The sequence below is a fragment of the Gobius niger genome, assembly GCF_951799975.1.
Source record: "Gobius niger genome assembly, chromosome: 8".
NCBI classification, from domain to species: domain Eukaryota; kingdom Metazoa; phylum Chordata; class Actinopteri; order Gobiiformes; family Gobiidae; genus Gobius; species Gobius niger.
In genome coordinates, this window is record NC_136859.1 from 3,363,539 (window position 1) to 3,434,382 (window position 70,844).

A 70,844-nucleotide genomic window follows, 5' to 3' on the forward strand; every position below is an offset into this window, starting at 1 on the left:
TGACAAAAAATCAACAAAAATGTGACAAAATTTCAACAACAAAATGACAAAAATTAAACAAAAAAATGACAAAAAATCAACAAAAAAAAGTGACAAAAATTAAACAAAAAAATGACAAAAATTAAAAAAAAAATTGACAAAAATTAAACAAAAAAAAGACAAAAAAATGACAAAAAATCAACGAAAATGGGACCAAAAAAAACATAAAAAAGGTGACACAACACAGCAACAACGCAAGGAAAAAGATCAGTTTTGTGGGTCTTAGCTTTCAAATGAGGTGTTACACAGACCTATAATGTGTAACATTATAGGTCAGTTAAAATATTATTTTAACTGATAATATTCCTTGTGTTTTTACTATTGATATGTTTATGTATATGTGTATCTGTTTTGTTTGTCTTTGTCAACAGTAGCACTTTGAGATGTGTTCTTCATATGTAAAGTGCAATACAAATAAAATTTATTATTATTATTATTATTATTATAATGGCCAAAGAGGACAGAATGCATTTGGTTCAGGCGGGTGGTAAGAGGTTAAAGACACGTGCGGACAGAGGACGCTCCTGTTGTTAGATTGATCTACACAGAAACTACCGGGTTTGATTTGTTGGAGCTGTTTCTAAAATAACAATAACAAACGCGGTAAAATATTGTTTTCTTGTTTAGTTTTGAACTGAGAAACCGAGAGTGTGGCGCCCTCTGCTGGAGCTCAGAGACACTGCAGCTCAGTCCCAGAGCGGACAGAGGAGAGAGAGGGCGGATATCACTCTGTAAACACTTCCCTTAAAAGCGAAAGTATCAGAGGACGGCGTGGCGCAGTGAGTATTTCTTACAATAATGTGAAATAATGACACAGTGGTTTAGTCTTTGCTTGTTCTTTGGCTCAGACCTTGTTTAGACCTGGTTTAGTCCAGGCTGAACATGGTTTATTCTTGGTTTAGTCCTGGTTTAGACCCGACACACCCGAGTCCCTGCCCGAGTTTAGTCTTTTGTATCTGGTGTAGTGGTGGTTCAGGCCTGGTCTAGTCCGGGTCTAGTCTGGATCTGAATTTGTCCTGATTGTGACCTGGGTTAGACAGAGTTTTATCCTCTAAATCCTGGTTTGGACCGAGTTTATTCCTGGCCCTGGACCTGATGTTTTCCCTGATAGAGAAATGAAAATGGTTTTGTTCTTTGAGTAAATTGTAAAAGTGGAAGGTTGTGAAAAGACACTGGGGATCCATTAACCTCTTAACTCCCACCTCAACATGTTTTCTCCTGTTCTCCAAATCTTAAAGCTGCTTCAAAACAGCGATAAAAAAGAAAAAGAAAAAGTGCTAAAAAGTGACCCAAAAAAATGACAAAAATCCAGCAAAAAAATGACAAAAATCCAGCAAAAAAAAGACAAAAATCCAGTAAAAAAATTACAAAAATCCAGCAGAAAAATGACAAAAATCCAGCAGAAAAATGACAAAAATCCAGCAGAAAAATGACAAAAATCCAGCAGAAAAATAACAAAAATCCAGCAGAAAAATAACAAAAATCCAGCAGAAAATAACAAAAATCCAGCAGAAAAATGACAAAAATCCAGCAGAAAAAGGACAAAAATCCAGCAAAAAAAGTGACAAAAATCCAGCAGAAAAATGACAAAAATCCAGCAGAAAAAAAGACAAAAATCCAGCAAAAAAATTACAAAAATCCAGCAGAAAAATAACAAAAATCCAGCAGAAAAATGACAAAAATCCAGCAGAAAAATAACAAAAATCCAGCAGAAAAATGACAAAAATCCAGCAGAAAAATGACAAAAATCCAGCAGAAAAAATGACAAAAATCCAGCAGAAAAAATGACAAAAATCCAGCAGAAAAATAACAAAAATCCAGCAGAAAAATGACAAAAATCCAGCAGAAAAATAACAAAAATCCAGCAAAAAATGACAAAAATCCAGCAGAAAAAAAGACAAAAATCCAGCAGAAAAATGACAAAAGAAAGAGCAAAAAAGTTATAAAAAAGTGACAAAAACACATAAGGGAAATAAAAAGTGACGACAATGGCAAAGAGGAGAGAATGCATTTGGTTTTGGCGGGTGGTAAGAGGTCAAGTAATTTTAATTGTGAACATGAAATTTAGTTAAATATTGTGATAATTACAGAATAGCCTAAACTCTCAACAATTTATGTTTTTGAAAACCATCAGACTTTGAACACTTTGCACCATTTTTTTGACAGACAACACATCAACTATATTTTTGATAATGTAAATGCTATATTTCACAAACAATACATTGCCCACCTCTAGTCTTAACCCAAACATGTCCATAAAGTCCGCTCTGACTCTGAGTCTATTATCTGACCTTTATTTAACCAGGAAAGTTCCACTGGCCCCAAAGGGAAACCTATTGTACATGTTTTTTGTGGTAGGGGAAACCGGAGCAGACATGGGGAGAACCAGGTGGGAATCGAATCTGGGACCTTCTTGCTATGAGGCACGACCCAGTATTATTTTCTCATTAGAATGACCTGACAGACATGTGGAGGACGAGGAGCCGCTCTGAGCGACTCAGTGGCTTTAGTAAAGTCCAGATGTTGGTGATGTTTGAGGAACAGTTTGAGTCGAGTATTGCAGCTCTGTGAGGACACTCCTGATGTTTTATTGTTATATTAGTCTCTGACGCCCTGTTTGTTCTGATCTAATGAACTCTTCTCTGATTCTCAGCATCTACAACATGGATCCACCTGGACCTGGCCCCGGGTCTAAACCCAGACCTAAACCTGCTCTCAGCTCTGAGTCTCTGAGAAGTGACCGCTCCAAAGACGATCCTCCTGTCTTTAAAGAACCTCCTCCTGAAGACCAGAGGTAAGTCCCATTGACGAGATAGTGATACATGTGCAGGGCTGTCCCTGTCATTGGACAATGAATCAGGAACCGGTGGTCTCCTCGTGCAGGACCATTATCAGGGAAATTTATCAATTATCATGATCATCATCTTTATTTGTCCATATAAAGACACAAACAAAACAACACAACACAGATAAAAAGACATTATAAAAGAAAACTGTGTCAGTGCTTCCACAGAGCTGATGGTAACGTGTGGCACTGACATTAGGATTCACCGGCGTCCAAACAAACTGAGACTCATTTAAATGTTGCATAAACCTGGACATGAGTGTCATTGTCACACACTTACCTTGATTATTGCACTTTTGGTGAAAACACCCTTTTCTTCAGCGCAAATATGAAGCATACAAAGTTGCTTCTTAAAATCAATGACACAAACATTCCAACAACAACAAAACCTAAAAAAAACAACTAAAAATCAGATGAATCGCAGTGTGCTCGTAAAGTGTGTAAGTGGCAGAGAAGACAGACAACAAGGTCTGAGCTCTTCAAAAATATCTATTTAGTTCTGTCAAACAGTGTTGTTTTTGGCAGCCCTTTTAGTCTTAGTCTTAGTCTTAGTCTTTTGGACGAAAATGCTTTTAGGTTTAGTCACATTTTAGTCATTTCAAAATGTGATAGTTTTAGTCAGACGAAAATTAAAAAGGTTTTTGTCACGTTTTCGTCTGTTTCATTATAAGAAGTTATAATTAATTTCGATAAGTCTTGGAAATTGGGATAAATAGTAGCTTCTATTGGCTTTCTATAGCTTTTGACAAACAGTATGACACCACGAGAGGCACTGGCAGAAGTGGTCGGCCGACTGTGAACAGGACTTTTCCCAAAAGCGCCCGCTCTCCTCGTCCTCTGATCGTCGCTTTGAGATTTTATTTATTTTTTACCAACAGCGCTGTCTGCACATACAGTGCCTCTCGAAAGTATTCATACACCTTGAACTTTTGCACATTTTGTCATGTTTACAACCCTAAACATAAAGATTTTTTTTTTTTTTTTTACTGAACGTTCACACACAAGTAACAGACAACTGTGAAGTGAAAGCAAAATGATACATGATTCTGTTATTTTTTTTAAAATAGAAAAGTGAAAAGTGGGGCTTGCATAAGTATTCATACAGCATGAATGAATACTTTGTGGAACCCCCTTTTACTGCAATAATAGCACAAGTCTTTTGGGATCTGACTCTACAAGATTTGCACATGTAGAGACTGACATTTTAGCCCATTCCTCTTTACAAAACAACTCAAGCTCTGTCACATTAGAAGGAGAGCGTTTGTGAACAGCAGTTTTCAGATTATTCCACAGATTTTCAATAGGATTTAGGTCAGGACTTTGACTGGGCCATTCTAACACATTAATATGTTTTTATTGAACCATTCCATTGTAGATTTATCTTTGTGTTTAGGGTCATTGTCCTGCTGGAGGTGAATCTCCGCCCCAGCCTCAGTTCTCTTGTGACTCCAGCAGGTTTTCCTCCAAAATGTCTCTATATTTGGCTCCATCCATGTTCCCAACTATTCTCACAATCTTCCCAGTCCCCGCTGAGGAAAAGCAGCCCCACAGCATGATGCTCCCCCCCATATATTTGACACTGGGGATGGTGCACTCAGGACCATGAGCAGTGTCAGGTTTGCTCCATACATAACGTTTTGCATTTGGGCCAAATAGTTAAATTTTTGTCTCATCTGACCAAAGCTCCTTCTTCCACATGGAGCTGTATCCTCCATATGACTCTTAGCAAACTTCAAACGGGATTTTTTATGGCCTCCTTTCAATAATGGCTTTCTTCTTCCACTCGTCCGTGAAGGCCAGATTTGTGTAGATACGACTTATAGTTGTCCCATATACAGATTCCCCAGCTCAGCAGCAGGACTTCACAGCTCCTGCAGAGTTATCATGGGGCTCTTGGTTGTATTTCTGACCAGTGTCCTCCTTGTTCAGTTTGTTAGTTTAGGTGAACGACCACGCCTTGGTAAGTTGGCAGTGGTGCTTTACTCTTTCCATTTCCAAATGATGGATTGAACAGTTGCTCCAGGAGATGTTCAAATCTTGGGAAATCTTTGTATAACTTAACGCTGCTTTAAACTTCTCCACAGCTTTATCCCTGACCTCTCTGGTGCTCCTGGACCTTCATTATGCTGTTCAGTGACCAATACACTCCGACCACAGCTCTGAGGGCCTAAAAGAACAGCTGTACTTATACTGAGAGTAGATTACACACAGGTGGCCTCTATTTAACCGTTAGGCCAAGATGTGAACATTCTGCCGTCATTAGGAATGTTTTAAAGGCAATTTAATGCACTCAGAAAATGCTGTATGAATACTTATGCACGCCCCACTTTCACTTTTCTATTTTTTGAAAAATAACAGAATCATGTATCATTTCGCTTTCACTTCACAGTTGTCGGTTACTTGTGTGTGAACGTTCTGTAAAAAAATCAAAATAAAATCTTTATTTTTTGGGTTGTAAAAATGACAAAATGTGCAAAAGTTCAAGGTGTATGAATACTTTCGAGAGGCACTGTACGTAGCCGACCTCAACGTGCTTTCTGTGTTCATACGCCACGGTATTGAAAACTGAGAAACAATAAAGTCCCTGTGACCTGGATGTCAGACGCTCCGAGGAGGATGTACGCGAGCAGTGACCACACGCCACGGGGAGAGAGAGAGAAAGAGAGAGAGAGAGAAAGAGGCGCATCATGAGCATCACGGCGCCGCTCCGGGTCACGTTTACTGTGTGTTCTCTCACTCCGCGCACAAACTCTGTTTGTGAACGATCTGACCAAAAAATGTCTCCCATTTTTGTCTCGTCTCATTGACGTAAACTCGTAAACGTCTCGTCATGTTCTCGTCCCCAAAGAGCTCATTTTAGCTCGTCATCGTTACGTTACGTCATTAAAAAAAAGGGCGTCAACGAAAAGATAACGTTATCGTCTTCGTTGGTTTAAAAGTTTTGTCTAAGCTCAGGTAAGAACAGATCTCAGTGTGGAAGAACACTGGCCTGTTCCTTTAAGAATCTCTTTTTTAGGGGAGTTCTGGCCCCAAAGGGAAACCTATTGTACAGGATTTTTGTGGTAGGGGAAACCGGAGCAGACATGGGGAGAACCAGGTGGGAATCGAATCTGGTACCTTCTTGTTATCAGGCACGCCATCGCCCCAGTATTATTTTCTCATAAGAATGACCTGACAGACGTGTGGAGGACGAGGAGCCGCTCTGAGCGACTCAGTGGCTTTAGTAAAGTCCAGATGTTGGTGATGTTTGAGGAACAGTTTGAGTCGAGTATTGCAGCTCTGTGAGGACACTCCTGATGTTTTATTGTTATATTAGTCTCTAACGCCCTGTTTGTTCTGATCTAATGAACTCTTCTCTGATTCTCAGCATCTACAACATGGATCCACCTGGACCTGGCCCCGGGTCTAAACCCAGACCTAAACCTGCTCCCAGCTCTGTGTCTCTGAGAAGTGACCGCTCCAAAGACGATCCTCCTGTCTTTAGAGAACCTCCTCCTAAAGACCAGAGGTCAGTCCCATTGACGAGATAGTGATACATGTGCAGGGCTGTCCCTGTCATTGGACAATGAATCAGGAACCGGTGGTCTCATAGTGCAGGACCATTATCAGGGAAATTTATCAATTATCATGATCATCATCTTTATTTGTCAGACTCTAGGTCCATATAAAGACACAAACAAAACAACACAACACAGATAAAAAGACATTATAAAAGAAAACTGTGTCAGTGCTTCCACAGAGCTGATGGTAACGTGTGGCACTGACATTAGGATTCACCGGCGTCCAAACAAACTGAGACTCATTTAAATGTTGCATAAACCTGGACATGAAGTGTCATTGTCACACACTTACCTTGATTATTGCACTTTTGGTGAAAACACCCGTTTCTTCAGCGCAAATATGAAGCATACAAAGTTGCTTCTTAAAATCAATGACACAAACATTCCAACAACAACAAAACCTAAAAAAAACAACTAAAAATCAGATGAATCGCAGTGTGCTCGTAAAGTGTGTAAATCTAAGTTACCTATGTAACTATAGTTCTACGAAATGTGTGCGCCGCCCTTAGGCTGCGCTATTGCATATCTCTCGGAAGCGCCAGCTTCCCGCCCTGAGAGGATCAAAGAACTGACCGCTCCAATCATACTTGGGGTCCACTCACCCCTGACCCCTATAAAAGGGGGACTCTCCCTTCAATCGTCTCCTTTGAACTCAGCCATCGAAGAGAGGTCGTGCCTGCTGGGCCCGTAGCTAAGGGCGGCGCACACATTTCGTAGAACTATAGTTACATAGGTAACTTAGATTTCTACTTCAATTGTGTGCTTGCCCTTAGGCTGCGCTATTGCATAAAGCAACGCGCAGCCGTGGCCGACCAATGTACTCCCAGCAGGCATGGTCTCGCATGATTGGAGCAGGCCCGTGGCAACTCTATGCATCCCAGGGAGCGGCTCAACGCTCCCTAGGTAGCAGGGGCTCACGGGCAGGGTGAGGGGCAGCCGATAGCCGTTAACAACGCCAGAGCGCCTCACCCCGGAAAAGACAATCAGGGGACGCCTGCACGAGCCGCCTCTCCCAAGAGCGCTAGTGCAGACTCACCCCTGATAACACGGGTGTCCGAAGCCGCCTCTCCCAAGAGCGCTGGCACCCGAGGAAAAGATATGGTCCAGTTCGGCCAGGCCGCCTCTCCCAAGAGCGCCTGAGGCACCGAACCGACCATGCAGGAAAAACAGGAGCTCAGAAGCGTCTCTCCCAAGAGCGCAAGAGCACCAAGAAGGCCAAACCAATCCAGGTCATTCCCTCCCAAACCACCATAGGGTTGAGGGGGGGGAATTCATGACCGTCCATCACCCAAAACTGCGTGGGCAACTGAACCAGTAGCAACGTCCTGCAGATATGACTGCACAAACGTTGAAGAGGACGACCAAGAGGCTGCCATGCAGACCTCCTCAATCGAAGCGCCATGGAGCAGTGCCGTAGAAGCTGCAACCCCACGTGTGGAGTGTGCTCTGACCACTGCTGGCGGAGGGAGTCCTTGTGCCTTATATGCAGCGCGGATGGCAAGGCATATCCAGTGGGCCAATCTTTGGGAGGACAGCGGAGCACCCTTGTTTCTGACCCCAAAGCCCACGAACAATTGATCTGAGCGTCTGAAGCTGGCAGTCCACTCAAGATAGTGGCGTACCGCTCTGATCGGGCAAAGGCGGTTTCGCCGCTCATCCTCCGCCGACGCGTGCGGAGGGGGGAAGAAGGGCCTAATTCTGATCACCCTGGACCTGAAGGCGGACGTAATGACCTTCGGTTGAAAAGCCGGGTTGGGCCAGAGTTCCATCAACCCATCACCCTCAGGGAGTGACATGCAGGAAGAGTGCACAGAGAGTGCACAGAGATCACCCATCCTCTTAGCCGACGTTAGCGCTAAGAGGATCGCAGTCTTGTAGGACAGACAGTCCATCCCTGCCTGGCGAATGGGTTCAAACGGGGGCCCCGAGAGGCCCTCCAGTACTGTCTGAAGGTCCCAGGTCGGAACCGACCGGCGCACGGGCGGTCTAAGCCTACGAACGCCCTGAAGAAACCGCTTCACCAAGGGGTGACTGCGAGCAGTGTGGACTCCGAACCCCACATGCCCGGTAACGATGGCCGCCGCAAAAACCCCTAGGGTTGAGGCGGCCCTGCCTCTCTCCAGCAGACCCTGGAGAAAACTCAGTACATCCTGTATAGAACAGGATGTAGGGTCCAGGTCCCTCTCTGAGCACCAATCAGAGAAAAGACGCCAACGGACCCTGTAAGCCCTGGTCGTAGACGGGGCCCGAGCACCCTGAATTGTGGCAACAACTGAAGAGGGGAGGCCAAGGTTTAGCAACTTCCCCCGTTCAGCCTCCAGACCATCAGTCTGCGCCCCAGTACCGGACGGGACAGGAGGGCCCCCCCTGCCTGAGTCAGAGCGTCCGGTCTGTCTGGGAGGGGCCACGGATCCCCTTGTGCCATTGATACCACGTCGGGGTACCACCTGGCACTCGGACTGTCTGGGGCTATGAGCAGGATGAATGTGCCCTCTGTCCTCACTCTGTGAAGAAGAGGTGCAATGAGGCGCAGGGGCGGAAACGCGTAAAGCAGGCCGGACGGCCATGGTCGATGGGCCATGGCATCCACGCCGAGAGGAGGCCCATCTGTTGACCTGAGCGAGAACCAGAGTGGGCACTGTGCGTTCTCTGCATTGGCGAAAAGGTCGGCCACTGGTCTGCCGAACCGGAGCCACACCTCCGCTGCGACCTCCGGTGCCAGGCCCCATTCGTCCCGTAGGGCGCCCCCTCTGGACATCCTGTCCGCGCCGACATTGCGAGATCCGGGAATGTGGCGCGCTTTCAGAGAGGCCAGGCGGATGCTCGCCCAGTTGAGCACCTCCGCTGCCAGCCTGTGGAGAGCGGGGGACCTGGTCCCCCCCTGCCTGTTCAGGTAGGCCACCACTGTGGTGTTGTCCGACCGAACTAACACGTGGCGACCCTGCAGATGGGTGGCAAAGTGTAGGAGGACTTTCTGCACTGCCTCCATCTCTAGGAGGTTGATGTGTCTCAGAGACGGGGGCCAAACACCGCTCGCCGTGAGATGGCCCAGTACTCCGCCCCAGCCGGTCAGGGAGGCGTCTGTGAACACCTCCGTGTAATGGAGCACGTAGCCCATTTGGACCCCCCGATGGAGGCGCTCGGGGTCCAACCAGAATTCTACGTCGGACCTTGCGGCGGGGGACAACCGCACCCGCGTCAAGTCCCTCACACGGCGGGACTCGAGGCGTGAAAACCAGCATTGAAGGCCTCTCATATGCAGCAGACCCAGTTGAACCACCGGGTGGGCTGATGCCATCATGCCGAGCAGGGAGCGGATTCGCCGTGGTACAATCCGCGGACCATCCAACACCCGTAGACCCAGATCCAGAATCACCGACTGCCTTTCCAGGGAGAGGGAGGCCCTCATGCCCTTGGAATCCAAGCGCAAACCCAGATAGACCAATTCCTGGGTCGGAGCCAGTCGATTTTTTTTCCCGATTGACAACCAGCCCCAGCCGAGAAATGTGCCTCAGCACAGCGGCCGTGTGGGCTTCGGCCTCCAGTGGGGAGGAGGCCAAAATAAGCCAATCGTCGATGTAAGTCAGGATTCTGAGACCCTGACGGCGAAGCGGCTCCAGCGCTACCTCCACACACTTCGAGAAGGTGCGTGGGGCGAGGGAGTAGCCAAATGGGAGGCGGCAATACTCGTAGCATTTGTCCCCGACTGCGAACCGGAGAAACTTCCTGTGCGCTGGGACAATGGGGATGTGGAAGTATGCGTCCATTAGGTCCACTGAAGTCATCCAATCTCCGGGCCTGACGCATTGCAGCAGCTGCTGCACCGTGAGTGTGCGGAAAGGCCTCTTCACAATGTAGTGATTGAGAACCCGTAGGTCCAGAATGGGCCGCACACCGCCGCTCTTTTTGGGAACGAGGAAATACGGGGAATAAAACCCCATCCTCGCTCTGAGCGGCTCCACCTCTGCTATGGCGCCGCGCCGTAGCAGAGAAACCACTTCTCTTGTGAGCGCCGCTGTCTCGGCTGCGCTGCGTAACCTTGTCTTGAGGATACCGCGAAAGCCTGGAGGTCTCCGAGAGAATTGTTGAGCGTATCCCCTTCTGAGCGTTCTGTCCAGCCAGGGCGCTCTGAGGAGCCCTGTGTCTTTCCAGACCTGGTAAAACTCTGTCAGGGGCCGTACCACGACACTGAGTGAGAGTGGGTAAACGGGCCCGCCCACAGGCTCCGCTCTCGGCGGTGAGCCGCAGCGTGGGGGGCCCTGCCCGAAAGGGCTGACGCTCCCGGGAGAGAACAGACTCATCGGCCGAGAAAAGAGCGCGCTCAAATCTACGCTTCTTAGCGGGGATTAGAGAGCGCGTGGGGAGTGTAAGGGAAGAGGGTCTACACATAGACTTACACCGCTGCCCCGAGGCTTTTAGAGAAGCATGCTGACGAGCTGCAACATCATGGGGAGCTAACGTGCCTGACATGTCATATCGCCTTTTTCCTCTCCCGCTCCTCAGCGGCAGAGAGCGGGAGCGCGGAGACGAGCGCTGAGCAGAAGTATGAGAGCCAATCACAGGCCTTATTTTGCTCGAGCCCCCTCTTTCTTCCACGTTCGCTGTCTTATGTACAGTCGACCAATCACTGTCGAGGAACAGCGCATCACAGCTGGGTCTCGCTGTCAGAGCAGCAGTATGCCCACATTCACTCATGTGAGACAGTGCGCTCGCGGTAGCGATAGCCGCGGTGACACGAGGGATAGCTCCATCCGCAGCCCGAGTGCAAGAGTCAGAGCGCGTTACACACGCGTCCTTGACAGGCAGCGGAGCTGAGCGGCAAGGAGCGTTCAGCGGGGCCCCCTGAGCCCTGCTGTAACGGGCCGAGCGGCCTATATTCACGTCTTTAAATCCCCCTCTTCCTCCCCTGAAGCCCGGAGCTGGACGGCGGTCACGCCTCGGGCTGGGATCATCGCTGCGCCGACGATCCGGAACCTGGGGGCGTCGAGGAGCTGCACGTGAGGAGGACGCGGGGCCTCGACGAGGGGGGGATCTGCCGCTTCTTCTCCCTCGTTCGGAGCGCCGGCGTGAAACGGAGCCATGGTCACGCTGGGGACGGAAATGATGGGCCAGTTGAGCGGAGGCTTTAGCGGCGGTCTCCAGTCGGTCCACCATAGCCTGGATGCCAGGACCGAAGAGGGAGGACTGGTCGAGCGGCAAGCTCAGGAGACTGCGTTTGTCCGCCTCCTTCAGCGTGGACAAGCCCAGCCAAAGATGGCGGCAGCCGACCTGTGCTGCGCACATGGTCCGTCCACCGTCGAGGGCAAGAGCCTGTGACATGCGGGCGAAGGCCGCCATGGTGGTCTCCGCCTCCTCGAACTCTTCGCGGGACAGCTGGTCACGACCGCGGATGAGTTTGTCCAGAGAGGCGGTGAGCAGGGCCATATTGTTAGCTAACGCCACGACCTGTGCAGCGTTAGCGTAACAGCGGTTAAGGATGGAAGCTGTGAACCTATCCCGCTCTGAGGGAAGGTCCACTCTACCGCCGGGCCAGAGAGAAGAGGACGGGAGAAGGGACATTCTAATCCCGTCCTCGATGGTGGGGACGCTCTTCGGCTGGCCCCATCCTTCCACAGTGGCGTACACACCGTACGCTAGTGCCGGAGTGCGGGCAGAGTACGGACTGCCCCAGTCCCGCGTAGCGTAGTGGAGGAGGGAATCCACGCGAGGGGCAATGACCACCGGTCGCTGCCTGTCGCGGGTGTTGCCAAACAGGACGCGGAACCGATCCGCCGCTGGAGCTGGGGGCTGCGGAGGCATCGTCAGCTCCATTCGAGCCGCAGCTGAAGTGATGAGGCCCGGGAGACGATCCATGGGGTAACGCTCCCGCGGCTGCATCTCCTCGGAGAAAAGAGAGAGTGCGTCTTCATCAAAGAAGCGCTGCTCATCATCTTCATCGTCCGCAGCCCAGTCCCTTCTCGGGACAGGCGGAGGCGGCGGGCTCCGCTCCCGCGCCGGGGAGGCTGGAGCCGGGGAATCCCCGCTCGAAGTATCCGATTCCTGATCGGATAACTTTTGAGAGGCAGGGGCCAAAAAGGCGCGGCGACGCTCGCGCTCCTCCCGAGGGAGCGCGAGGCAAGCGGCACAGGAACCGTCATCTGCAGAGTGGCGCCGGCCCAGGCAGAGGAAGCAGCTACCGTGCTGATCCCCCGCGAGGAGCGGCGCCGTGCAGGACCCGCAAACCCGCTGCTTGACGCCGGAGGGCGACGGGGGTTCAAGCGAAGGTATGCGGTGAGTCATCTTCGTCAATTCTTGAAATCTTCGTCAATTCTAGAAGTCGAGAATCCAATTCAGAGCAAAGCTGAGAGAAAAAGGAGACGATTGAAGGGAGAGTCCCCCTTTTATAGGGGTCAGGGGTGAGTGGACCCCAAGTATGATTGGAGCGGTCAGTTCTTTGATCCTCTCAGGGCGGGAAGCTGGCGCTTCCGAGAGATATGCAATAGCGCAGCCTAAGGGCAAGCACACAATTGAAGTAGAAGTGGCAGAGAAGACAGACAACAAGGTCTGAGCTCTTCAAAAATGTCTATTTAGTTCTGTCAAACAGTGTTGTTTTTGGCAGCCCTTTTAGTCTTAGTCTTAGTCTTAGTCTTTTGGACGAAAATGCTTGTAGGTTTAGTCACATTTTAGTCATTTCAAAATGTGATAGTTTTAGTCAGACGAAAATTAAAAAGTTTTTTGTCACGTTTTCGTCTGTTTCATTATAAGAAGTTATAATTAATTTCGATAAGTCTTGGAAATTGGGATAAATAATAGCTTCTATTGGCTTTCTATAGCTTTTGACAAACAGATGACACCACGAGAGGCACTGGCAGAAGTGGTCGGCCAACTGTGAACAGGACTTTTCCCAAAAGCGCCCGCTCTCCTCGTCCTCTGATCATCGCTTTGAGATTTTATTTATTTTTTACCAACAGCGCTGTCTGCACATACAGTGCCTCTCGAAAGTATTCATACACCTTGAACTTTTGCACATTTTATCATGTTTACAACCCTAAACATAAAGATTATTATTTATTTTTTTTAACGTTCACACACAAGTAACAGACAACTGTGAAGTGAAAGCAAAATGATACATGATTCTGTTATTTTTCAAAAAATTGGGCGTGCATAAGTATTCATACAGCATGCATGAATACTTTGTGGAACCCCCTTTTACTGCAATAACAGCAGAAAGTCTTTTGGGGTCTGACTACAAGATTTGCACATGTAGAGACTGACATTTTAGCCCATTCCTCTTTACAAAACAACTCAAGCTCTGTCACATTAGAAGGAGAGCGTTTGTGAACAGCAGTTTTCAGATTATTCCACAGATTTTCAATAGGATTTAGGTCAGGACTTTGACTGGGCCATTCTAACACATTAATATGTTTTTATTGAACCATTCCATTGTAGATTTATCTTTGTGTTTAGGGTCATTGTCCTGCTGAAGGTGAATCTCCGCCCCAGCCTCAGTTCTCTTGTGACTCCAGCAGGTTTTCCTCCAAAATGTCTCTATATTTGGCTCCATCCATGTTCCCAACTATTCTTACAATCTCCCCAGTCCCCGCTGAGGAAAAGCAGCCCCACAGCATGATGCTCCCCCCCATATATTTGACACTGGGGATGGTGCACTCAGGACCATGAGCAGTGTCAGGTTTGCTCCATACATAACGTTTTGCATTTGGGCCAAAAAGTTCAATTTTTGTCTCATCTGACCAAAGCTCCTTCTTCCACATGGAGCTGTGTCCTCCATATGACTTCTAGCAAACTTCAAACGGGATTTTTTATGGCCTCCTTTCAATAATGGCTTTCTTCTTCCACTCGTCCATGAAGGCCAGATTTGTGTAGATACGACTTATGGTTGTCCCATGTACAGATTCCCTCAGCTCAGCGGCAGGACTTCACAGCTCCTGCAGAGTTATCATGGGGCTCTTGGTTGTATTTCTGACCAGTGTCCTCCTTGTTCAGTTTGTTAGTTTAGGTGAACGACCACGCCTTGGTAAGTTGGCAGTGGTGCTTTACTCTTTCCATTTCCAAATGATGGATTGAACAGTTGCTCCAGGAGATGTTTAAATCTTGGGAAATCTTTGTATAACTTAATGCTGTTTAAACTTCCCCACAGCTTTATCCCTGACCTCTCTGGTGCTCCTGGACCTTCATTATGCTGTTCAGTGACCAATACACTCCGACCACAGCTCTGAGGGCCTAAAAGAACAGCTGTACTTATACTGAGAGTAGATTACACACAGGTGGCCTCTATTTAACCGTTAGGCCAAGATGTGAACATTCTGCCGTCATTAGGAATGTTTTAAAGGCAATTTAATGCACTCAGAAAATGCTGTATGAATACTTATGCACGCCCCACTTTCACTTTTCTATTTTTTGAAAAATAACAGAATCATGTATCATTTCGCTTTCACTTCACAGTTGTCGGTTACTTGTGTGTGAACGTTCAGTAAAAAAATCAAAATAAAATCTTTATTTTTTGGGTTGTAAAAATGACAAAATGTGCAAAAGTTCAAGGTGTATGAATACTCACGAGAGACACTGTACGTAGCCGACCTCAACGTGCTTTCTGTGTTCATACGCCACGGTATTGAAAACTGAGAAACAATAAAGTCCCTGTGACCTGGATGTCAGACGCTCCGAGGAGGATGTACGCGAGCAGTGACCACACGCCACGGGGAGAGAGAGAGAAAGAGAGAGAGAGAGAAAGAGGCGCATCATGAGCATCACGGCGCCGCTCCGGGTCACGTTTACTGTGTGTTCTCTCACTCCGCGCACAAACTCTGTTTGTGAACGATCTGACCAAAAAATGTCTCCCATTTTTGTCTCGTCTCATTGACGTAAACTCGTAAACGTCTCGTCATGTTCTCGTCCCCAAAGAGCTCATTTTAGCTCGTCATCGTTACGTTACGTCATTAAAAAAAAGGGCGTCAACGAAAAGATAACGTTATCGTCTTCGTTGGTTTAAAAGTTTTGTCTAAGCTCAGGTAAGAACAGATCTCAGTGTGGAAGAACACTGGCCTGTTCCTTTAAGAATCTCTTTTTTAGGGGAGTTCTGGCCCCAAAGGGAAACCTATTGTACATGATTTTTGTGGTAGGGGAAACCGGAGCAGACATGGGGAGAACCAGGTGGGAATCGAATCTGGTACCTTCTTGTTATCAGGCACGCCATCGCCCCAGTATTATTTTCTCATTAGAATGACCTGACAGACGTGTGGAGGACGAGGAGCCGCTCTGAGCGACTCAGTGGCTTTAGTAAAGTCCAGATGTTGGTGATGTTTGAGGAACAGTTTTAGTCTAGTGTTGCAGCTCTGTGAGGACACTCCTGATGTTTTATTGTTATATTAGTCTCTGACGCCCTGTTTGTTCTGATCTAATGAACTCTTCTCTGATTCTCAGCATCTACAACATGGATCCACCTGGACCTGGCCCCGGGTCTAAACCCAGACCTAAACCTGCTCTCAGCTCTGAGTCTCTGAGAAGTGACCGCTCCAAAGACGATCCTCCTGTCTTTAGAGAACCTCCTCCTAAAGACCAGAGGTCAGTCCCATTGACGAGATAGTGATACATGTGCAGGGCTGTCCCTGTCATTGGACAATGAATCAGGAACCGGTGGCCTCATAGTGCAGGACCATTATCAGGGAAATTTATCAATTATCATGATCATCATCTTTATTTGTCCATATAAAGACACAAACAAAACAACACAACACAGATAAAAAGACATTATAAAAGAAAACTGTGTCAGTGCTTCCACAGAGCTGACGGTGACGTGTGGCACTGACATTAGGATTCACCGGCGTCCAAACAAACTGAGACTCATTTAAATGTTGCATAAACCTGGACAGGAAGTGTCATTGTCACACACTTACCTTGATTATTGCACTTTTGGTGAAAACACCCTTTTCTTCAGCGCAAATATGAAGCATAAAAAGTTGCTTCTTAAAATCAATGACACAAACATTCCAACAACAACAAAAAAAGTAAAGTGTGTAAGTGGCAGAGACGACAGACAACAAGGTCTGAGCTCTTCAGAAATATCTATTTAGTTCAGTCAAATTTGGTTTAAAAGTTTTATCAACAGTCAACGGGCTCTTCTTCTGATTCCCAGCACCTACATGGATGTACATGGACCTGGACCCAGGTCCAAACCCAGACCTAAACCTGCTCTCAGCTTTGAGTCTCTGAAAAGTCACCGCTCCAAAGACGACCCTCCTGTCTTTAGAATACATCCTCCTGAAGACCAGAGGTAAGTCCTGCTCATTCTGAACTGGTCTAGCCCAGTATGCACAGCCTACACTCCATTATTTAGTCCTGGTCTGCAGCTTCAACAGTAACATGACTCATTACACAGCACCAGCCAGGACTCCAGAGTGAGACCAGTTTGGATGGACTCGTCCGCATTAAAAAAACTGGGTGCAATAAGGTCGCATTCACAGAGACATGTTGGTTTTTCTTGTGACATGTTTTAACAGGGCAGTGACAGTAACTGCGATTTGAACGTACAGATCTTTTTATGTACGAGGTGGGAGCATAAATGAGCTGACACACGCACAGCCGGATTTAAGCAAAATGGGCCCCAGGGCTTAAGTTTTTTCAGGGCCCCCCATAATTAATCAATATTTATTTATATAGTGCTTTAACAACATCTGTACATACTGTATGTCTGTTGGATTTCTCTCTCTACAATTAAACGATATATTAATGATGTTTTATTTTTTATTTGAACATGCAGAAGTAACTTCTAAAACATAGTACTAGTAATAAAAAATGACTCTTGCATTCAAAGCAAGAGACATGGCGGAAGTAAGGTGCGGCAGCTCGGCAGGTGCTGCTGTCACTCTCACAAAACCATCACGGAAACCGCTGGATCTCCCTCCTATACTACTCTGGCTATGCCCAGAATGGCACCTCGTTCATAAAAATAGAACAACGCAGGTTCTCCTGCGTAAAATGACCGTGGGCCGTTACATGCTGGCTATCATCATCATGCAGCTGTATGGAAACTGCTCCGTGGCTGATAGAGAACGTACGGGTCGTGCGCAGGACCGTCTGGCCCCGCCTAACTTGGTGGAGCAGCATGCAGTCATGGATGGCCTGCAACACGCCGTGCCGCTGGATCTATGGAGCCAATTTACAATATTCACCCATGTATTGGATAAAGGGAAAGCTATTACGCCAAGGACGGAGCGCGGATCGTCCAGAGAAGAAGGTGAAACCCTGCTTTGCATTGTTCTACTCTTGTGTGGGGACGTTCACTTAAACCCTGGACCTGTGGACTTGCCCGTGGCTTCACAACAGCAACAGGTAAACGCAACACCCACGCTGAGTGTTCCGGTGGTTTACTCTGACACTGCTCCCACACGAGATGACATCACAACAAACCGCTTGCCTGGGATACAGACTGCGCTTTCCTCCCTATGCATAAGCGCACATCGAACCCGAGTGGCTCTAAAACAACAACGAATAAAACTCTTTCAAACTGTCAATCATGTGCGCGTGCTGTGGAACCCGGCCCCAAAACCGAAGGGTGTCTTTGGAGGGCACTTAAATATACGAAGCATTGCCTCAAAGACTGAGCAATCGAGCGCCTGCTAACGGACTCTAACCTGGACTATTTATGTCTAAGCGAAACGTGGTTATGTCCCTCAACCCCGTTATCTGTATGTACCGTCCCAGGCTACAACGTGTATGGACGGGATAGAGAAAAGGGAAAAGGGGGAGGTGTTTTGATGTACGTGAAAGAAAATCTTCAAAGCGAGGAAATAGACCCCACCAAGCATAAACTTGAATGCGTGGGGGCTACTATTACACTCTCTCCTGAAATGTCTTTTGTAATTATTGCTGTCTATCGCCCCCCTAGTGCCTCTAACGATTTTTATCCTGAATTGCTCAAAAAGTTTTAGGGCAAAGAAATCCTACTCCTTGGAGACTTCAATCTAAATTGGTGTGACATGGCTCGTAAAAAAAAACTGAAGGACATAACGAAAACCTATCAAATGACTCAAATGATAAATAAACCTACCAGAATAACGAAAACGTCTCAAACACAAATAGATTTAATCTTTACAAACAAACCTGAAAGGATAATAAAAACCTACAATCTAATTACTGGCCTATCTGACCATAACCTCACATTAGTAGCGAGAAAACTGAATAAAACTAGACACAAGTACCAAGAAGGGAATAATAGTATGTCGTTTGTAACCCACGTCTCCTAATGCCATGATGTAACCGCGGCCCTCCGCCACAAGTGGCGCTATCATAAAAGTGCCTGACGGCCATCACTTCCGAGTCAGCCCCACTGCTCCCGCTGTGACCGACTACGCACTGCTGCATGATACAGACCACCAAAAGAACCGTCCCAAACCTTCGTAAACCGTAAGAAATCATCCCGAAAGTCGACGGTCAGGTTTTTTTTTCTGAGCGCCCTGCCCCAGGAATTCCTCTGCTAGAGGTGGCGAGCTGAAACGAACCGACACTGGTAGGAACTTATCATTCCTCTTCTGTTGCCTCCGCTGGACACTTTTTGTTGGATTATTACTTTTTTCTATTTTTCTCCCTTTTTGAACTCTGAACTTTCCTGGACAAGGATCGGTACTCTGAACTTTGCGTTTGGATAAAAGGATTGTAAACCAAACTAAATAGTGCGTTTTGGAAGAAAAACGTATGAACTGAACTCTAAAAACAAGAGCTAAAACCAGACTATTTGACCAAAGGTCATAAGGGTTTTTTAGATATTTTTTTCCCCTTATTGTCGTCGTTGTGCACTTTAAACAAGGCCTTATTTATATTTATTTGTTACTGTGTGTTACTATTTTTCTTTTGCTTGAATATACGTCACTTCAAATCTTATTTCTGTGCATCGTGTTCATCATTTCCCCCAAGCTCCTATAACGAACCTGTTTTTTCTGTTCAGTCATATTCCGTCCGTTGCAATACAAGTCCTAACCTTATTACATATTAATTAAGCGTTACACGTTCATACCTCAAAAAGACCTTCCCCTTTTAGATAATGATATAAAGTTAACTAATTGGAATTCCATCATTGAAAATAAATCGTGTGAACAAGCATCTTAACAAGATCTCATATTAAAATACACAAGAAAGAAGCAAAGGAAACAGCTCCAAAAACAGAGTTTTTATGGTTTAATGGAGAACTCTGGGATTTAATGAAAAAAAGAGATGCCACTCTGAAAAAGTTCATAAAAAGCGGACTGTCAATTGACCACCTACTATACAAAGGCCTAAGAAATAGAGTTACAGCACTGACTGGAAAAGCCAAAGTCACCTTCTTCCTTAACCTATTTAAGGAAGCAAAAGGAAATAGTAAGTTATTTTGGAGAAATATTGACAAGCTCCTAGTCAATGAAGCAATGCTCTTTACACTGAAACCTGTAAATGAAGAAACAGTTGTAAGAGTTATTGATAAATGAAATAACAGTAAAGCTAAAGATATTTATGGGATGGATAGCCTGTTTTTAAAAAAGCACAAGGACATACTTTGTTCACCTCTTGCAAAAGCAATAAATAAATCTATAAGTGACAGCACATTTCCTGCCGCACTGAAAACCGGCATCATTACACCTGTCCATGAGTCAGGTGACAAACTGGAGGTCAGTAATTACCGCTCCCTCAGCATCGTCCCCACTATCTCCAAAATGTATGAAAAGGTTATAGCAGAACAGCTAACTGAACACATTGACAGCAATGCGTTCTTAAACCCTCCCCAATTTGGTTTTAGGAGTAAATACTCCACAGAAGCCGCCTGCTGCTACTTTATTGAGGAAATTAAATCCAGCCTCGACCAAGGAGGTGTGGTGGGCGCGGTGTTCCTTGACCTCCGTAGGGCTTTTGACACAGTCAGCCACGATGTTCTCCTTAACAAAATGAGACACTATCAACTCTCTAATCAGACAATAAACTGGATCAGAGCGTAGCTCAGTGGCAGACAACAGTGTGTGAGAATAAAAACCACTCTTTCTCCACCTAAAGATTACAACACGGGAGTGCCGCAAGGCTCCATCTTTGGACCTTTGCTTTTTAGTGTTTACATCAACGACCTCCCCTCTGTCTGCTCGGCCAATGTAATCATGTACGCAGACGATACAGTACTGTTCTCTCATGGAAAAAATGAAAGTGAGGTGGTAACAAAATTAACTGATCAAATGCAAAAAGTATCTGACTGGCTGAGTCAAAACATTAAATACTGACAAAACAGTCGCAATGTATTTTACAAATAGAGGTAAACGTATATATTATTAGGCGTAACCCTGGACCCAACTCTGACTTTCAAAAATTATGTAAAAACACTTTGAAACACACTGAAATTCTTTAAAATTTAACTTGTCCAACTTTCGATACATACGGAGGTCCCTTACCACAGAGGCGTCCCATTTGTACCTGAACTCCATGATCCTGTCACATTTTATGTATTGTATATCGAGTTGGTCACAGGGCTGTAAAACGGTTCTGGGGCCTCTTGAATCATTATATAAATATGCACTCAAGATCCATGATAAGAAACCCAGGCGTTATCACCATGGTCAAATACTAAATAAGTCTGGAATTCTGAATTTTACAAACCTAATATTCTACTCTAATGTTTGCTTGCTTTTTAAAATGATCCATGGAGTCACTGCACCCCCTCTGAGAAAATGTATAACTTTATGTACTGATAAAATGACTCGAGCTACTCGATCCACTTCTAGAGGAGAATGCAGCGTCCCAACATGTAAAACTGCCTTCGCTAAATCTGCTTTCTCTGTGACCGCAATGGGTCAGTGGAACACACGCCAACAGAGATTATTGCAAGTACGACATTCAAAAGTTTTGCGCATTTGACTAAAAAATGGCTTCTAGAAAAACAAACTTGCACCCATAATCTGCAACGTCATGTGGGAGCGACCGTTCACCTAGAAAAAGGACCGGTAGAAAATGTTCAGAGTTAGACCTGGTTTAGTCCTGGTTTAGTCCTGGTGTGAGCTGTAGATGGTGAGTCCTCAGGAGGTCTGTGGAGGAGCTTCTTGTGAGTCTAAATGAGTCCAAAGGCGGCTGCAGTGGTCTCTGCTCAGTCTCTAATGTCTGTTTGTTGGTTCACAGGGAGCCAGGCCCAAAGGAGCAGCTGGACGCCATATTCACGGTGAGTAGCCACGACTGCAGCATGTGTGGGGTTCTCTGTGGGGCTCCTCAGGTCCTCTCTTTGACTGAAACTCTTTAAATCTGATTCTATTCCAGCGTCTGGAGGAGGACATCCTGACGTTTGTCAAAGAGCAGCTGCAGAGGCTCCACAGGCTCCTGGTCTCAGAGTACCCAGAGAGTAGCTCAGAGAGTGAGGAGGAGCAGAGCAGCAGAGAGGCTGTGCTGAACATCACCCTGGACTTCCTGAGGAGGATGAAGCAGGAGCAGCTGGCCGAGCGTCTGAGCTCCAGTAAGAACTCTTCCACATCTACATAACTTTAATAACTTATATTTGAGTTTGTGTCCAGTGAAGAGTTCACTGTTGTCTCTGTCTTTATTCAGGGAGTTCTGTTGGAGTTTGCAGAGATAAACTGAAGAGTCATCTGCAGCAGAGGTTCAGCTTTGTGTTTGAGGGCGTGGCTAAAGCAGGAAACTCCGCCCCCCTGCACCAGATCTACACAGAGCTCCACATCACAGAGGGAGGGGCCTCAGAGGTCAACCAGGAACATGAGGTCAGACACATCGAGACGGCGTCCAGGAAACCAGGAGCTACAGAGACCAGCATCACATGTGAAGACCTGTTTAAAGGCCCCGCCCACAGACAGCAGCCAATCAGAGCAGAGGAGACTGAGGATCGACCAATCAGAGCAGAGCTGACAGAGGAGGGACCAATCAGGACGGTGCTGACGAAGGGCGTGGCCGGCGTGGGGAAAACAGTACTGACTCACAAGGTGAGTCTGGACTGGGCTGAAGGCAGAGCCCACCAGGACGTCCAGCTGCTGTTCCCCTTCACTTTCAGAGAGCTCAATGTGCTCAGAGACACAGAGTACAGCCTGGTGGAGCTGCTGCACCACTTCTTCAGTCAAACCAAAGGTCTCTGCAGCTTTCAGCAGCTCCAGGTGCTCTTCATCTTTGACGGTCTGGACGAGTGCAGACTTCCTCTGGACTTCAGCCGGACCCGGGTCCTGACGGAGCCCACAGAGAGCGCCTCAGTGGAGGAGCTGCTGGTGAACCTCATCAGGGGGAGCCTGCTTCCCTCCGCTCGCCTCTGGATAACCACACGGCCCGCGGCGGCCAATCAGATCCCTGCTGAGTGCGTCTCCATGGTGACAGAGGTGCGAGGGTTCAGCGACCCACAGAAGGAGCAGTTCTTCAGGAAGAGGTTCAGAGACGAGCAGCAGGCCACAGACATCATCTCCCACATCAAGAGCATCCGCAGCCTGTACATCATGTGTGGCATCCCAGTCTTCAGCTGGATCCTCTCCACAGTCCTGCTCCATCTGATGGAGACCAGAGAGAGAGGAGAGCTGCCCCGCACCCTCACCCAGATGTACATCCACCTCCTGGTGGTCCAGGCCAAAGTCAAGAACATCAAGTATCATGAGGGATCTGGGACAGACCTTCACTGGACTCCAGAGACCTGGGAGATGGTGCGGTCTCTGGGAAAACTGGCCTTTGAGCAGCTGCAGAAAGGAAACCTGATCTTCTACGAGAGTGACCTGAGCGAGTGTGGGCTGGACGCTGCAGCCGCCTCAGTGTACTCCGGAGTCTTCACACAGGTCTTTAGAGAGGAGCCAGGCCTGTACCAGGACAAGGTCTACTGCTTCATCCATCTGAGTGTGCAGGAGTTTCTGGCTGCTCTTCACGTCCATGAGACCTTCTTCAGCTCTGGGGAGAACCTGCTGTTCTCACCACACTCCTCTGAGAGCCGTAAGTCCTTCTACCGCTCTGCTGTGGACCGGGCCTTACAGAGTCCAAACGGACACCTGGACCTGTTCCTGCGCTTCCTCCTGGGGCTGTCTCTGCCGACCAATCAGAGCCTGCTGCCAGGTCAGCTGACTCACACAGGAAGTGACTCGACCAATCAGGAGACAGTAAAATACATCAAACAGAAGCTGAATGAAGAGGGTCTGTCTGCAGAGAGGAGCCTGAACCTGCTCCACTGTCTGAACGAACTGAACGACCACAGTCTGGAGGAGGAGATACAGAGATACATGAGAGAAGGACGTCTCTCCTGGTTATATACTCCTGCTCAGTGGTCTGCTCTGTCCTTCCTCTTACTGTCCTCAGACTCAGACCTGGAGGAGTTTGACCTCAGGAAATACCTGCGCTCAGAGACGATTCTCCTGAAGCTGCTGCCGGTCGTCAAAGCCTCCACCAAAGCCATGTGAGTCCAGACTGTATTTAAACACTTGTGTCTTGGCTCTCGTCTCTAATCGTCCTCTCTGTCCTCAGTCTGAGCGGCTGTGGCCTGTCTCCTCTCAGCTGTGCTCCTCTGGCCTCAGTCCTCAGCTCCTCCAGTCTGACTCACCTGGATCTCAGTAACAACGACCTCCAGGACTCAGGAGTGGAGCTGCTGTGTTCTGGACTGAAGAGCGCCCCCTGCAGACTGCACACCCTCAGGTGAGACGCTCCCATGATGCACTCTGTCTCTGTGTCCACATTAGAGGCTAATGCTGTGTGTCTTTAGTCTGTCTGGATGTCTGGTCTCAGAGAGGGGCGGAGCTTCTCTGGCCTCAGCTCTGAGCTCCGCCCCCTCCCACCTGAGAGAGTTAGACCTAAGCTACAACCATCCAGGACCCTCCGCCGAGCTCCTGACCGCTCTACGGGCCCCTCAGGGGCCCCTGCTCTCTCTCAGGTGAGCCCCCCCTGGACTCTCTCAGGGTCTTGTCTCTGGTCCATGGTTGGTCCAGGTCTGGTCTGGTCTACAGTAAACTGGACTTGTGTGTTTCAGGCTGGATCCTGCTGGAGAACAGTGGATGGTCCCAAGTCTGAGGAAATGTGAGTCTGTGGTTCATTAATATAATGGAAACTTCAACTTCATCAGGTTTATTCAAAGAGGAACAAAGTTATCGCTTCAGTGGGTAGAAAAAATTAAAAAGGTCAGGTGCTCTTCAGGATCAAGAAAAGGCACTCCGATACCTAAATGACGAATGTCGGCATGTCCCACAAATAAAGGACTTTAAGGTATCGGTGCCTCAGATTTTTTCCTTTCTTTGTGATTAATCAGGTTTATGTTATCTGTTTTAGAGGGAAAACAATCTGCTTAAAACATCTACTGCTTAGTACATAATGAAAAACAAACATGAAACTGCTGTTCATTTTCACAGGAACAGGAAGTGATGTCATGAGTTGTGTTTGTTTCCTCAGATTCCTGTGAGTTTTCTCTGGATCCAAACTCAGCTCAGAGGAGCCTCCTTCTGTCTGAGGACAAACGGACTGTGACCAGAGTGAGAGAGGAGCAGCAGTATCCAGATCATAAGGACAGGTTCATGGACCTGCCTCAGGTCCTGAGCTCCACTGGCCTGAGGGGGCGCTGTTACTGGGAGGTGCAGTGGAGCGGGTGGGGGGCTGAAATAGCAGTGAGTTACAGAGGAATCAGACGGAGAGGAGACAGAGAGGAGAGTGAGTTTGGAAACAATGATCAGTCCTGGAGGCTGAGGATCCTTGGTGGAGTTTACTCTGTCTGTCACAACAAGAGAGAAACAGACATCCTCCCCTCCTCCTCCTCTTCTCGCTCAGGTGTAGTGGGCGTGTTCCTGGACTCTGAGGCTGGAGCTCTGTCCTTCTATGAGGTCGGCTCTGGTGGAAAACTGTTCCACATTTACACCTTCACCTCCTCCTTCACTGAGCCTCTGTTTCCTGGGTTTGGGCTGTGGAGTGACCGCTACTCTGTGTCTGTGTTAGATCTGAGGAGAGCGCCCCCTGGTGGACCTCTGTGATTGAACTCTTTTATGACTTGATGTCTGTGTAGGCTCTCATCCATCTTCAATGAGGGTTCTCGAGTCTACAATCAAACAAATAATCAAAACAATAATCAGCGCATAGTTCATTTCTCCAGACTTGCAAACGTCCCATCAAACAGAGGGAAGAGAACTGGACCAAACTGAGAACCTTTTTAGACAAAAACTTCCATCCATTTTCTTGCTTTATCCGGGGCCGGGTCGCGGGGGCAGCAGTCTCAGCAGAGATGCCCAAACTTCCCGGTCCACACCCACCTCCTCCAGCTGTTCTGACCCCGAGGCGACACCAGGCCAGCTCGGAGACATAGTCCCACCACCGTGTCTTCCACGAGGCCTTGTCCCACTAGGACATGCCTGGAACACCTCCCGCGGGAGGCGACCAGGAGGCATCCGGAACAGATGCCCGAGCCACCTCAGCTGCTCCTTTCGACGTGAAGGAGCAGCGACTCTACTCTGAGCTCCTCTCGGGTAACTGAGCTCCTCACCCGATCTCGAAGGGTGTGCCCAGCCACCCTGCAAAGGAAACTCATTTCTGCCGCTTGTATTCGCGATCTCGTCCTTTCGGTCATGACCCAAATCTCATGACCATAGGTGAGGGTGGGAACGTAGATCGATCGGTAAATCGAGAGCTTTGCCTCGACTCAAAGACAAAAACTTAAAAAAAAAAATTCTAAATGTCGTCAGTATCGGACAAACTTGTACAGTACAAAACCTTTCATAAAAATAATAATACATAAGTCTTATATAGCGCTTTTCGGGGGACACAAAGACGCTTTACAGATGAGACGAACAAACAAAGATGGCAGAGCTGTTGTATGTTGTAGGTGAGCTGAAGCAAGGTTGTTGAGGGCTTTGTAGGTGATGAGCAGAACTTTATAGTGGATGCGCTGTTGTAGGGGGAGCCAGTGAAGCTGTTGGAGGACGGGGGTGATGTTTTCTCTGGAGCGGGTGTGGGTGAGCAGGTGGGCGGAGCAGAGTTTTGAACATATTGCAGTTTTTGTAAATCAGAGGAGGGAACACCGTACAGGAGGCTATTGCAGTAGTCGAGTCTGGATGTGATAAATGCGTGGATCAGAGTTTCAGCAGCAGATGTGGAGAGGGTGGGGCGGGGCGGAGGCGAGCGATGTTACGGAGGTGGAAAAAGGCAGTTTCGGTGATCTGGCGGATGTGGGGCTTGAATGTGAGTGTGGGGTCGAAAATGAAACCAAGATTCATCCACGATTTTCCGATACATTCAAATTTAATGCCAGTTCGAATCAAATTCAATACTTCAATTAATGGCACTTTTATGATGACAATTTAATGCCCTACCTCAAATGCCACAAACACGGAAAAAAGTCCACACATGTACACAATGTTCAAGCAAAGCCACAAGTGATCGGATTCGACGGTTTGAATCCAATTTAATCCTTCTGGGCTACATCTAAGGCCTTGGTTTTGGCACAGTTCATTGTGTGGATATAACCCTATAACCCTATAAAGAACTGCTCTTGCTTCGAAGGCACCTGTGTTAGCGGCTTAGGCTAGCAGCCACTTATATAACACACTTATGGCACAAGCACCATCTACAGGAACAATGAAAAAAGTAACCAAAAGAGTTGCTAATAAACGGGTCCACATATTCAAACCTTGATGTTGTAAGTACATAGTCCATATCCCACAAGTTATTTGACAGTCCTTGGTCGTTCAAAAAGCGAATGATTGGGGACCACATGGTGTTGTAAACATCGAATGTTACATTTTGCTCAAAGCAAATGTGTTCGAGCGTGGCCACTAAAGTCATTTCTTTAAACCAATCGTTAACTGATGGAGACGATGCCGATTTACAATTGCAAAGGATTCGTTTTTTTTGCTGCAGCCATCCCAGTCATTAGAATGCATTTTACAAGGCCAGGTAATGATTTGAAGCCATTGACACAGCCCGATACTGCTATGAAGGAATCAGGGACGATCTCCACCCTGTGGTTTGTGTGGAACCACTGGAATATATCCCAAATGTTTGTAAAGCAGGGCAAGGCCAAAACAGATGAGCTCGTGAACCATTAGTGACACATTACATGGGTCACACATCACCAGGGCTGGACTCATAACTACGAGTTTGACGGATCAATCCTGACCCCCACCCAATAGGAAGGACATAAATCAGCATCTACGGAGTGACTGATTTTATAGAAGGCTGGTCTTGACCCAAAAGTCCCGAGACGATTTTTTCAGCCAGTCCAACCCTCTCTGACTACTCTCACTGACACAGAACCAAACATTTTGTTCAATTTGACCTTGGAATAATGCAATCTACAGATTACCTTAAATTGAATTAACCTAAATCTTGAGTTAATGGAACAGCGCGTGATATTTTTGAGTGCCTCCATCCATAAGTCCACTGTTATACCTAAACCAAGGTCTTCAGACCAGGCCAAGACATTTGCAGAGCGTTTTATCAGTTGTTTACAGGTTAGATTAGATCAAAGAAAGTTTGGTTATTTGGTTACCGGTATAATTTGGAATATTTAGTTGTCAGTGCAGCCCAGTCCTCTCTTTCTCGTCTGGCCTCCTCTAGAGATGATTGAAAAATATATATTTTTTTGTCAATTACTTTTTCCTTTTCTAGCTTCTGAAGGTAATATAATTTTCTTCTTGTAGCTGCTGGTCGGGTCCCTTCTCAGTTGCTCATAAACCCTGTTACAAATTATTATGCAAATTGTCATGAAGGTCAAAAAATTAGTATAAAACTGATGGATGGTTTTGTGTCTCAGGCTCTTTGAGTCACTGACGTCAGTCTCAGAGACCTGGGACGAGGAGTTGTCAGTTAAGACCAGTTTAAGGTTTATGGCCACCGCTTTTCCACACTGAGATATGTTCTTATCTGAGCTTAGACGAGTTGATGTGCACTGTTCAGTCACGCAAATAGACCAAAGACGTTGTTAGCATTTGACCTCTCCCAGCATATTCCTATATCTCCAAACTGGGTAACGTTAGAAGCAACAACGCTGTTCACGTTTTCCCTATTTAAATAGGTGAGCCTTTACACCGGGGGTGTCGAAGTCCTTTGGATCGTGGGCCGAAGTTCAGGCCCCACGGCGGGTCGGGGGCCGCATATGTTGTAAAGGACTGTGGTCTCATAAATAACAGCTTAAACTTATTGTGCTTCATCAGCCTGTGTCCGGGGCAGACTGACCATTTACCACGTGGCTATAATATGCTGTTTATATCCTGATCTCTTATTATGTCAGTGTCCTTGTGATTGGTTAGAATAATAATACTGCATATCCTCAATACAATCCATAGTTGAAGTACACTTTAAAAACAATATAAATATATTGAGTTGGTTAAAAAGTTATTTTGTGTTTCACTAATGTTTCACTAATGAGTTTTAAGGAAATGTTATTTTGCTTAATACTGAGCTCTTGTTACCGTGTGACGTGTATATGTAAACACTGTTTCTCAAAAATTGCAATAAATCACTACATAAAGAAAGTCACAACAAATCACTCATTCTTTCTCCCCATTGCAGGGGTGCAACACCCTCTGCTGGACACGTGTGGAATTATTTCCTTTTTTAAGTTTAAGCTTTTGCTGAGCAAACTGGTTATTTCTTTAAAAATGCATAACTCCTTACAGGAATGGGCTAGACTAGAGACTTCCTTTTTTTTTAAAGGGATATTTCATTTCCTAGTTATCCAGAGTGTTGCTGGTAACTGGAGATATTTTTTTTTGTAATTCGTGCAGTTCTTATATTTGAAGAGTTTCGTGGCGCAAGGCTAGTGCATGTCTATGGTATCAGCTAGCCTGCATTAAAAACAGTGTGACCCGCTCCACAGAGCACCTGAGGCAAATCACTTATAACACCAGACTAACCATATAAATGTCTGTGTCCATAGAATCATGTGTGGAATATAACTGACCTGCATCACATGAATGATCGCATTTTGAGGGACTATTTTCTAGCAGATCACTCCGCTGCTGCGTAGCTTATACAACCACGAATATAAATATAAGGTATTTTAAATGCAAAATGGTTAAAATGATTCTATGGACACAGACATTTATATGGTTAGACTGGTGTTATAAGTGATTTGCCTCAGGTGCTCTGTGGAGCAGATCAGACTGTAATGCAGGCTAGCTGATACCATAGAAATGCACTAGCCTTGCGTTAGCTTTGCGTCACGAAACTCTTCAAACATAAGAACTGCATGAATTACAAAAAAAACAAATCTCCAGAAATCAGCAACACCCTGGATAACTAGGAAATGAGGCCCTATGTCAAAAACCCTGAAATATCCCTTTAACACCAGATTTGAAAGCTAAGACATGCAAAAATTACACTGGCCTGTGAGAAGCCGTTAGATTTGGGTAAAAACAAAGTTGACAACATGCTAGCCCAAACACCGATCTTCATCTCTTCCTTTGCACTCGGTTATTTTCCGCTTTATCCTTGAGTACATTTTAATCACCAGTCGACGTGTTTCCGAGCGCTGAACGTCTAATTGAAGCTGGATTTCAGATTAACGATGATAATTCCTGATGGAGTTGATTTAATTACGCGCTGCATGATGACGGGCGATGGGTGCGGGGCAGTTACGGGAGAAATTGGCTCAGACGGTTCGCCCCGGGGTGACAGCGGGAAGGGCGCCCGGCAATTAGACACAGCGCCGAGCAAGGTCGTGTGCTACATACAGGAACACGAAGGAAGACTCGGCTTTTAGAAACGGTTAAAAAAACAAAACAAACTAAAATAAAAGTCTGGATTTCTTCACAATCATGTACAATTTTATTTCAAAAATATTTACATTCTCTTTTAGCAACAGCAAAAAATGTTAAAATCTTTCATAATTTAAACATTCAATTTGACAAAAATAACACGCATTAATTAATTTACTCTCAAACGTAACAAAAGCCTAGAAAAAGCTCTATGCACAGGACAGTAGAAAGGTACAAAAGGGCGTGGCTGCAGGGCGGGCGTCGCTTCATCAGGTGAACTTAAATGTGTGACGGTCAAGGAAATGTACCTTTAGAGGAGACAAACTGCAGAAAAATCACTGTTACTCAGATTAGAGGAGGGCTGGGTACTGTTAAATTACACCAGTATGGTATTGGAAAAATGTTAGATTCTACTGCTATCGGAATAAGCAAGGTATCAAAAAACATATCTCTTGAGGCTAAGTTGGGTGCACGGACAGAATTAAAGGATGTGACTTGGTTGTTTCAGCTAAAATAAATGATACAAGTTTAAAATAGTCTTTTATAGAATAAATGAACATTATTGTTCTGTTTTATGATTCTGTATGATAAAGGGTACACGGACCCCTTGGGGCACTTGACTACTTAGCAAGGGGTACTTGGAATAATTTCAGATTTTAAAAAGAAAATGGGAGCGGTATTTTACAACTTAATACAAGTCAATCTCAATGAAACTTTTCAGTAAAAGGTTTGGACTTGAGAGTATTTTGCTTTATTTTGATAACACACTACATTTATAAATCATTGTTTAGTTAGTAACTTTGTACAAATGTTGGCAGGATCCTCGAGGTTGGGGGTACATTGAGTATAAATTACTGACTCAAGGGGTATGTGAGACAACCTCTTAAAAAGAGAGCTCTTTTTAGTTCCGTTTATCAAGGTTGATACCTGATCGTTGAAGAGCACCTGCGCCTACGTTTTGGACCCACTGATGCACTCACTTTTTTCTGTTTTTTGTATGACAGATATTTTCGTTTAGGTAAAGAAAAAAGTATTCAGGTTCTAGCATCATAAAACGTTGAAGTACTGGAAAAAACTTTATGCTACAACCCAGCCCTATGTATTGACCGTATTTAAAAAATAAAACAATAACGTGTGCTTGGTTTTCTCATGAATAATACCCCTAGCAGTGTTTGCAGTGGGTGATCAAAGAATGCATTTGGACGAGGACCTAGCTTATCCAAATCTCACATGTGGCTGCCTTTAGTCACATCTCCATGGAGACGAGCCGGAGACGTCCCGCTGCCTGTAAAGTTAAAGTCAGGTCTGAGGAGCCGGACACCCGACAGTCGCCTATGCCCAGGGCCGTCCCAGTTCTTTTGTCATTTTCCAGCAATAAAAATATCTGTAATGTCGTCTTTATTTCATTATTTTCATTGGCTGAAACATTACACGGTGTGGTTTAAAATGGACTTGGCGCCAGAATTGCAATATGGTTTCACTTTTCCTAATGTAATCCCCCACCTCGCAGATTATGCTCCGCTCTCTGGCCCAGTTTCATCATGGAGTTTGAGAATTTAACCGAGACCCACGTTTTCTGCCGGACCGGGATTCTCTTTTTGGCCCAAATCACACGTTATCTTAAATAACTGGGGCTTTAAAATATGCTTTTGAGGATCTTTATATTCATATTTCACATTCTACATTTTGAAAACTCAAGAGTGAGAGACTGGCAGGTGAGGCCCAGAGCTCCCTCTGCAGGCAGGACAGGGAATGACACATTATAAAAGCGTCTTATAACTGGGCAGCGTTTGGATGACGGGCTTTAAAGGAATAGGCCACCGTTTTTACATACTGAGATATGCTCTTACCTCACTTTAGCCGAGTTAATATATCCCCGTCTGGTCTTTGTCCGTGCGCTCTGCCAGGCAAACGGAGCACATACGCAGCCTCTCCCACATGTCACATAGCTCCAAAAAAGCTCACGATAGAAGCTACCAAGCTCTTCCACGTGTTCCCTATTTAAATAAAGTTACGTGAAGTGTTTTCATGCGAAGTATATTTACACAGAAATGTAGCATGTCGATTTTACAAGCAAATAAAAAGGGGGACTATATTGTGAGGCGTAATGATACGAGGAGCAAAACGTCCGCGCAGTAACTCCTAAAGGTTATTGACGGAAGTGAGCGGGGGAAGTCTTTAGGAGTTACTGCGCGGACGTTTTACTCCTCGTATCATTACGCCTCACAATATAGTCCCCCTTTTTATTTGCTTATAAAATCGACATGCTACATTTCTGTGTAAATATACTTCGCATGAAAACACTTCACGTAACTTTATTTAAATAGGGAACACGTGGAAGAGCTTGGTAGCTTCTATCGTGAGCTTTTTTGGAGCTATATGACATGTGGGAGAGGCTGCGTATGTGCTCCGTTTGCCTGGCAGAGCGCACGGACAAAGACCAGACGGGGATATATTAACTCGACTAAGGTTAGGTAAGAACATATCTCAGTATGTAAAAACGGTGGCCTATTCCTTTAAAAACGTAGAGGGAATACGGGAGCTTTAGAAGAAACAACCAAATACTACAGGTCTGTTTTATTACACGGAATAAATGTTTGTAAAGGATATGAGTCGTAGTCGATCTTCTGCGTGAGAACTCCGCTCAGGATGAACTCTGCGTTGTGCACGTCTGCAGAGAAACAAAGCAGTATATGTTTAGTTTTATGTTCAACAACAAAAACACCAGAGGAATGACTTGAGCCGAGTGCTTTACCGAGGTTTTTGAGGAAGTAGTCCCTCAGGAGGTGCAGGTCATTGTCACAGGAAACCAAGATGATTTCTGGGAGATTCTGCAGGTAAAAAAAATAAAACACAAATGGTTAAGTTGCAGATTCTTCTCACCGGGTTCATCTTAAATCGAGGAGAGACTCTGCTGAGGAGAGTGGATTTAAACAGTTCTAAATGATAATCTGTGAGAAATTAGAATTCAATTAAAGAGCACAGATCCCTGCGGGGGAAGGAAGCGCTTCAAAGTTAATGCGTTTCAGGCTTTAATTGAAAAAAGGAGATTGGTGTTAAATATAATGTGGTGGAGAGTTTCCTCACCTTGTTCTGCCGGTGCTCCAGGACCTTCTTAGACGACGGCAGCTTGGGCAGCAGCTTCCCCCCAGCGCTCTCCAGGATGGACTTCATGGTGCTGAGGCTGGGGCAGATCCCGGGCGTCAGGTAGAAGAACTTCCCCTGAAACGAGACGGATACGGGATCAAATATAACCCCGCTGATGCTGTGGGAAGATTTGGTTCATTTTAACAACAGGGTTCCTCCCAGCAGACGTTACAAAGTGAAGTGAAGCCGGAGTTGGAACGCAGACGCATGAGCTGTTTGACAGACTGGTAAGGTGTGTCTGCTCGTCTCAGTCTTTATGTGTGAACCACCAGACGTTCTATCATCACGGTAAATCCAGCCATGTAGTGTGGAACCCCTTTCTTTATAAAATGTGTGCTGACCTTAAGACAGTTCAATACCTGGAATTTCAAAGTCTAAAAGGCCCGGAGACCCTGACTGAGGGTCAATGGATGCCGCTAGAACTAAAACCCTTGTTCTAAAGGTTCATATTTGCATTTATTCAATAACACACAAGTTACAATTAACTAACTTGTGCTTGACTTTGGTAATAGATTACAAAAACAAGATTAACAATAGAAAAAACGTAATGTACTGGCGGTAAATATTAAGTCATATTATACGGCTCTTCACAACGCAAGTAGAAGCTCCATTGACTTCAATGGGATTTTCCAACGTTCTACCGGTCATTATTTTCTGATAAAGGACCTCTGCCAATGGCAACGGAGTTTGTGCTTTCATGTTACTCTGCACGTACGTAGTAGCGACACTATCTCTGTCCCCGTCTCTGTGAGAGAAGTCGGGGAATCGCTTGTGAAGTTAGCGTGAGTCTGACTTTCAACTTACCCAGAGATTCACCACCATTCCTCCAACTGCGCCTTCATCTAAGTAGCTAGGCTAGCTACTAGCCTTGCTGCTTCTAGCCTAGCCAAACGTTGTAGAGCAACGCGCAAACCTTTGGGAACTATTTGATGTGGAAGTCATTAAATAAACCTTTCAGTTTATGTTGTGTGTGTTCAGTTGGCAAATGGCCGTATAATAAGCGGGATAATATATAGAACGCTGGTCATTATCGGGAAAATAAGCACCTTCAGGGCGAAACAAGACCCCTCTGCTTTGCGTCGGGGTCCGGTTCGCCCCGTCGGTGCTTATTTTCCCGATAATGACCAGCGTTCTATATTATCCCTTACTTAAATGACACTGATTCTGTCGTTTATTGGATCGTACTGCAGAAAGTTGAAAAAGGCCTTGTGTTCACCTTGAAGAGCTGAGAGCTCTGTGCTCTCCGCAGAGACTCCTCCAGACTGAAGCTGAACAGGACCTCGGCCTCAGCGTCTCTCAGAGTGAAGCTCGGCTCGTCTGAAACACAACACTTTAATTAGACACAACAGGAAACTGATTCAGCGAGAAACAAACTGAACACATTTTCAGGAGCGAACGGTCCACCTGCAGCTCAGAGAAACTCACCCACAAACTTCTGGCTCCTCCAGCTCTCCTCCAGCCACTGAGGAGTCACGATGTGTTTGACCACAGACATGGCCGTCAGGAACTTCACCGTCCGCGACACTTTGGAGGCCAACAGGTGAGTGACCTTCTGACTGGAGTCGGCCACCTCCCCGCCCAGCGCCTGCACCCACTGACACACGGACAGAGAGGCTTTTCAGCAAAGACACCTCAATATTAGGAGAACGTGATGTATCATCTCACAGACCTTGGTGTACTGCAGGACCAGGTTGGGTTCGAGGCCCGTGAACATGACGAGAGGCGTGGACTCTGGAGGAAGCTTCTTACTGGGAGACTGCACCTCGTCCAACCTGAGCCACAACATAGTTTCCTATGACAAGGGCTTTCGAAACAAAGTCTACACGTCCAGGAGAAGCTACAGGAGAAGGTACAGGAGAAGGTACAGGAGAAGGTACAGGAGAAGCTACGGGAGAAGCTACGGGAGAAGCTACGGGAGAAGCTACGGGAGAAGCTACGGGAGAAGCTACAGGAGAAGCTACAGGAGAAGGTACAGGAGAAGGTACAGGAGAAGGTACAGGAGAAGGTACAGGAGAAGGTACAGGAAAAGCTACAGGAAAAGCTACAGGAAAAGCTACAGGAGAAGGTACAGGAGAAGGTACAGGAGAAGGTACAGGAGAAGGTACAGGAGAAGGTACAGGAGAAGGTACAGGAGAAGGTACAGGAGAAGCTACAGGAGACGCTACAGGAGACGCTACAGGAGACGCTACAGGAGACGCTACAGGAGACGGTACAGGAGACGGTACAGGAGAAGGTACAGGAGAAGGTACAGGAGAAGCTACAGGAGAAGGTACAGGAGAAGGTACAGGAGAAGCTACAGGAGAAGCTACAGGAGAAGCTACAGGAGAAGCTACAGGAGAAGGTACAGGGGAAGCTACAGGGGAAGCTACAGGGGAAGCTACAGGGGAAGCTACAGGGGAAGCTACAGGAGAAGCTACAGGAGAAGGTACAGGAGAAGGTACAGGAGAAGCTACAGGAGAAGCTACAGGAGAAGCTACAGGAGAAGCTACAGGAGAAGCTACAGGAGAAGCTACAGGAGAAGCTACAGGAGAAGCTACAGGAGAAGCTACAGGAGAAGCTACAGGAGAAGGTACAGGGGAAGCTACAGGGGAAGCTACAGGAGAAGGTACAGGGGAAGCTACAGGAGAAGGTACAGGAGAAGGTACAGGGGAAGCTACAGGGGAAGCTACAGGAGAAGCTACAGGAGAAGGTACAGGGGAAGCTACAGGGGAAGCTACAGGGGAAGCTACAGGAGAAGGTACAGGGGAAGCTACAGGAGAAGGTACAGGAGAAGGTACAGGGGAAGGTACAGGAGAAGCTACAGGAGAAGGTACAGACCTGGCCTTCTTGTTGGTCGGCTCATTGTTGTTCAGCTTTTGCTTCTGTAGCTGCAGATTCTACAAACACAAAGGTTAGTTTGATTTAAAGATCTCTCCATTCCTATAGCTTTAATGAGGAAAACTTAAACTCACGGCTAAGGCTTCAGGGGCGACTTTGATGGGAGCTCTCCAAGCCGCTGCAAACAGAAGAAAACATCTGTTCTTTTTGGACTTTCAGCATAAAAAGATCAAACCCATGATGAACCCCAGAACAAATGACACCTTGTATTTACAGTTGAAAACACAAAATATAGACGATGCCATTCTTGGGCCTGATCTAAGCCCGAGCGGCCGTACCCAGCAGGTTGAGGACGAGCTGTGGGTTGGGGGCGAGCGGCTCCGGGTGGTTGTAGATCTGGTATCGGCTGTGCTGGATCTGCCGCAGAGCCTCGAAGTTCCCCAGTAACACGTCACACAGCCACTGGGCGTTCACACACGGGATCTTCCACTCCTTCGCCTTCTCGTACTTGAGCCCGCTCGGCCTGAGGAGACAAACAGTTATTCATCAAACTAGTGCCCGTTTCTTGTGAATGTGGCAGTCTTTAAAAGGGGAGGTTTAGTACGAACACCCCAAAGCTGTAAATGAGAAGCGTCTTACTCTTTGCAGATGAGCACGGTGTTGCTGCGGCACAAATATCCCGTGTATCGGGCTCCGGCCAAATACGCCATGAGCTTCAGGTCGTCTCGGTCCGAGTCCACGAAGCCGGTCACGGAGATGATCTGAGGGAGGACAGAGCGAACGTGTAGGTTTGGGTTCATACTTTGATACTTAGGCGGCAAAAACAAATATCAGTAAAAGGAAAAAGAGGCCCCATCACACACAATGGAGAGAGTTTAAAATGAAGTCAAGAGTCGTGAGGTGAACACTGGGCAAATACAGCTTTTTGATGGAGTTTATGAAATTAATCTGAAAAGGCAAGACGACCTATGAAGTCAAGCTACAGCTAATACAGGGGTGGGAACCTCTGGGTCCCTCGCGATTCGATACATGGCGATTAGGGCTGCAACTAACGATTATTTTGGTAATCAATTAATCTACCGATTATTTTTACGATTAATCGCTTGGCTGCGAATGGTGTATGAAAATTGTATTTTTTCATTTAAATTTAATCACATAAAGCTAAAGTGGCATCTCTTGAGGACATGTTGATTGAGTAAACTTAAACTGTGTTGTAAAGCGTTTTTGTGGTGCCAGTTCTGCTTTATTAATTGGAGACACAGACATATCTATGAAATTTTCAATGTACAAAACTCTACAGACCCTAACTTGAAAAACAAAGTAGATTTCCATCAAAAACAAAAAAAATGTTCATGTAATTTTTGCTCTTTTTAAGTCTGTGTTCACTAGAAAACGATTAATCGATTACTAAAATAGTTGACAACTATTTCAATAATCGATTAGTTGTCGATTAATCGATTAGCTGTTTCAGCCCTAATGGCGATACTGTGATAAATGATGTATTGCAGAAAAATAACCTACAATACAAGTTTTTCATGAAACATGCATTTTTTATCCTTTTTCTTAAATATACAAGTGATTAAACGATTCCTGACTTACTCACTGAAAATGGATTGATCTGTCAGCAACATCTTCATGTACATTTAAATAAACAAGAAACCAAGTCCTGTTTCAAAAGGAATAAATCACCCACAAATTAATTTAATAACACTTATTTATAATGATAAAATAAACGTATTTAAGGAATATATTAGTGTGACAGTGTTTGGTCCAAGTGCTTAAAATCGTAGTGCTGCCCTCTACTGCTCTGACTAAATTCTTTAATTCATTTAATCATCATTGGCCTCTATTAACTTAAACTGTGGAGCACTGCTACCTCATTAATATGCATGATCCTGGTCATTGATCTGCATGATGTCATCAAAAGTATCGTTATCAGAATAAGAAGCATTGGCATCGTATCATCCCACAAAATCTAGCGATGCATCACAAAATCGAAATATTGTCCCACCGCTAGGCTAATGTTATGCTAACAGCAGTTAAATGCCATCATCGGCAAAATCACCTCTTACTATCGCGGTTTCCACGTAGAACGCTTGAATCCAGCATTATTTGGCCACGGAACTCAGCTTTGTGCTGTTTTTACTATTTACATATTTCTTACGATTTGTGTTTAATAAAATGGTTGAAATGGTTTCACTCTCATCACTATATTGCACAGCCATATCGCAAGATACTTCAATATCGCTGAGCCCGGATTTGTGCTTTGGTGAGGGCAACTCGCTTTGTGATCGGCAAGTTTAGCCACAGGAATGGAGCTACAGAGGTTATACACTCATTTGTAAACTGGATAAATTCCCTCTTCTTCTCATCCATTTAAACCAGGTGACTCTAGAATTACGTTTTTCACTTATTATTGTGCAGTGGTTACATTACTGGCTGTTGTTTCTTAGGTTTTGTTAGTAAGCGTGGCCCTCAGGTTTGTATATTCTGTAAAGCGTGTGTCCCGTACGTGCTGTGAGCAGGGCTTGGCCCCCGGGGGGAAGGCGAAGGGCAGGTGCAGCGTCCGACTGGGAGGAACCATCTTCTTCTTCTTCAGGATGGTGTTGAGCCAGTGAGCCGTGACGCACCTCTTCCCCTCCCGCAGAGCCTGAAGCGTGAAGGTTTCAAACATCAGACACCGGCAGGACTCACGGCCTCCTCTCGTTTCACTGGCGGACTCTTACCTGCACATACATGTTACTGACTTGGCTCTCGCACAGCAGGTGAGTGCAGCGGCTCGTGAGCGTGGTGTCAGCGATGCCTCCACACGCCTGGATCACCTGCCAACACGGGAAATGTCCGTCAGTTACACAACAGTTTTGGCTCTGATGTAAAACGTTCAAGGCCGTCTTTCATCCGGAAAGATGGAAAATTAAGCCACGATTAAAGAGAATCTGCAGATGAATAGGGGGGAAAAAATAACAATGTAGAGATCTAAAGAAATTTGCTAATGACTTAAATATGGGACAGAAATGTATTGCAAGTTGTGTCATTTTATGTTTAACCTCTTGACTCCCGCCTGAACCGAGAGGATCTTTTTCCTCACGTCAGATTTTTTTTCCATCATTTTTTTGTTGGGTATTCAACTCATTTTTGTAACTTTGTCATTTTTTGGGTCATTTTTTTCATCAATTTTTGTCACATTTGTCATTTGTCACATTTTTTCATCAATTTTTCTCACATTTGTAATTTTTTGTCACATTTTTGTAATTTTTTCAGCAATTTTTTGGTCACATTTGTCATTTTTTTGTCATTTTTTGTCACATTTTTGTCCTTTTTTTTATCACTTTTTTGGTCAAATTTTTATCACATTTTTGTAAGTTTTTCGTAAATTTCTTGTGACATTTTTGTGTCATTTTTGCCACTTTTTCATCGTCAATTTTTCGTCACTTTTTTGTCACATTTCCATCATTGTTTTCGTCTCAGTTTTGTTGCTATTTTCGCAGCTTTTTTCCAGAAGCTTTTGGATTGGGGTAAAACCAAACTGGAGAAAATGTGCTCGGTTCAGGTGGGAGTTAAGGGGTTAATATCAAAATAGGGCATCTGCATAAAAATGGCCAAAATGTCTCATATTTTTGGCGACAAAATCTAAATCATGGATAGAGCCAGTTTTAAAACGTTGGTCTTATATTGTGACATTCAGTTCAAAGATCTTTTTGAATAAACAAGTGCATTTCTGTTGGGATTGAACAGTCAATAAAACAGGATTTTCCTTTATTTCTTAATTCCCTCTGAATAAAACTTCCCAAAGTTGAGTCCAATCCTGTAAATCAGGGGACTCCAACAGGCGGCCTGCGGGCCACATCCGGCCTGCAAGATGATTGAATCTGGCCCTTGTTGTAGAGCAGTGTTTCCCAACCAGGGGTACGGGGACTCCCTGGGGGTACTCGAGGACCTAGCAGGGGGTACATGGAACTATTTCAGATTGAAAAAGGGGGAAAATGTAACTTTTTTTTTTTTTGGAAAAGCTATATTTTCAGTAAAATGTAAACTTTTACGTTTATTTTGACGGCAACATTGTCCTTTTTCTTACAAATACCACTTTTAAGTAATTACTTTTTAAATAAACTGTAACACCCTTGAGGTAATGGGTGACTGGTTCCTTACTGAAAAGCGCTTTGAGCCTGAAATAGGTAGAAAAGAGCTGTACAAGTTGAGTTACTATTTAAACAGATATTTTAATACATGTCTCATTCCCCAGAGTCTATTTGGTTAAAACTGACTTCTCATCGCAACTTCTGTAAAAATGGCCCACGATCGGGCATTTTATCCCGCAAAAATCACAAAAAATGCTTGCAAAATCCTGGAGGGACTGATAAGAGATCGGGATATAAACAACACATTTTAGCCACGTGGTAAATGGCCAGTTTACTGCCTTCAGTGTAGCAGAAACTTGTGACACAGGCTTTTAAAGTGCAATACAAGTTTTAATAATGAGGCTATAGTCCGGCTCATTATTATTCATTTACTGAAAAGAAAAGTTTCCTCAATAGTAATAAACGTATTTCCCTGGAGCCTTTGGAGCCAGCAACACACCACACATGACATTCAGCTGTAACTTAACACAGACAGAAGCTTCTCACCCGCTTCCATGTGGCCAGGAGCTGCTTGTCGGCCATTTGTTCGGGATAATCGGCGATGGCGAATACGCAGCCCACGAGGAATCCGTCTGCAGGCACTGGGAGAGAAGAGAGAAGCTCGGAATTAAGTCGTCGTATTTTATGGGCTGGAAAGTCACAGGACAAACAAAGAGGAAACCTGAGACTTTGGGGATTCAAACCGAAACCTTTAACCTCTTAACTCCCGCCTGAACCGAGAGGATCTTTTTCCTCACGTTATCAGATTTTTTTTTCCATCATTTTTTTGTTGGGTATTTAACTCATTTTTGGAACTTTGTCATTTTTTTTTTTTTCGTCAATTTTTTGTAATTTTTTTTTGTCTATTTTTTTTCTTCACATTTTTGTTATTTTTTTGTCACATTTTGGTCATTTTGTGTGTCAATTTTTATCACATTTTTGTAATTTTTTTTGTAATTTTTTGTCACATGTCATTTTTTCCATCATTTTTTTAAATCAAATTTTAGTCATTTTTTTGTCACATTTGTCATTTTTTCCATCATTTTTTTTGTCATTTTTTGGTCCATTTATCACATTTTTGTCATTTTTCGTCAATTTTCCGTCACTTTTTTGTCAATGTTTTCTCAATTTTTTGTCAATTTCTTGTGACATTTTTGCCACTTTTTCATCAATTTTTCGTCACTTTTTTGTCAATGTTTTCTCACTTTTTTGTCACATTTCCATCATTGTTTTGTTGCTATTTTCACAGCTTTTTTCCAGAAGCTTTTGGACTGGGGTAAAGCCAAACTGGAGAAAATGTGCTCGGTTCAGGTGGGAGTTTTAACTAATACAAACATTGGTAAAACGTGCAGCACTGACCTTCTTGCCCCGGCTCGTGCCCGTAGAGCTGCGTGCTGAGCGGCGCCCCCTGCTGCTGCTGCTGTTGCTGCTGCTGTAGCACCTGCGTGTGGCTCTGGAGCGTCTGCAGATTGGGGTGTTGGCTCTGGAGGTGCTGCGGGTGCTGCGTCTGGTGGAGGAAGTGCGTCTGCTGCAGCTGGTGCGGGTGAGTCTGCTGCAGAGGGTGAGGCCGCGGCTGAGCGTGCGGCTGGTTCTGCTGCTGGTTCTGTTGTTGTTGTTGTTGTTGTTGCTGCTGTTGCTGTTGTTGCTGCTGCTGCTGTTGCTGCTGTTGCTGCTGTAGGAGGTGGAGTCTCTGCTGCTGGAGCGGGTGGAGCGGATGTTGAGGCCTCAGCTGAGCGTGTTGGAGGAAACGCTGCTGCTGCTGCTGCGACAGAGGGAGCTGCTGCGCCTGAAGGAAACATTTGTGAGATTTGTTAACGGTCAACCAAACAGAGGAATGAAGGAAAATGTTGAGATTCAAGTTTCAAGTTTAATGTTTTTGTATAGTCCAATATCACAACAGAAGTCGCCTCACAGGGCTGCACCAAACATTAAGGCAATAAAACAGAGCAATAAGATTCAGATTTGTGGCTGATAAAGAGTACACACAGGTTTGTGCAGATAAAGGCACAATGAGGACGGTTTCTGCCAGACAAAATACATCAGATTAAGGCTATATCCACACAAAGACAAAACGCTTATGTTTTCAGAAACTTTCTTTGTAAGCACGAAGCAGCTCAGTAAATGTGAGCGTCCACATGGGTCGACTCAGGACTGTGAAAAAGGCGCAATTCATCTTCCAGGCCTGTGTGAGGCTTTACTGTGTGTGGATTTACGATCTACAGAAGAGACGAGGAGGAGAGTTTATTCTTCAGACGCAGCGGGACTAAAGCAGAAAAACTTGTCATGGACCGGACTTTTACTGTCAGTCCAAAAACACAGACTGACTCGTGTTTTTCTACTTGTCACCTGTGGCTTGTGGAGCAAAGAGGAGCGGAGTAAAACCATCATAGATCCATGAGTAAAACTCATTATAAGGTCAGTAGATTATGGATAACAGACACCACTTTGGAGCTGTGATGTCATCGTTTTAGTAAAAGTTGCGGAGACGTCGTAACAACAGAGCCACATAAACTGCGTTTTGAGAACTTTCCGCTCTGGGACCTAGTTTGGAAAATGTTCGTTTACAGACCCCCAAAACGCCGGGCTCGTATGGACGATACACTGGATTGATAAAATATCTTTGCGTTTGGTCCTCAGCTTGACTTCGTGTGGACAGGGCCAAAGAGAACAGCTGCTACAAAGCTGTTGGTGCCTCTGGAGTCTCGCGAACATCAAGGTGTAGGACCCTCCAGAGGCTTGCAGTTGTGCATATAGGCTGCAAGCAGTGAAATATGCAGCCACAAACAGTAATGGAGCAGCAGTTTGGAGTGAGCGAGAGCCGTAAAGCGGAGGTTGCTCTTACTGGAGTGGAGAAAACGAATCAAGCTAACCGCGGGCTAAAAGCTCGATAGCCACAGCTGGAGGAACGGGTTTGCAAATGGGTGCTTGAGTAACGTGCTGCCGGGAGAGGCTGGTCAGGGGTTCAGTTACGCCTCCAGGCTCAGGTCGTTGCCAAGGCTGGTGCGACTTAAATGTTTTCTTCTTCATTATGCTTTGGCTGGTGCGAGTTATAGTCCGGAAAATACAGCCCGCTAATGCTATCGTATCCCGAATGGCAGCCACTTTAACCTCTTAACTCCCGCCTGAACAGAGAGGATCTTTTTCCTCACGTCATCAGATTTTTTTTCCATCTTTTTTTGTTGGGTATTCAACTCATTTTTGGAACTTTGTAATTTTTTTCGTCAATTTTTTTTTATCACATTTTTGTCACATTGTCATTTTTTGGTAATTTTTTTTGTCTCATTTTTGCAATTTTTTTGTCACATTTTTATCACATTTTTTTCATATTTTTTTGTCAATTTTTTTGTCAATTTCTTGTGACATTTTTGCCACTTTTTCATAAATATTTCATCACTTTTTTGTCAATGTTTTCTCACTTTTTGTCACATTTCCATCATCGTTTTCATCTCAGTTTTGTTGCTATTTTCACAGCTTTTTTCCAGAAGCTTTTGGATTGGGGTAAAGCCAAACTGGAGAAAATGTGCTCGGTTCAGGTGGGAGTTAAGGGGTTAATAGCGTTCCCTTGTATATATGGGCTTGTGAATGAATCCTCCTCCTCTTACCTGAGCCATCTGATGCGGGTGCTGCTGTGCCATGGGGTGCTGCTGCTGTTGGGACATGGGGTGAGGGAAGCCCTGGCCGCCCTGCACTGGAACTGGCCCCTGCATTTGCCCCTGCATCTGCCCCGGGACCTGGCCCTGCTGCTGCTGCTGCTGCTGCTGTTGGAGCTGCTGCTGCTGCTGCTGGTGGTGGAGCTGCATGATGTGGTGCTGGTTCTGGAGGTGCAGGGGGTGGTGCGGAGCGTGCGCCCCCTGTGGAGTGAACTGCTGCTGGGGCACAGGCGGGTGAGGCGCGGGCCGGTCTCCGGGCAAAGGCTGACCCGACAGTTTGGGCTGGAGAGACACATAGAAGGAGCAGAATGGAGGTTAGTACGGACTGAGGTTCAGAGGAGACGACATCGGCTAAAGCCATGGAGGCAGGAAAAATTATGACTGGGCTTTAATCCGTCGTTGGATAATGAGCCTCGTTACTGAAGTAAAATGATCAGGTTCAACATTTACAAATACTACTTTTTTACAAAATACACAAATACTGGTTCCTTTTCCATCTGAGAGCAACAGGCCACATCCAGCACCTCCAGGATTAGGGCTAGGGCTGCTCGATTATACAAAAAATAATAATCACGATTATTTTAGTAATAATTGAAATCACGATTATTCAAACGATTATTTGTTGCCTTAAAAAAAAATCTTTATTTTAATTATTCATTTTTATTATTATTTAAAAAACAACAACTATGGACTACATTTTCTTTGGACAATAAAAGCTTTTTTTTTTTAAACATGCTCACGTTTCTAAACTAATCCTAGGGATACCTGCCCCCTGCTGGCCAGCCCTCACACCTGTCCAACAGAGCCGCGCGGCCTGATGACATCATCACACAGCGCTAATGTTTTTAGCTCCTGAAGAAGAGTTTTAGATTCTTCTACTAAACAAAACCAGGGCCTGGGTCAAGGATGTCGAGGCTTCTAAACAGCTGTTCTCATTTCATCACAAGGTGAGCTCTTAACAGTGGCGTTATCTCAAGAGTTAGGCATAAAAAATATTAGTACGATATTATTTATAGTTCTTCCCGCTGCGCTGGTGTTTCAGCTGATCAGACGCGTCACACAAACCGCGCAGGATGGACGAGCGGGAGGGCATCCTTAATAATCGTTTGTTCTCGATTATGCTATTTTTGTGATTGTCTAGTGTAATAATCGAAATCGTAATCGAATTTCGATTAATTGCACAGCCCTTATTAGGGCTGTCCACTGTTAAAAGATGCCAGTAAGGGATCGGAGAAAAAGTGTAGGTACTGCCGGTATTGAATAAATAAGAGATCGAGTGCAGGAACCGCAAAACAAATCTATCTTTAGATCCAAGTTTTGATGCAGTTGGTCCAGGGAACAGCAGCAGGACTCATTATCTTTGTGAACAAACATGTCTTCTCCAGTGAACCTAAAAGCCCCCCCCTGTGTGACAGAAAGGTATAGCGTGTCCTCTTACGTGCAGCATGGTGCCCGGGCGCCCGCTCTGCTGCATGTCTGAGCTGTTGGTGATGTTCCTCAGGGTCCGAGCGGCCGGACTCCAGCCGGGCATCGCCTCTGGGCCTCCGGGGATCGCTCCTAAAACACGAGACACACTTTAGAGACAAACTTTAGAGACGCTTTTGTGGACCAGGGACAAATGATTCACTTCAGAGCATTTTCAACACAGGGAAACCCCTCCACCCCTGTGGTCCTTAATGTCTGACCTGGAGGTGGCGCCTGGTTCATGGGTGTAGCAGCGGGGCGCCCCTCGGGCACCGCCCCCGCCCCGGGAGCGTGCACCGGGACAGAGGTGCACAGGTTGATCATGCTGCTCGCCCCCGGCCCGCCTCCTCCTCCGGTTGCAGCGGCTGCAGAGGGCGGCTCTCTGGTTCCCGGGGGCCCCGCTCTCCTGCGTGCCGTGCCCAGGCCGGGGGTCACCTCCGCGGGCGTCCAGTTGAGGTTGGGCCCCTCCTTCTCGGTGGAGGAGTCGTCGTCGGAGTCGTCGAACATGCGCTCGTGCCGCCGCTCCGGTTTGCGGGGCGGCGGGGACACGGAGTTGAACTTCTTGGGGCCGGGACGTCTGCGCGGGCTGGACTCGGAGGAGCTGGAGCCTGGGGACCTCCTGGGGCTGGACGACTGGTCGGACTCATCCTCGCTCTGCAGCTCCGGCTCTGTGTAGGTGAGGCGCGGGTGATACAGCGCCTCATCCCGGTGGCATTTACCTGGAACATGGGAAACAGAAGAGAACAGCGGGTTCACTAAGGTTAGTTTCTCTACGTCATTTTGACGGACAGGGCCATTTCAGGAGAATAAAAGGAGCTAAACTAAACCTGATCTGAACAGAACCATAGAACACAAAACTTGCAACAGCACCGTGTTAAAACTTGTGCATAAAGGTTTTAAAGGAGGACGACTTATTCAGAGGATCCCCTGCTCCTCAATAACCAGAGCAATGAGCGCTTTAGAAAGAGACTTCTTTTGGACAATCTGCCTTCTCAGTAAGAGCAGCTCACGCCTGGAACTTGATCCCAACTGAACTGAGGAACCTGACCTCATTCCACACTTTTAGAAACTCTGTGAAGAAGTGGCTTTTGGACAATCAGACATGTGAACACAACATGGTCTTGAGTCACCAACCACTGACACATGTCTTGCTGTGTAGAAGATTGTGGTGTTTTGTGTATTGTCCCTTTCTGATCTTTTATCTGTGAACATTTACCTACTTTTTACATATTTCTTGCTATCATTCATCATTCACTGTCTTTTTATGTCTCTGTGATGGTGTTTTTGCTGCATGTTTGTGACTGTTTGTCCTGTCATGACATCAACCTGCCAAGGGACTACAGATGAAAATTAGCCTCCATGGCTAACTCCGGCACATTTACATGTTGAAGAAACACATGTAGATTAATGTGCACTGTCCCAATTCAAATAAAGATACAAAAAAAAAAGCCTCATGCTCAGAGACAGAGCAGTGCTGTGTCTGGACTTTCATAAAGCCTCGATTTTCAATGACTAAAAATATTACGACAAAGCTAAAAATATTCCGTAAATGACAAATAATTTTCGGTTAATGCAACTTATCAGGGCGGTGACGATAGATTCATATAAACGATGAGGGCAAAACAATACAAAAAGCAAACTTTTTCCATGCACACCCGATTGTAGCCATGGGCCAATTTCCATCCGTCGTCCCCATGTGTGCACTTTCAAACACAGACTCATTCATCCTGGCCTATTGTACATGTTTTTAGGGGTAAGTGAAACTGGAGGAAACCTACGCACACACACAGGGAGAACATGCGCTCCACAGAAAGGCCCGTCCGGCTGGGGATTGAACCTGGACTTTTTAGCTGTGAAGCAGGAGTGCTAACCACTGTGCTGCTCAGTATTAGAACATCTCACCAGAGTCTGACAGTAAATACTGGCGCTCGTACCTTTAACAGAGTCTGTGATCCAGTCCGGAGTCACGATCCTGATGCCGGGGTGTTTCAGAGCGCACTCATACTTCACCTGCACAAAAAGAGGAGAAACCTATTGAGGCGACTTTTACTTTGACTAAACCTACAAAACAATCGTCTCATACTAACAAAACAAATCCACATTTCCATTCAAATTAAACATGTATTTAACGTACCCCTTTAGGCTCCTTCACCACTAAGTGAGTGACTTTGCGGTTCAGGTTGAGCTGACAGCTGCCTCCGTAGAAAGTGACGTAGGCCCAAAGCGAGTGGAGATCCTCGGGAATCTAAGCACGGGACCAGGAGCGAAATGATAAGACGCTTTGTGATTTAGTTTCCAGAGTAAATTCAGTGTAAAAGAGCACGTCAAACCAACCCGAGGAAGACACGCCGTGACTCCAAAGAAGATCTGTCCCGACTCTGGGGAAAACCCGGTCACTCTGTGTTTTAGGTTAAGAAAAAATTAAAAAAACTCTGCAATAGATTAAAACAACAGTTCACCTAATCTATATAAAAAAGCTTAAAGGATACGGCAGAAGGTCTCCACATCGAACAGAGAGGATCACCCAGGACGGCTGCAAAACGAAACAACTGTTAGTCTTAAGAGTTTACAACACATATAAAACATATAATAATACATATATTAATTTATGAATCCAAAACAACAATGTGTATTTGTCATCTTTACATCGTCTTTAAGGAGGTGACAGCATCAAAAATCAGCAGTGAGTGTGAAAACGTGTCTGTATTTGAGAATTGAGCTGCATAAGAAGAAAAGCCCTGGAACACGACATCACGATTCACAATTAGAGCCTTACTTCATCATGATGCTCAAATTTAGTACGTTGTACATTTTGACTGTTGTTTTTATGAACGTCACTAAACGTATCTGCTGCGTTTGAGTCCACACGTCACTGTGAGTCGTGAAGTTCACCTGTCAATCACGGCTCATGTCTGTATCTATCGTTTTCGTCAAACACCTTTTTTTAACGACGATAATGCAACGATAAAGAGCTAAAAATAGTTATTTTGTGACAAAAACATGACGAGACGTTTATGAGTTTACGTTAATGAGACTAAACTTAGGACTGGGTACCATCAAACGATATGGTAAAATAGATAAAGTATTGAAAGAAGGTAACGAAAGAAAATCTGTTTAGATCAAACTTTTGATGCTGTTGCTCCAGGGACAGCATTAAAGGGAGTAACTTGGTTTTTCCAATAAAAAAATAATAATTATTTTTCACCAATTTTCCCTAAGAGACAAAAACAGCACTGGTCTGTATTTGAGCAAAGTGCTGCATTTAACAGATGAATCGCCACAGAGTCATCTCTACAAACTGATCACCTGCTTCTATTACTGGGCTACACTGACTCAGACAAGCATTAAACCAATAGCAATACTTTATAAAACATACAAGTATTTTCTAAGTATTATCAAGTATCCAGCTAAACAGTGTTTACAGTAAATGAACCTGCTTCAGCTCAGACTCTCACCTTGACCACAGGCAGGTCGAACACCTCCCTGGACTCGCTCACTTCAGGGTTGTCTCCGTCCTCCGCGATGATGTGAGTGGCCAGAGCATTGTACGAGACCTCCTTCCCTTTCCCCGCCTTCAACAGCTGCACCACCTGCGACAAGGACACAAACAGGTTCATACACGACAAAAAATAAGCCTTAAACGTGCTTCTGACAAAGGCATGGACAACCTAGACATTACAGTAAACAGCAGCTTTAACCTCTTAACTCCCGCCTGAACCGAGAGGATCTTTTTCCTCCCGTCATCAGATTTTTTACCATCATTTTTTTGTCGGGTATTCAACTCATTTTTGTAACTTTTGTTAAAAAAAATTGTAATTTTTTGTCAATTTTTTATCAAATTTTTGTAATTTTTTTTAATCACATTTTTGTAAATTTTTTTGTCTTATTTTTGACGTATTTTTTTAATTTATTTTTTGTCAAATTTTTGGTCCAATTTTTATAACATTTTTGGTCATTTTTTCATCAATTTTTCGTCAATTTCTTGTGACATTTTTGCCACTTTTTCATCAATTTTTCGTCACTTTTTTGTCAATGTTTTCTCACTTTTTTCTCACATTTCCATCATTGTTTTCGTCTCAGTTTTGTTGCTATTTTCACAGCTTTTTCCAGAAGCTTTTGGACTGGGGTAAAGCCAAACTGGAGAAAATGTGCTCGGTTCAGGTGGGAGTTAAGGGGTTAAACAAGAGCCTGGTCCTAGAAGACGTGAACAAATTAATTGGAATAAAATGTGTCTGTATTCTGCAAAAACAGAGTTGTGGAAAAAAAAGACTGTGTGCTGCTGTGCATCTTATTATAAAGACCTTTGATGAAGCAGCTGTTGTTTACATTACAGCGCTAGTTTAACTTCCTGAAAGTTGTGAGACGTGCCCATAAACTCGTCCTTGTGAAGAATTGGGAAGTTAGCAAAGCCTTGGGGAAGCAAGGAATCCGTTTGGATACAACAAACCATGAGAAATTCACACAATCCCCACGTTTGCAAAGAAAAGTAAATCAGATATAAGGTCTTTAAGCTTGCCTCTTTTATTTTGAAGCACTGTGAATAAGTTCCCATTTCTAAAATATCCATAAAAACATGCTAGTTGCTGCTTCTATCCTGGAACATGACAATAACAAACAACAAAGCAAGTATTATTGGACTCCACAAGTTACTTATATACGGAAGGCTTTTGCTCGCAGTGTTATTGATACGTTTGGATCGATTTGGACACACATTTGCGCAGGGACAACTTCTGTTTTCAGTCAAAACTTATCAGGCTGCTGCTGCTAAAGGACAAACAGGAGGCGCGCCAAGGAGCACAATTTGGCAGGAAGCGAGGACGTGTGCCACAGGTCTCTGCCCCCCACCCCCCCAGCGGGTAAATACAGGCTTTACCCAGATGTACACAAACTGCATCGATCTGAAACGGACACAACCTGGTCACAGCGCGTAAAACTTCAGCACAACAGCCTCGGACAGTGTTAGAATCAGGAATACTAATACGTGCGCAACAAGGTACGCAGACTTTGGCATTACGGTGTGGCACTTGGGAGCAATGTCAGACTTTACTTTGCTGTTCTGCACCTCCAAAAACACGAGAATCGCAAATTAATAAGCCTTTCGTGTGCTTTAAATCGCCCAAATAACAGTCAGGTGTGTCAGAAGCCCGAGCTAGCATGCTATGGGGGAATGGTAATAACTCAAAACTATGATTGCGACCATCTTAAGCTAAAGGTGTTTAATTGAAGAGTTTAAAAACCTTACACACGCTGTAATCTTGCGCTGTATCATTCATTCCAACACGTAGGTTTGGGGTTTCCCACCAAAGTTAGCCCGCTAATCTCTCGGCTAGCTCGTTTAGCCTCTTTCCCGTTGAGTTCCAATGGGAGATGCTAATGCTACAAACTTAGCATCCGCCTGAGCTAACCTGCAAAAAAAAACATGCCCTCACCTCCTGGTCGATGTCTCCCACCACGTAGAATTTGACGTCTTTGAAAAGCTCCTCGGACACTTTGTTCTCCTCCTCAGACATGATCGTCCATGTGCGGGCGCTGGACGGAGGGAAACGAGCTGCTAAAGTTGTAAAATGTGCAGAGGAGAGGAGCAGCTTTGGCGGAAAGTGCAGCGCCAAACTGCTGGACTCAAACACGGCGCGGGAAACGGGGGGGATGAGGCTGGGGACATGGGTTTTATTGATTGTTCGGCCAATTTTCTTTTAGTGACAACAGGTAAATAAGACTGTAATAACGCATAAGTAAAGATATCTGACTATTTATGGGGTTAAAGTTGGCATTAGGTTTAATATGAGGCATTTGGTTTGGCCTGTCCCCCCTCTGAATGGTATCGCCCAAAGACGCTCCAGACAGTGATTTGAGGACGTCACTTGTGTCAAACGCGCTGGCACTGGCACGGTATGAGTGAAAATACCGATATTCGATAACTACCTGGAGTATTGCAATATTTTACCAAAACACAGTCACGGCGCGTATTACATATTTTACACATTATATTCTTCATACAAGTGACGTAAAATCATAATTAACCCCTTAACTCCCACATGAACCGAGCACATTTTCTCCAGTTTGGCTTTACCCCAGTCCAAAAGCTTCTGGGAAAAAAGCTGTGAAAATAGCAACAAAACTGAGACGAAAACAATGATGGAAATGTGGAAAAAGGGAGAAAACATTGATAAAAAAGTGACGACAAATGTATGAAAAAGTGGCAAAAATGTCACAAGAAAATGACAAAAAATTGACGAAAAAAATGACAAGAATGTGACAAAAAATTTACAAAAATGTGACCAAAAAAAACGACAAATTGATGAAAACTTGACGAAAAAAATACAAAAAATTGACAAAAAAAATACAAAAATGTGACAAAAAAATGACAAAAAAAAAGTTACAAAAATGAGTTGAATGCCCAACAAAAAAATTATGGAAAAAAAATCTGATGACGTGAGGAAAGAGGTTAAAAAAGTCATGACAAAATCTGAGTAGGGGAAAGCTGCAGACCTGGAACTGAGACAGATCTACCGTGAAGCGAATCCACCGTGATAGTGCGCCCTCTGCTGGATGAGGCGGATCTTGATCAGCTTCACGCGAGGAGTTAGTTGGCTATCTATGTAATTTTTTTCCTGAAAACAAAATTGTTATGAACAAATTGGAAAGTGTAATTAGATGCTTCTGTTGATTGATAAAGACAACATAACTTCGAACAGCATACAAATTGTTTTGGTTTTTATTTTGTTCCTAAACGATCCTAGTCTTAAAGGAGTAGGCCACCGTTTTTACATACTGAGATATGCTCTTACCTCACTTTAGACGTGTTAATATATCCCCGTCTGGTCTTTGTCCGTGCGCTCTGTCACGCAAACGGAGCACATACGCAGCCTCTCCCACATGTCACATAGCTCCAAAAAAGCTCACGATAGAAGCTACCAAGCTCTTCCACGTGTTCCCTATTTAAATAAAGTTACGTGAAGTGTTTTCATGCAAAGTATATTTACACAGAAATGATGCATGTCGATTTTATAAGCAGATAAAAAGGGGGACTATATTGTGAGGCGTAATGATACGAGGAGCAAAACGTCCGCGCAGTAACTCCTAAAGGTTATTGACGGAAGTGAGCGGGGGAAGTCCTAGATAAGATAAGATAAGATGATACTTTATTGATCTCACAGATGGAGAAATTGCATTCGATGAGAGCATCCGGCAGCAGCACCCATTCAGTGCGCACCACTCTTTTTCAGATAACACAATTAAATGTAAGATTTTGAAGAAAAAAAAGTAAAAAGTAAAATAAAATACCCAGCTTTCTTTAGTTTGACCATTTTTGTGTGATGTTTATAGTTTCACTTCCTTATTGGACACTGACAGGAAGTGACATGTATAGAGGACAACACATTTTTTTTATTTATTTTTTTGCCGTGCCAACCATGTCATGTCAATGGGAAATGAGTCAAACTGCTCTGGAACCTTTATCGATGTCACTTCCTGTCAGTAGCTTGAAATTTCTAATAAAAATAGCTTTTCTGCCTAACAGTTCATAAACATTTCTGCTTCACTGAAATAAAATGATAATTGTTTACTTTACAATCATCTAAAGAAGTCATGTTTTCAAAAGCATAAAAACCTGTCATAAGCACTTTAACTTTTGCACTGTATTGTAGCTTCTTCTGACATGTATTTTGCCCCACTTCATATTCTGATATTGATAACAGTTCGGCGACATTTTGTGCAGCTCTGATTCATTCCGTGCTGTACTGTCGCTGTACACACTGATAACCTTTATTTCTTTGAGGTTACTGGGAGAAAAAAAGTTGTGAATGCCATAAAGACACTTCTGGATTATAAATATTTTTGTGTGAAACAAAATTTTCACTCCGGCAAAAAAATAAAAAAAATGGTATCCATGACAAAAATATGATGGTCCACGTTCAAATTTCACATTTCACACGACGAGCACATAAGCAACAATTCTTTGTGTTTTCCATTTTAAATAGGATTAACCTCTTAACTCCCACCTGAACATGTTTTCTCCGGTTCTCCAAATTCTCCAAATCTAAAAGCTTCTTCAAAACAGAGGCAAAAAACGAGAAGAAAATGAGGATGTAAACACAACAAAGAAGCGCTAAAAAGTGACAAAAAAGCGACAAAAATGACAAAATTCCAGCAAAAAAAAGACAAAAATCCAGCAGAAAAATGACAAAATTCCAGCAAAAAATGACAAAATTCCAGCAAAAAAATTGACAAAAATCCAGCAGAAAAATGACAAAAATCCAGCAGAAAAATGACAAAATTCCAGCAAAAAAAAAGACAAAAATCCAGCAAAAAATGACAAAAATCCAGCAAAAAGACAAAAACTCAACAAAAAAGTGACAAAAAAAACAGCAAAAAATGACAAAAATCCAGCAAAAAAAAAGACAAGAATCCAGCAGAAAATGACAAAATTCCAGCAAAAAAAAAAGACAAAAATCCAGCAAAAAAAAAGACAAGAATCCAGCAAAAAATGACAAAAATCCAGCAAAAAAAATGACAAGAATCCAGCAGAAAAATGACAAAAATCCTGCAAAAAAATGACAAAAATCCAGCAGAAAAGTAACAAAAAAGTGACAAAACACATGGGAAATTAAAAGTGACGACAATGGCGAAGTGGAGTGAATGCATTTGGTTTTGGCGGGTGGTAAGAGGTTAAATGGAAGTAGAGCAGAAAGATGAAAATGATTGTTTCAAGTGACCAGAGATGAATCTGCTGCCCTCTGCTGGAGCAAAAACACAGAAAATGTCCACCTTTAAAACAATTTATTACACATTAATAAAAGTCTAAGCTCTTCAGTAAACAGGAAACTGCTTTGATGGAAAAAACAAAATACACTTTACAATAGATATTAAAGAAACAAATATAAAAGGTGCTTTTAACATTTTGGATTAAAAGACTTCAAAAGTAACACTGTCTGTGATTTGGCGTCCTCAGTCCTGCCCTGTTGCATTCTGGGAGTCGTCCTGTGAGCCGCTGGACTCGATCAAGCTGCCGAAATACGCCGTGAGGGTCTTCAGTTTGTTGTTGAGAAAGTTCTGCTCGACCTCCACGCGACCCCCGGGACCGGCCAGGGACGCGATCTGTGCACGGACACGAGCCAATGTTAAACTCCAGAATGTGAGAGAACGGAAACGTCTGAGGGAACTCGAGTACAGACCTGGTCCATGTCGGCGTTTCGGGGCAGGAAGTAGACGATGTTGTCCGATACGAGCTTGGCCTTCTCGAATACTAGAAACGTGACCAAGCGTTAAAGAAAAAATCTGACCAGACCAACAGGAAATACTAAATCAGCACATATTAAAGGATATCCGTCGGGCTCCATCATGGTCTGGATGTTGAAGACCTCGGCCGTGAGGTAGTCGGGGCCTCCCCAGGGCGGAGACAGGAAGACCACGTCACCACGGAGACGGGGGGCGAGTTCCAGGAAGTCCCCCTGAATGAAGTCTATCCGCTGCTCCACGCCGTACACCGCGGCGTTGTGACGGGCCAGGTCCAAACGCACCGGGTCGATGTCCACGGCCAGGACTGAGGGGGAGGAAACGACTCATAGTTTTACAGTGAAGTGGAAATAAGAAAGAGGATTCAGATTGAGCGGCAAATCAAAGAACTTTGTGCCGATGGGATGCTGTTATCGAGCTTTTCATCTCTGAGCTGATGATCTGAACCTGTTATTGCTGAGATAAACTGTCTCAGTAATATCAAGTTGATCTGAAGTGTTTCGCTGCCCTCTAGAGGCCGAGTAGCAGCAGTAGAACTTATGTTAGAATGAACCAGCAAGCACGTTTTCTCCAGTTTGGCATTACCCAAATCTAAAAGCTGTGTCAAACAAAATAGTGACAAAAATGACAAGAAAGCAAGGAACAACAACCGCAACAAATAGGGATGCACCGATACCACACGCTTGTACTCATACTCGTACTCATTCATGAGGTCCCGATACCAGAAACCGATACCATTTGACATGTGGCCAGCGCACCTACGAGGCGCAGCTCTCAGCTGAGGAGAGAAGAAGCAACAAACTGGAGAATTGTTTAGTGTAAATACAATAATCCACATAGAGCTGACTTTATTACAGACTGCGCTCTCTAAACCAGAGTCTGAGCTGGATTTAACTAGAGCTAAATGTTGTTCGTGCTGCAGCGTCTGCAGTGTTTACAACATACAGGCTAACGTTGCTAACTCGCGTCTTGCAGTTTGGGCCATTCTGACGCCGTTTTATGCCCAGGGGTTTGTTCATCTGAAAAACTAACCCAGCGACTAAAAAGTCCTCAGAAAATCCAAATTAAAGACATACAGCATGTTTATATTGAGCCAAAATGAGCTGCAGCAGAACAATGAAAACGCTGTAGCTGCTGGATAAGATGCTACAAACACACGAGAAAATCTACAGGAGCTGAAGTAAAGACGAAAAGAGACCATTTAAGTAACATCTCAATACTATTGTTAAATAAAAATACATAAATGAATAAAGCACAGGCATTGGGAGCTTTTGGACATGGACTTTTCTGTCTATGATGGACAGAGACATAAAAATAAAAAATGATGTTGAATGAAAATAAAAATAAATAAATAAATGGCATCAGCACAATTCTAATATAACGGCTCTTAAATGTGTCGCCGACTTTACTTAAGGAAATGTACATGAGTAAATTTACTAATTACAAACCAATCTGCTGTGAAAAAAGAAAGAATGTTGAAGAAAATGCCTTGTACTCGTATCGGTATTCGGTATCGGCGAGTACTTAAATCAAAGTACTCGTATCGGTTTTAGAAAAAGTGGTATCGGTGCCTCCCTAGCAACAAAGTGTAAAAAAAGTGACAGTGCAGCAAAAAAGTAGCAAAAATGTGACGAAAGTGCAATAAAAAAGCATAAAAGCGCAATAAAACTGACAAAAAAATCCTACTAAAACTCAACAAAAATTTGACAAAAACGCAATAACAAAAGGAGCAACAAAAAAGCCACAAAAATGGAACAAAAAGTGACAAAAAAGCGAGGAAAGTGCAACAAAAAAGTGACAAAAAAGCGAGGAAAGTGCAGCAAAAAAGTGACAAAAAGCGAGGAAAGTGCAGCAAAAAAGTGACAAAAAAGCGAGGAAAGTGCAGCAAAAAAGTGACAAAAAAGCGAGGAAAGTGCAGCAAAAAAGTGACAAAAACTCAACAAAAAAATGCACAAAAATATGCAACAAAGCCACAAAAAAGCAAAAAGAAATTGGATAAAAAAGACATGAAAAAAGTGACGACCACACAGCGACAACGTGAGGAACAACATCCGTTTAGATTACTTTTGTAGGTCTTAGCTTTCAAATGAGGCGCTGCACTGGCCTATAGTAAAGCCGAACAGGAGAAAATGCTCTCGGTTAAGGCGGGGGTTAAGGGGTTTAACCAGCAAAAGCCAGATTGATATCACAGCAACAACATTAGCACTGATATCAAACTGGGATCGCTCCGGCTTTACTCCTTGGGGAGAAACCACTTTTGGTTTGGTCCCGAAAGATGAAGCGTTTGAAGATGGATTCTCATGTGTTTGTGAACAGATACCAGACGAGGTCATGTCAGAACATCACTGAGACAGGAGTCTGAAGTCTGAAGCCAGTGTATTTGTCGTTGTAGTAATCTCGTCGTTACCTCTGGTGCCGCTGAGGGCGAACTGGATGGCGTTGCCTCCCACGCCACAGAAGGCGTCGATGATGAGCTGCGCGTCGGGGAAACACTGCTGCACTCGGAGCGCGATGTGTTCGGCGATTCTCTCCGGAGTCACCGAGAACCAGCCCTCTGGAATACAACACGTCCACATCAGCATCACCCGCACCTCCCTCAGTGACTCTGACCCGTACGTTTCTCCTCAGACGCCGTGAGACCCACCTCTGTCCAGCCTGATGCCCTCGTCGAAGCGCGAGAACAGCCGGTGTCTCTGGGCCCAGTATTTGGCCAGATCCGGTTCAGCCGCGATCTCCTCCGGCATGGGCTCCTGCTGCCGCTGCCTGGCCCTCGCCCTCTGGGGGGCGCTGTCTGCACAAAGCACATGTAAAAGACTGTGTTTAATCAGCCGGAAAGAGATCACTACTTAACCCCTTAACTCCCACATGAACCGATTACATTACTGGCTTTACCCCAGTCCAAAAGCTTCTGGAAAAAAGCTGTGAAAATAACAACAAAACTGAGACGAAAACAATGATGGAAATGTGACAAAAAAGTGAGAAAACATTGACAAAAAAGTGACGAAAAATTGATGAAAAAGTGGCAAAAATGTCACAAAAATGTCACAAGAAATTGACAAAAAATGGTTGAAAAAATGACAAAAATGTGACAAAAAAAATGACCAAAAAATGTGACAAAATGTGACAAAAAAAGACAAAAATGTGACAAAAAAAAGACAAAAATTTGACAAAATGTGACAAAAAATTTATAAAAAATGGATGAAAAAATGACAGAAATGTGACAAAAAATGACAAAGAAATGTGACAAAAATGTGATAAAAATGTGATAAAAAAAATAACGAAAAAATGACAAAAAAGTTACAAAAATGAGTTGAATACCCAACAAAAAAATGATGGAAAAAAAATCTGATGACGTGAGAAAAAGATCCTCTCGGTTCAGGCGGGAGTTAAGAGGTTAAAGAGCAAATTCATTGTGTAAATGCGCTGAGAAGGAGTCGAGCAGGACTGGCCTTGTGTGAAGCTCTTTGTGTGACTTGAATCAGCAGTAAAAGCACTACACAAACAAATGTCCAATCCCAACTGTTCCCTTTCTGAGGATTTTTTGAATATAACTATAATTCACTGAAGTGGGTTCAGGAAGTATTTAGAACTATTTATTCCCCTGTTCTTATGTTAAAGTTTGATGAAAACAGTGCAGCACAGGGTCTCGTGCAGTGGTTCCCAACATTTTTACCAAGAACCCCCACACAAGAACCTTCCAAATGCTTTAAAGTGGACATTAGGGCTGAACAATATGGATAAAATGTCAAATAAATGCCAAATATATCAATACGATACGATATAACTATGGGTTAGGTGAAAACGAAGCATTTTTCAGAAAAATAAAATCATAAAACAAAAGAGTTTTATTGATGAAAATCTATATCGTTTATATCTTGCTTTTTCCATTTTAATATATTGAATTTTAGTGCAAGTTGATTCAGACGATTCACTATTTGTTACTTTTTCTTAATCATTCAAACCCATTTTAGCTCAACTTGTCAAAGCTCAGGTAAGAACATATCACAGTATGGAAGAACTGTGTGCCCTCAGTCACTCCAAAGATGTTGTTAGCATTCGGTCTCTCCCAATGTATTCCTATAGCTCCAAACCAGGGTAAGCTCAGGTAAGAACATATCTCAGCATGGAAAAACGGTGGCCTATTCCTTTAATACAGCACTCGTCTATCACTTTTCTCGGTGGCCTCCCAGGATCAAGCAAAGGCGCCAAACTAACCACCCGTATGAATGTTCATATCTTTATATCAGTACGATAACGATATATCTTTCAGCCCTAGTGGACATATCAGGCAAAATCAATGTTTATACGTTGTTCCCTCGTCAACGACAGACCTCGTTCTATTTTTTCCTGATTACACTCGCATCATTGTTCAAACACAAAAAACTGTTTTTGGCAGCTCTTTTAGTTTTAGTCTTAGTTTTATGGATAAAAATGGTTTTAGTTTTAGTCTTAAGGCTCATTCATACTTCACACGATGCAAGAACTTCTTGTTCTTGCATCGTGTGTCCGTCAGTTATAAAATGTTTCCATGGCTACACGGCAAAGGCGACTTTGTTTTGTTCTGCAGCTCAGGGTGCAAGAACAAGAAGTTCTTGCGTCTTGTGAAGTATGAATGAGCCTTAATCTTAGTCAGATGAAAACTACAAAAGGTTTTAGTCAAGTTTTAGTCATTGGTATTGGAAAGTGGAATAATAATAATGATCTCTTGACTTTATAGCTTTTGACAAACAGATTACGCCACAATAGACTTTTCCCAAAAGCGCCCGCTCTCCTCATCCTCTAATCATGGCTTCCAGATTTTTTTTTTCATCAACAGTGGCCATAAACTTCTCTATATCAAGAGATACAAACATAATATTAACTTCTTTGTTAATTTTCATGCAGTTGCCAGTAGTTACCACCAATCACACAGTGTGCCTTTAAACTCTTTAAAACTGCAGAGCTGTTAAGCCTTACCTCCAGCGGCGTCCTGCAGGAGGAAGTCCGGCGTCTCCAAACAGGGCAGGCTCCTTCTGCCCTGGTGCTGCTCCTCTGTGTCCTCGGCGTCTGGACTGAACACGTCTGTCCCGTTCGGATCAGAACAAACCGCTCTGTCCACACTTTCAACAGCCTCCAGTCGCTCTGGCTTTTCCTCCGTCACGTTTGATTCTGCAAATCTCATAGTAGCCTCTGGTTTTGGAAGTTCGGGCCATTCACAAAGGTCCTTTTGGATGTTCCCCAGAAAGTTCTTCACCTGAAAACAACCTAGTTTAGATCCGTGTTTTGCTGTATTTGTCCTCTGCATTTGTAGCAGTAGTTGAAGCATGAGATGGACTTCACCTTGCCGAGGGCGGAGCTTCTCGGAGAGGCGTCGTTAAACCGAATGTGCTTGTTCGGTTTCTTGTTTTGCCGTTTGTTTTTCTGCTGCTTTCGAAACCCTTTGCCGCTGAAGACGCTCTCGAAGCTGGAGAAAACACAAAACAGTTTTCAAACCTCTCACAAAACTGGCTTTAAGTGCAAGTTTATTCAGACGATTCACTATTTGTTCCCATTTTAGCGATTTCACCTCATACTTCAAACATTGTAGTGTTTGACAGATGTAATAGGAAGCAGGAACTCGAGACAGTGAACCTTACACTGGGTTTGCGTTGCGTTTAAGGCCCAGTTTCCTCCAGGATTCTTCGGTCACCGGCCGTGGGTTTTCCTCCGGGTCCAGCTCATGACTAAACACAGACACATTATATCACACGTGAACAATCCTCGCTTCATTTTAACCAGATATTTCTAAATTATCAGGTCTGGTTGAACGAAGGTGAGAAAGCCGTTCATTCCGAGTTCAGACGTCGATAATCCTCACCTGCGTTTCAGTTTGACGCCGGTGTTTTCTGGAGGTTCGTCTTCCCCGTCGTCTCCCCCAGTCGACCTCTTCTTCATGGACTCGCTCGGACTGGTCGCCCTCCCACAGCTCCGCCCCGGACCTGGAGGGAGTGAGCTCGGTTCAGGCGGGGGTTAAGAGGTTAAACCACTATGCTCTTGAATGTCAAAATAATAACATGTACACAGTGCAATTAAACACACATTTATACAGTTTCTCAGCCCAGGAAGTTGATTGAGTAATTGTTCTTTAACTTAAAGATGCCCTTTTAAATGCTTTCTACTGCAGTATTGTTTGTGAATACTCTCATTCATCCAGGGAGTGTCCATCGTAGCAAAGGTTAAATCATTTTATCTTATTTTTTAATGTTATTTGTTTATTTTAATATTCTTATGCATTCTTATTCTCCTAGGAACGCCCCCACCTCCTGGAGACGCCTCCGAGCTTTCGTCACCAGCCGAATAACCAACCACTGCTCCTCAGCAGAACCCCCTCCCCACTGATGCCACAGACAGCGTGTGGAGGGGGCGTGTCGGAAAGGGTCAGAGGTTCTTAAAGAGACAGAGGCCGATTTCAAGACATTCGCTACAGCCATTTTGAGAGAGACATTTTATACAAGGCAGTTATTCTAATTTACTGCATTTACAGACCAACAGAAGGTTTCATCATCATTGTAGTGTGATATAGACTGGTGCCATGTGATTGAAAATAGCATAATACCCCCTCTTTAACCAAAGAGGCTCGTTCACCTGATCTCAACAGACCAGGTGAACGAGCCTGGCTCTTATTTAGCCCACTCCAGTTTGGGTAATAATCTTCTAAGACCTAAGGAGTTCTAAGAAGAAGCTTCTGTGACTAGAAGCAAAACGTCCTCAACTTTCCCCAGTCCAGTTTCTACTACTGCAGTATTACTACAAACCCACTGCTACTGCAAGTATGTTCCATAAAATAGAACTGTGTAGTGTCCTATATGTAGTATTCTCACATGGTTCTGGTCCTGTACCTGTGTGCTGCTCTGCGCTGAGCGGACGATTCGACGGAGGACTTTTATCTTCGCCTCCATCACTCGGCTCCGTCCCGTCACCACCTGCTGCTTCCACTTTCAGACCATCTCCAAGAGTCTCCAATGCACAACAACTTTCAAACTGCTCCGTCAGTCCGTCCACACCGTCCCGTCTGACCTCGGCCCCTCCTGCCTCCTCCGTCGCCTGGGTCTCAGAGCTCGTCGAGTCCACGGTCCAGCCCTGGTCGCTCCAGTAGAAGAACTGGTCTCTGTAGGAGTAGTAGGTCTCCTGGTGGTGAAGGTCCCAGGAGGTCTTCAGGGCCGGGTCGGTCCACGGAGGCTCTAGTTCTGGATTAGACACGAAGTCGGGGTTCTTCTCCAACCAGTGGGTCCAAAGGAGGGACTCCCCCTGTTGAGCTGAAGAGGAGAAATGATAAGAAGGCGTCATTTCCACACGTCATTTATTCATTTGGGAGCAAGTTCAAAACACACATGTTGAATCAAAAAGTCCGACACAGATTTAAGTCATTAAAAAATAATTCCTACCCCAGTATTTCTCCCAGGCCGCCTCCTTTGTGTCGGTTTCTCCTGATGCTTCTTCTACTTTTTCAGGCTCCTCCTCTTCACCTTCTAAAACACACCATGGATTTTAAATGAGTTTAAAATGAGAATTTAAAAAAGCTGTGCATCATAAGTCGCTTTTCCTCATTTTTGTACCTTCTTCTTCCTCGTCCAATTCCTCGTCTGGTTCGGCCCAGAATGGAGCTGGATTCCTGTTGACCTTCTTTGCCTGTGAGAGCAGCAGGATTGTATTGTAGTATTGGGGCAGCACGATTAATTGATTGGTTGCACTACATCACATAGCAATTAGAAAGTACTATATTCTGTGCAAACATCATGCTTAACACTATAAAACCTTGTATTTTAGAGTTCTATGTTCTAGATATCCTTCAGATATTTTTAGCCCTATCAAGTATTTTAGTAATGAGACTCCACACTCACTGATCGCTTGAAGGCCGAGGAGCTGGAGAAGCAAACAGGAAGCCCCATCTTTAGCATCAGCTTAGACTCTTCATCCAAATCGTCGTCTCTGAAGTCTGTTTTAGCTTCTACTGTCGGCTCCTCTGCCGCATCAGCAGCCTCATCTTCCTCATCTTCCTCATCTTCCTCTATTAAAGCAGTTGGAAAGTGAGTCAGAGAGTTTTTAAGTTCCATTCTCTTCTTGTCGCTCAAGATGTTGTAAGAAGTTGTAAGAAGTTGGAAGCTCAAGATGTCGCCCTTAAAACCCTGAATCAGTGTTTCTCAAACAGCAGTAAGTAAATTGAGCGACTTTAGAGGGGTAAAGACGACACTGAAATCCGTTTATAAAAAGTGTCTTTTGGAGTCAGCCTTGGCCACAAGGGGGTGGGCTTGCAGGAATGTCTGCTCCGGGCCTTGAGGACCAATTGGTGGATATAGAGCTTATTCCAGTGATTTCATAACATGGCAAAAGAAAATTTTGGCCTACATTCTAGTTATAGTCGACTAAAATTGCAAGCAAATTTAAGACAAATTTAGTCGACTTTGCATATTGTAATTTTCATTATAATCATATTTAATCAAGGTCTTCTGCCTCATGGAGCTTCTCCCACATGAACAAAGCTCAGAGCTGCTCCTTTTGGCAGTGGATTTACATGATATGAGGCTCTTTAAGACGGTCAGTGGAAGTTTGGATGATTTTAGTCTCTCCTTTTCAGTTTTATTTAGTCATATTTTAGTCAACAAAAATATCTGGATATTTTAGTCATAGTTTAAGTCTCATGAAAAACGTTTAATTTAGTTTTAGTCTGCAAAAAATATAACTTTGACTAAAATTAAGACGAAATATTTTAGTTGACGAAATTAAAATGCTTAGGACCAATTGTTTTGAGGTTTTCTGGTAGGTTTTCTCTGCTGGTGTAACTGTCTCCATGGTTACATACAGAAAACCTGAAATAATATTGATCCTTGAGCGTCATAGAAGCCAGTGGGATGGAAAGCGAAGGCGCCAAACTAACAACCCGTACAGCCACTGGCTCAGCAATGCACCTTTAAGAAACAACTTTTGCAACTGAAGCAGATTAAAGGCACTGCACCTGATTTATTTCAAGTAGTGGAACAAAATGTGCTTTGTGCTCCTTTTGTATATTGTAAACTCAGACATTTCAGGGAAAACACTGTGCATCTAAATACAAAGCATTTGTATCAATTTCATAAACTTACAGGCCAGTTTTCTAGCATTTCGGTGAAAGTGACCCTGCAAGTTGTGAAATGTGCCTATAAACTCGTCCCTGTGAAGAATTGGGATGATACAAATATGTGAGGAAAGTGAGGAACGAGTTTTGACCACAACTAACATTTTATAAATTAATGGCTTCCTCTGTCATTGTCATCATGTACAGGGCCTTTAACTATGAAAAGCAATTGCTCATTAATTTCTGTTTGAAAAATGAAGTGTTCAATTCCTACTTTGCTGTTGTGTTTCATTCTTGTAAAGTCGATTGTCGGAGCGATACAGCCAACGATCTCTGGAGAAACACAAACACAATAAACAGTTAAAATAGTGAGTATATATTCCGCCTTTTCACAGTAAAATCCGTGCATAAACATCAGATCCTTACATGACGAAGGCCCTGGAGCAGCGACAGTGGATGCCCTGGTCCTTCGAGGGGAAGTCGCTGCTGAAAAACAAAATGTCCGCAAGAACCGTGGTCCTGCTGCGGTCCAACATGTTCCACAAACTCTGGGAGGGAAATCTGAGAGAAAGAATGGGGTGTTAATCAATATCAATAGCTTAAGCTGCATTTCACCACAAAATACACAGCTAATGGTTGATAGGAACAAACACTAGGGCAATAAGAACCTTCTCTGACTGTTTATTCTTCTCACAAATGAACAGTTTTCAAATATGGTCACAGTCCAGAGACAATAATGCAGTTCATAGTTCATTTTCACACATTTTTGAATGGTTGTCACTCAGAATAATAATTGTTGACTCGACTTTCTTATGTAGAAAATAAAAAATAAATACATAATTTATCAACCGCCGTGTGCATGCAAAGGTTTGCTTCTTTCATCGGTTGAATCAGATAGAGCTGGCGTTAAAGTTTTACATTAGAAAAGTCCTCTCAAATACTGCATTACTGCGCTTTGACAACACAAATAAACACGTTTTCAGTTTATTTTTTCTCGCCCACATCTTCTGTCAAAGCTGGTAACGTTAAAAGGACAAGCTTCGGGTATTCAGTCAAAATACATCCACGATTCAGCAACATAAACGAGTTCATAACAGTGTTGTTGGGCATCTCACAGTGACAGCTCTGAAACTAGCATAAATACGAACAAATCGACAACAAGAAAAAGCACTTACTGCCTCAGCTCAAACGGGTAGTCATTCACTATTTTGGAGCGTTTGTAAAATCTCCAAAAACGGTTAAAAATTCTAAAAACGCTGCAACATGTTTGTGTACGATTTGCATGCGCGCGAGTGGTCCGTCTGGTTTTGACGTCCCCCAGAAACATGGCAACGGATTTTCAACACATTCATTTTATTGATTTATTTTATTTTTCGGTCTTTTTCCCCCGTTGCTTTGGCTTTTCTCCTTTATTAAAATTGTAAAATGTAAATAAATAAAATAAAATAGAAGTCGCCTTTCTCTCATTCCTCCGGACCAGAGTCACGTGGTCAAACTGGCTTTTCTAAATGAACCTTTTTTTAAATTATTATTATTATTATATTTAACTTAATTTAACATCAACTTTACAATATGAACTACATATTAAAACATTTTGAGATTTAATAAATACAAAAGAAATATAACAAACTTCGCCTGCCTCTGTCACGTGATCAGTTGCCAACCCGGAAGGACGCGTCACCGACAACAAGAAATGGAAACGTTATGGCCAATTTTAGTGTATTAAATTAGCACAAATTATCCAACATTCACTACATTGTATAGACAAACAGCTACAGGTTTACAGCTCGCTCTGTAATTGTTGAATCACGCGAATACAAAGTCCATTTGAGGAAATAAGTTGCACTCGTCCTTTCCCCGGTGTCGCTGTTTACGTCAAGAAAGGCATTTATCTGCACTGAAACTGGACTGAATATGGGGTTCGTGGCTTCTGTTTGTACCGTGTTTTAGTTGTTCGTGAGCAGCTTTACATGACACATTTGATCACTTTATTTGAGCTTAAATGTGTGTGTGTTTGACTAGCAATGTTATGAATTATGGTTATAGCATGTTTGCCCTTTACATGAAATTGGCAATAAAAGCAATGTCTGTACATTTTAGAGCAAAATGTCATATACACAGTAGATTGTGGTTACAAATGTCACACCATGGATTACTGTTTATCCTTTAATGCTGTTTTACCCATAACACATTGTAAAAGTTAATATAAAGCAGTGCTGACATTGTAATATGCTATACATTTCTATTGCAGTGGTTTTGGGCCTTGGAGTTATTGTCCCCTAAAGTAGAAGGTCCAGTGAGTTGAGGAGTTTGTTTTAAGTTCTGTCTCTCCCTCAGGCCCACGTAGTCGGATCCTGATGCATCGTGGGAGTGAAGATGTCCTCTGCACAGAACCAGTCCTGTGTGTGGGACTCTGAGGACACGCTCTCCGTGCTGGTAAGTGTCGGGGTCACAGAGGCACCGGCCGGAATGAAATGTACACTTTTGTCGTGTCCTCGGGCAAGACATTCCAGCCAGACCTTTATAAAGCTGTGACTGTCTGCCCTAGAGCAGCTGATGTACAGTAGCTCTCAAGTTTTACTCAAGTACAAGTAACTGAGTCACTTTTTGGCAAGTTTACAGTGTTGATCAATCAATTGTTTTGTAAAGCTCAATATCATACAGGAGTCGCCTCACAGGGCTGCACCAAACATTAAAGCAATTAAACAAAAAATGTAATACAGTGTGCGGGAGATTTTTCACTGGTTTATGTACAAGGGTTACGACTTCTCCTACGCACCTGTTCAATGAAGCAGATGTGCTCACAGTACTCAAGTAGCATTTTTTCCAAGTACTTTTTTTTACGTCACTACTTTTTACTTGTACTTGAGTAAAATATTTTGCCTGCTTTACCCACCTGTGATGCTCATCATCCGGACAGGAGCGTGACTTAACACATAAAAGATTCTGACTTAAATGTGTTTTATTCAACATATATCTCTTGTTTTTTTTAAACAAAAAATAATAATTCTCTCAGAAGGGGGCTGGATTTGGGTGTTTATTTTCCCTTAGTTCAAGTTTTTCTTTTCTTTAAATTATTTCCTTGATTTATAAATTCAAATGGATTAAAAAAACACATTCTATGTTTATATATCAACACTTTAGAACACTTGATATTTGTGTTGTATAACTTAAAATAATATTTGTGACTAGACAACAAACGCCAGTAGGGGGCGTAGTGCTGCTTTTTCTGCTGCAGGACAAACACAGGCAGTTCATATTGAAGGTTAAATCAACAAAAGCAGCAGAGGAACATGCTAATCTGCTCCGGGAAGAGAGTTTGTAAACACGTTTGGTAAAGGTCTGAGCATTTCTCTAAACGACGTAGATCCGAGTGTGGGCTGGTGTTTTGTTTGTGGTAGATACAGAAATAATGTAACATAAAGAGTCTAAAAGGTTGACTCGTCTTGATGTAGCTCCTCCTCTCTCTTCCAGGTGTGTCTGTTCCATAGGGTTGAAGAATGGGCGGGCCTGGGGCAGCTGGAGGACTATCTCTCCGTGCTGGAGTACGTCCTGTGGGTCTTCACTCCTCTGGCCGTCGTCTTCATCCTGCCCTTCCTCATCGTCATCCTCCTCTACCTCTCCATCCTCTTCCTCCACGTCTACAAGGTGAACGTCCGACAGCGGCTCATCCCTCCACTGAGTCCATCTCTTAACTTATTTCAGCGCATCGGCTAATGTTGTTTTGTAAATGTTCTGTGCAGAGGAAGAACCAGCTGAGAGAAGCTTACAGCAACAACCTGTGGGACGGGGCCAGAAAAACCCTGGCCACTCTCTGGGACGGACATGGGGCCATCTGGCACGGTACGGCTCCTCTGAACTGTGTTAAAATGGACCACATATTTGTCTCTCCGTGTGTATTTTCTTTTTATTCGGGCAGCTTTAAAGAATTGCGTTAGAGTGATAGAATTAATGCGGGGCTGATGACTCCGCTGTGAGCTGCTGTAGTGACACAGCAAAAGCAAATCAAGTAAAATCCTTCCTTCCTTTGTTCCTTTGGTGTGTGATGTCTGTTTTGTTGCCAGCATGTCTCTCATTGCTGTTGAAACATACACTGAGCATTGACATGAATGAAGCGTGTCACTCCACAAAGCAGTCTGTAGATTCCACAGCTGCAGCGCCTGGTCTCGCTCAGCTTGGAGGAGACTCTCAGGTGAGGACCAGCGGTTGCATAGACGGGGAACAGTGCTTACAATGAGCTTAAAGGGACTAGATGCAAGCTGGTCATGCAATAAGCCGAATGCCCATCTCGACTGCGCATGCGTGGGTCAATCAGGCTCCTAATTTCTGCTACCAAACAAACCACTCCACCATTGAAATGTGTGAGCGAGTTCAGGTAGCGGAGCGTGAACACTGAAGTGTATTGAGCCATAACCGTGAATTATAAGACTTACGGGCATTTGTTTGAAGACAATAAGACATTTCTTGCAAGTATTTATGTTGTCAATATCTTGAAAGCGAAGGAAAAGTCAGGACGGCGGCTCCGTAGGCAGGAGCGAACCATAGCGGACCATAGTGGACAGGGGGAACGACAGGACCTGGGATCAGCCTGACACAGACACCGCCACTTTTTAAATCATTTAAATTCGTCTTGAAAAATTGCAGGCAAAAGTTTCAAAACGGTGTTGATGTTGAATATAGTGGGTACATTTCCGTCTGTCACATTAGCGATCGATTAGCCATGTTGTTCACCATCAGATCACTCATAAAAAATACAAATAAAGTCAATTTAGATGGCCTAGCCTGTATGTGTACATGGATCTCTCTGGTCACAATAATAAACAAAGATTTCATTTACTGTCCACCTCCTTAATGACAAAAAAAAAAAAGAACTCTACGTTCTAAATATCGGCGACGTGAGGCCACAGTTCCAGACCCTGCACTTTGTCCAACAGTCGCTTTCGAGGGTCAGAAATGTTTTTCTCACATAGTTTTTCCAACTATGTGAACAAGGACTGGTTGTCACTTTGACAGCAGCTCTACATATGAACGGCCGTTCAGTTCTTTCAGTTTCTGACTATCTCCTAGGCAGCCGAGGTTGTAAAAATAGACTTTATGCTAATATCGTAACAAGCTCCACGGCGACGACAAAAGCACTTTATATCATCAACTTTCCAGCGGTTAAAACGGTCCAAATCAGAGCTTTCTTCGTTGCTTCACGCTAACTATCAATACTGTTCTATTATAATTATTCTATCTATTCTAATTCTACACATTAGGACATGGCTGGAACATGTAGGGGGAGGAAAATACATTATTTTAACATTTTTAAACTCTGTGTAGTCCCTTTTAATATTGACATTTTCCTAAGTAAATTCTGTTCAGGCGACTTCATAGGCATTTCATAATGAAAAAAGCAATTTATTCAATGATCTAGAACAAATCAAGTCCTTTTGATTAAACTGGAAGCTTTGTACCTATTTTACAGACTTGTTTGCAGGGGCGTAAAACAGGAAGTGAAGTCAGTGCAGCTGCACTGGGGCCCAGAGAGACACAAGCACAAAGAGACACTGCAATATTTTGTTACCACGTCTTTATGCTCTTACTTGCTTATTGCACTTCTGCTTGGCCAAAATCTTTTGCTCAACTTGTTTGACGAGCAATTTTGCGATTAATCACGGACTGCAAGTTAAAATTAGCAATTGTGATTCATTTGTTGTTTGTTTTTGTTTTTTATATCAATTCCCAGCCTTAGTTTTTATGTATAGTGAAAATCTGAACAATTTTAGTCATTTTTCTTTTCCTATTAGTCCAGACAAGGTTAGATGACTAATTTTACCACAACGCGGTTCACTCAATAAAAATATGGTAACCGGTTGCCACATTTTGCCCATCACAACAATGGAAATGATATCACGTGTAAATCTTTGCACTCAAACTGATCACAAAGTCACATTCGCACCTGAGATGACAGAGAACATAGTTTACTAACAGGCCGGTGTTTGTTTTTCAGCTGTGTAGTACCTGCCTCTGCTGCGATTACGTGACTGTTTCATTCACTAAACCTGATTATTGTGAAAGTCTGTGCTCTGGTGCAGGTTATGAGATCCACGGTCTGGAGAAGATCCCGGACAAAGGCCCCGCCCTGATCGTTTATTACCACGGAGCCATTCCCATCGACTACTACTATTTCCTGGCAAACCTCATTTTGCAGAAGGGACGCACCTGCCACTCTGTCGCCGACCACATTCTCTTCAAGATCCCAGGTGAGCCTTCACAGCTCTGCTCTCCGTGCAGGACCAACATCAGGACTTTGACCGTGTCTCGTTGCCAGGGTTCAAGCTGCTGCTGGAGGTGTTCAGCGTGATCCACGGGCCGCAGGAGGAGTGCGTCCGCGCCCTGAGGAGCGGACACCTCCTGGGCATCTCTCCCGGGGGGGTCCGGGAGGCGCTGTTCAGTGACGAGACTTACCTCCTGCACTGGGGCAAGAGGAGAGGCTTCGCACAGGTCGCCATAGACGCACAAGTGGTACGGAAACTAAACGGTTTAGGGACCACCTGGGACCACCGGGGCATGGGACAGTGACAGTCTGTGGCTCGTACATGGAACATTTTAACCTTGTTCTGGAAAACGTTTTAGACTTAGTTGTCATCTGGTTATGTGAATGTCAGAGGATTGTCGCCTCTAATTGGTCGTAGACTTTTTTTTACTGATTTTGAAATTTGACTCTACCCAAATCTTAAAGCTTCTTGAAACAAGCGTCATAATAGTGATGAAAAGGACAAAAAAAACTACGAAAACATGATAAAAATGAAGAAGGAGGAGGAGAAGAAGGAGGAGGGAAAGAAGAAGAAGGAGGAGGGAAAGAAGAAGAAGGAGGAGGGAAAGAAGAAGAAGGAGAAGAAGAAGGAGGAGGAGGAGAAGAATGAGGACGAGGAGAAGAAGAAAAAGAAGGAGGAGAAGAAGAAAAAGAAGGAGGAGGAGGAGAAGAATGAGGAGGGAAAGAAGAAGGAGGAGAAGAAGGAGGAGGAGGAGAAGAAGAAGAAGGAGGAGGGAAAGGAGAAGAAGGAGGAGGAGGAGGAGAAGAAGATGGAGGAGGAGGAGAAGAAGGAGGAGGGAAAGGAGAAGGAGGAGAAGAAGAAGGAGGAGGAGAAGAAGGAGGAGGGAAAGAAGAAGAAGGAGGAAGAGAAGAATGAGGAGGGAAAGAAGAAGGAGGAAGAGAAGAATGAGGAGGGAAAGAAGAAGGAGGAGGAGGAGGAGGAGAAGGAGGAGGGAAAGG

General features: G+C 44.3%; 4 protein-coding genes across 4 annotated transcripts in view; 2 read left to right on the top strand and 2 right to left on the bottom strand.

Annotated features, from left to right (window-relative positions):
• Positions 1-6,261: 6,261 nt before the first annotated feature.
• Positions 6,262-25,885, top strand: LOC306966294 (NLR family CARD domain-containing protein 3-like; the record flags this gene model as incomplete). The annotated part of the gene is made up of 9 exons (XM_079561005.1): positions 6,262-6,392; positions 15,865-16,005; positions 21,568-21,607; positions 21,703-21,895; positions 21,988-23,812; positions 23,881-24,048; positions 24,116-24,283; positions 24,380-24,426; positions 24,796-25,885. 9 exons carry the CDS (start codon positions 6,262-6,264, stop codon positions 25,365-25,367), a joined length of 3,285 nt encoding a protein of 1,094 aa, XP_079417131.1. The 3' UTR covers positions 25,368-25,885.
• Positions 25,886-32,650: 6,765 nt separating this feature from the next.
• paxip1 (PAX interacting (with transcription-activation domain) protein 1) lies at positions 32,651-50,893 on the bottom strand (the record flags this gene model as incomplete). Its single annotated transcript, XM_079561611.1, has 23 exons — positions 50,712-50,893; positions 48,738-48,872; positions 47,772-47,815; positions 47,617-47,680; positions 47,417-47,527; positions 47,217-47,292; positions 45,504-46,001; positions 45,257-45,375; positions 43,771-44,100; positions 41,528-41,954; positions 40,676-40,770; positions 38,777-38,872; positions 38,563-38,700; positions 36,690-36,811; positions 36,389-36,573; positions 36,185-36,228; positions 36,051-36,109; positions 34,903-35,005; positions 34,659-34,827; positions 34,450-34,550; positions 33,174-33,308; positions 32,842-32,917; positions 32,651-32,757 (listed from the first exon to the last, which is right to left on the bottom strand). Exons 1-23 carry the CDS (start codon positions 50,790-50,792, stop codon positions 32,651-32,653), a joined length of 3,315 nt encoding a protein of 1,104 aa, XP_079417737.1. The 5' UTR covers positions 50,793-50,893.
• A 3,188-nt stretch (positions 50,894-54,081) lies between these two features.
• Positions 54,082-64,890, bottom strand: tgs1 (trimethylguanosine synthase 1). The gene is made up of 16 exons (XM_079561071.1): positions 64,762-64,890; positions 64,013-64,147; positions 63,861-63,919; positions 62,376-62,542; positions 62,091-62,163; positions 61,920-62,003; positions 61,374-61,790; positions 60,353-60,473; positions 60,132-60,218; positions 59,836-59,959; positions 59,473-59,749; positions 57,161-57,307; positions 56,924-57,070; positions 54,593-54,823; positions 54,456-54,526; positions 54,082-54,378 (listed from the first exon to the last, which is right to left on the bottom strand). The coding sequence occupies exons 2-16, from the start codon at positions 64,120-64,122 to the stop codon at positions 54,229-54,231; spliced, it is 2,265 nt and encodes a 754-aa protein (XP_079417197.1). The 5' UTR covers positions 64,123-64,147; positions 64,762-64,890; the 3' UTR covers positions 54,082-54,228.
• A 365-nt stretch (positions 64,891-65,255) lies between these two features.
• The window catches only part of tmem68 (transmembrane protein 68), a 7,509-nt gene continuing 1,920 nt past the window's right edge, over positions 65,256-70,844 (top strand). Inside the window, exons 1-6 of the mRNA XM_079561041.1 lie at positions 65,256-65,505; positions 65,924-66,022; positions 67,061-67,234; positions 67,330-67,429; positions 69,664-69,831; positions 69,900-70,093. Coding sequence (XP_079417167.1) covers positions 65,963-66,022; positions 67,061-67,234; positions 67,330-67,429; positions 69,664-69,831; positions 69,900-70,093 — 696 coding nt within the window. The 5' untranslated portion in view covers positions 65,256-65,505; positions 65,924-65,962. The remainder of the gene's footprint in view (positions 65,506-65,923; positions 66,023-67,060; positions 67,235-67,329; positions 67,430-69,663; positions 69,832-69,899; positions 70,094-70,844) is intronic.

Bases quoted from the DNA above. Each gene is read 5' to 3' on its own strand.
- tgs1 (XM_079561071.1), bottom strand. From the start codon at position 64,122: ATGTTGGACCGCAGCAGGACCACGGTTCTTGCGGACATTTTGTTTTTC. The intron at 59,960-60,131 runs GTAAGGTTCACT...TGTTTTCTCCAG, and splicing joins AAACGCAACGCAAACCCAGT to CTTCGAGAGCGTCTTCAGCG. The intron at 57,308-59,472 runs GTAAGGCTTAAC...TGCTTTGTGCAG, and splicing joins CCTGCAGGACGCCGCTGGAG to ACAGCGCCCCCCAGAGGGCG.